The following is a 72,089-nucleotide window of genomic DNA, read 5'->3' as shown; positions in this document are numbered from 1 at the left end:
TGCAGAGATGTTTGGGAACACAAAAGTATTGCAAATTTCTATAAAGCTACGGAGGTGGGCGTGCAGGTTCTCACCACGACTTCCTCTGAATTACCCTGCAGTCTGGATCATCTGCAACATCACCGGCTTCATTTCGAATCGGCTTCCATCGAGGGTAGGCCTCATGATTCCTAGGCTCTTAGCGATTGTGCGGCACTTGTTCCCGCTCACGAATAAGTCAGCCAACTCGATTACGGACTGCCGATGGCACACCGAGTGCCTCTTGCAACCTGCACCCCCGTTTTAGGGAAAACGGTTTTAGAAAACGGGTTTAGAGAAAAGGTTTTCGTAAGAAGATTTGTGAGTGAATAAAGAAAGAAAGATTGTAGTAGACTAGAAAGCAATAAGCAACAACAACGGCTTTATAGAGTACTACTCCGGGTATGAGGACATGATGGTTAGTCTTATCCCCATATAGTGCATTCTGAACAAAAAGCCAACTGGCGCCCTTGCATATGCAAAAGGGCGAGTGGTCACTTACAATGAAAATGTAAAGAAAGCAAGCTAACTAAACTAATACAATACAGGATATGAAAGTATGCTAGAAGGGGGTTGGATTGGGCATGCGGCCATGGGCAACAGGCCCTGGACAAGCATGACCGTTACACTATGCACTGCACCTCCAAAGACATTTTGGTCATTTTGGCCTTTTATTTTTCGGTTGATACAATTAAGCTCCATTTTGGTCCGTTTTAGCTCCATTTTATCGCTAATGTCCCGTTTTACCTCTTAAATGCTCAAAATCTACAAAATAGCCAAATAAACACATAAACTCCAAGAACAATCCCGAATTAAGCGGAGCCAGATAACACATTTTCAATGCTATCATTGTTCGCCTTTTGTCCTCCAAAGATCAAATTGCCAATCTATTCACTAAAGCTCTATCATCTTATCTTTTTCGAACATGTTGTAAGAAACTAATGACTTCACAATCGTCATAAGTTTGAGTAGATTGTATATTTCTCTTTTGTTTCTTTTCGGTTGTAATCATCTATTATATTTCCTATTCTTCATGGTTTCAACATTGTGTTCCTATTTTTCATGAATTCCTCATGTAAATCTTCCACTTGCTCAGGGCCATAGTGTAACACATCAATGAATCAAGGAAAATAAGGAGCTATTATATTTCATATTGTCTCTACTTTCTCTGTTTTGAATATTATTAGCCATATCATGCACTCTGATACGAAGAAGATAAATAAGAGAAATGGAAGATGAACATAGAATTGGGAATTTCTTTTTCTAAAGATTTTATTGAAGAGTACTTTTCTCTACTTCTTCACCTTGACATCAATAGCAATCATATGCATACATGTATACCCTTTAAAATGATGAAAGAATAAAAAATAAAAAATAATAATAAAGAGAATATTACAACCAAAATAGGGAACATGGTGCAAGCTCACTAAATGAATAATAACCAATTGAGAACGACAAAATCTTCTAGAAATGCATTTGGGATTTTGGCAGATTGGCTCCACATCGGCTGCCACTGGGTGATGAGTCCCTTGTTTGACTATTCAGACTTGGACTATTGTTATCCTCAATATTCTCCTCTTCACAAGTTTTCTTCTTCTTCTTCCATCTTCTTCATCTCTAAACACCCTAATTAGTACTCTAAATTTCACCATGAATGCTTTTTCGATCTTCGTCTTCCTTCTCTTATTTGAAGTACTCCTCGATTTTTAGTCAATTTAAAAAGATAAACTAATTTTTTATTAAGAAAAAACAAAATGTCAGTGAAAAAAAAAGTGGTTTTCTATCCTTTTACAAAAATAAACATGATTTTTATTTAAGCACAAAACGAAATAAGCACAGTTTAGTTAAGCAAAAAAAAAAAAAAAAAAAAGAATCACAGTTTTTATGGAAAAAAAAGTACTTTAAAATTTAGGAAATTATGATTTTTATGATATAATTTATTTATTTTTAATATGTTGTAGAAAACAGATTTAAAAAACATTAATAATAATAATAATAATAAAAGTAGTCAAACCCAATCCAAACGCAACATTCCACAACCCAAACACAGTAATCCAACCCTGCACTCTAAATACTGCATCAGATTTTCAGTAATCCACATTCTAGACAAAAAATCCACCGTAATCAGATTCTCAATAATCTTGATTTCATTCCAAGTCCCTAAACAGTCCATTTAAGTAACATGTATGTTCACATGAGGTTTTCGGAGAAACTGGTTTCGTGGAGTTAAACTTGTATTTATATAGATTTGATGTAGATGTGGTTTGATATCTAGTACTTGATCATCTGATTCTCTCTCAGTTGAATGCATACGCTTGGCTTAAGAAAGTGGAGCACGTGATGTTCTTGAAATTGAAATCTTGGAAGAATGTTTGTTTCTTTAGGACTTGAGATAAAAGTAGTTCAATCTTCAAGAGTTAGGGAGTCTTTGTTGGGGTTTGTGCCCTAAAGTCTTGTGTCTAGTAGTTTGTAAATAACTTTGTACGAAAACTTGTGATGTATAATATAAATGATATTTACTTCACTACTTGACTTTGCACATTTAGTTTTTACCACAAACCAATAAACTTAATATCCCTGGTTATCTGTATGTAACTTAAGCATGTATGTGGTGACATACAAGTGGATCATGTCTTGAGTGATAACCAAAATGGTCTGTAGTATATGGATATAAGAGGGAAACCTTATCCTAGTAACACTACGAATGTGGCCTACTTTGTGGAATGGTCACAAGTGTTGTGACTTGTCACATATGGTCTAATCCTGATCATTCGTGTAGGGGACATACGAGCGGGGGCGTCCTATACAAAGAGTTTGTATAAGAACTGACCACAACGTGTTAACGTCTCATTATATAACACCGTTCATAACTGAGACTTCACTTCACTAGGATGACCATAGGTAACATGACTTCAATCCTGAGGGAGTTGGAAACTCCTGCCATTGAGGGCGGTCCTTTGATTTGCATGGGTGCGAGTGGCCAGAACGCCAACTCAAACCTACCATTTTGGGGATTCGTCTGATTTGGGAGCTGAGAACTCAGCTACACAAGATGTAATTCACTCCTTCCGAGGCAGGGGTAAGTAGATAGATAACTCCCTTAAGGACTGATTCTAGGGCTTGAATAATGTACCTTCTCATGGTTCGAGTGGTGTTCACACATGGTAGGACTATGTTGTATTGTTCATTAGTGGGATCAGTGGTACTTAAGGAGGAAGATGTAATTATAGGGGCAAAACGGTAAATTGGCCTACTGTAATTATGAGTATCTGTGAAGGGTCATCGTACTGATGATTGGTTATATCCAATGGACATAGAAATATATCTATGGTAAGAAGAGTTCAACTGTTGGTCTTTAGTGGAATGCCTGATAGTTAACGGATGGTAGATTCATGACTAAAGAGTTTAGTCAGCTATTCACGTACCGTTGGAGCTTCGAGCCATAGGTCCATAAGGTCTCCTAGGTAGCTTGGATACAAGTTGAGACTCAGTTTTGGGTCAATTTGAAATGTTCAAATTGACAAGAGGGAGTTTGATTAAATATGATATAATTGAGCAAGTTAATTAAATATGATATAGTTAACTTTATGTATGAAATGCATTAATTTGGAGGAAATTGGATATAAATATGATTTATATCTAGTAGAAAAAAAATATTATAATTAATATATGATATTAGTTTATAAGTTATGAATATGATAAGATCACATTCATTGGACGGTTATAAAGGAAATGAGAAGGCACCTCTTTGTTCTAAATAACGGATGAATGCATTATAAATAGCAGATGGTATGTTGATCTCGGTGTGTGCAGATATTGTGAAAAAGATAGTGTGATCGTTTATAAAATCAGTGTCTATATGATAGTGACTGCACGATCGCTTACATATACGATATTGCTAAGCGATCTCATATTGATTACACCGTCGCGCGCTTATCTAAACGATCATTTACCTTTTTTCTAAGTGATCGTTTGGCTCTCGATATTTACTAAACGATCGTATAGACGATCACTTAGTTTTTCCTATACGATCGTTTGGACGATCGCTCACCATTTTCCTACACGATCGTTTACCTTTTCCTACACGATTGTTTAGACGATCGCTTATTTTTACTATACGATCGTATACTTCACCTAAACGATCAAGCATATTTTCTATGCGATAGACAATCGCATCTCCCACTTGCTTGATCGTTGTGTATGGTCGCTCTTCCTCCTTCCCTCTACCAAATCCGAACAAAGCCCACACTTTGGATTCTCACTCTAAGAATACTGAGGGCTCTAAGTGGTGTTGTCTTCTCCGTTTCCTTCTGTCCGAGTGGTGATTGTTCGAGGTAGACGGTTGGGATTCAGACTCGTTGTGAAGAAGAAATCTTCATTTGGTATGATTTCTTGATCCCTTTAGCATTATGAAAGTATGTTTGAATGTATATGCAGTAATTTTGTCAGAATGAATTGGAAAGATTCACTTCCGCTCGCAGGTACTCTTGAATAAGAGTTTCTTCAGTCTTCTGATTGTTGGAAGAATTTCCTCTAGGCTCCTTGGAATGTAAAATTTTATGTCATTTCAAATGAGAAACCTTCTATTTATAGAGTTTTTAGGTGGGCTTTGCGAGCTTGGGCTTGGTTGGTCTATGAACCTGGTATTTGGGCCAAACTTCCCAATTAATTGGATTTGGGCCTTATTTAGCATTTGGGCTACATTAAGCCTATTCTTGTTTGGCTCAATTGGACTTTAACCCAAATAATAATTTCAAATTGGACCAAATTAGTTTTATTCAATCCAACGGTCATGATGAAAACATGTGGCACCATCAGAATTTGTCAATTTATGTCTTCAATTTCAATTTGGGACACATGTCAACCTTTCATTGGTCCCAAACTTGATGATTTGTAATTTCGTATAAATTTGAGAAATGACGTGGCAACTTGTGATTGGTCCATAATTTTTCATTCAACAATGTAACCAAAGACATGAGTGTTTCTAGTTTAAATAGTTTTTATAAAAAGTTTTAAACGAAAATGAATTTTGTAAAACATTTATTGCCTAGTCAGTCTAACATGTCCTAATGTGTGTGTATGTGAAAAGAAAAGTCATACATAAAATTAAACTAGAGAATAAGATAAGAAATCCCCACAAAATCTTTTACAACGATTTTTTTTTAAACTTCAATTGATATAATATAACAACTTATATTAGAATTGCAAGCTTTTCCTTGAAAAACATGCTTGATCTACCATTTTTTTTCATTACTTTTTAATGACAATTTACTATCATTTTTTTGAGTCATGTGTCTAAGTTGACGATATTTTTTGTCTGTCATCATGGTGGTAGCCTATACTTGACAATGACTATCACTCCTAGATATGCATTTTTGTGAAATACTATGGAGTTATACTTTCAAAGATGAAGTTTCTTACTTATTCAAAGATATAATGTTTTTTTGTGTGTGTAATCTCAAGGATTTTATGTTGTTTAACAGTATTTGTACATCCCCGAAATGACCAAATGGGCGAAGAATAATGTGACTTTTAAAATATATAGCAACACTAACTAGTCTAGAAGGTTCTTGACGTATCTACCATATGACATAAAATTATAAATTAGATTTTTCTAGAACTATGTTTTAGTATGAATAAATATCTCAAAAGAAAAAAAAATATAGAATATTCGAAAACAACCTTAGATTTATTAAATTCTAGAGAATTCCTTTAGATAAGAATAAACCAAGAAATATCCAGACATTTAGAATCCAAGAATAAGCGAGAGAGGTTCTTTTGCTTGGGGTCCAAGGATTTCATGCCTATAAATAGGAGTTGTAGCTCCATTTGTAAGCCAAACAAGCAAAGAGAGGAAGAAAGAAAAGCAAGAAAGTTTGAGAGAAACTTTGAGTAAAAAGTAAGTGTATCTTAAGAGAATGAAAGAGTATTCTCTCCAAAAGTATCCATTTTTTTAAGTTCTTAATAAAAGTTTATTTCTTCAAAAGAGATTGTCTCTCTTTCTTTTGTACCAATTTCTTCAATAAGTGATATCAAAGCTTGACTAGCATAGATTGTTGTGGTGAGCTTCTAAAGATCGAGTACAATTTGGGATTGTAAAGCTTGTTATTTGGGACACAGCTACTCGTGGAGTGCATTGATCACTACAAGATGATGGGAGACATTTAAGTTGTTAAAGGAATCAAGAAGTTCAACACACAAGACTACAAAACATGGTCCACATTTGTATCTCCAAGGCCAAGACTTGTGGGATGTTGTGAGAGGCATTGAAGTCAATCCACCTGAGGATACTGCCGCTTTGAAGAAATGGAATATCGAGGCAGGTAAGGTCATGTTTGCAATTAAAACTACAATTGATGAGGAAATATTGGAGCACAATACAACAGAGACGCCGAAGAAAGCATGGGACACGATCACCTCACTTTTCTCAAAGAAAAATGATGCAAGATTGCAGTTTCTAGAGATCGAGCTACTGTCAATTGCGCAAAGGGAGATGACTATCATCCAACAATTCACTAAGGTAAAAACTCTATGCCATGAAATCTCTTATTCTACTTCTGCTATTTCAGAATCAAGAATGAGGAGAATTATTATCCATACCTTAAACCTGAATATAGAAGCTTTATTGCTGTTATTCAAGATTAGTAGTCCAACCTTCTTTGATTAACCTAGAAAATATGCTTGCCAGTAAAAAAAAACATTGGCTAAGCAGATGTTAGAGGTCACATTAAAGAGTAATTAGGAAGAAACGCTCTTTAATAGCCAAAGAAAAGGTCATTCAAAATATCAAAGAAAGTAGGATAAAAAAGAGATGAAGAAACTCTCAAACGCTCTAAAATAGGGTGAGCTAGTAAAACTAATCAAAATCACAAGCATAGAAAAAAAGGGGTGAATGTTATAACTGTAGATAGATATGCAACTATGTCAGTGACTATCGAAGAAAAAGGCAGCAGAAAGCAACTTAGTCACCTCCCAAGCTGAGAGCATCAGTGAAGAAGAATGGGATGCAGAGGCATGCTTTGCAACAACAAATCCCAATCCCCAGTCCGCATCCAATGTGGTGGAGAATGAAGTGTTGGCTCTCCATGCAGAAGAGGTTAATTATGAAAATGATTGGATTGTCGATTTAGGTTGCTTTAACCACATGATAGGAGATAAGAGGAAGCTGCAAAACACATCTGAGTACAAAGGAAGCCAAATTGTTGTAACTGCAAATAACTTGAAGTTTCCAATAGCCCACGTAGGCAAAACTATGATAATGCATCACTCTGATTCCAATCAAGTGGAACTGGACAACTTATTTATGTGTTGAATGAAGAAAAATTTGGTATCAGTATCTCAATTGACATTAGCAGGCAACTTCATCGTGTTTGGACCTGACGATGTTAAGGGGTATCATAATCTAAAGTCATGGAGTCCATTCTTCACCCTTCCATTTGTGGCATGTAAGACTTGATCATGTTAGCTACAACAAATTGAAGACAATGATAAACAAGTCTATGCTTAAGGGGCTGCCTAAACTTGATATCAAAGAAGACATGCTCTAAGTTGGTTGCCATTATGGAAAGGGACATTAAATGCCATTCAAGGAGTCCAAATTCAGAGCAAAACAACCATTGGAGTTGGTGCATTCTGATGTATTTGGTCCTGTCAAGCAATCTTCAACCAGCGATATGCACTACATGGTGACTTGAAACTTGAGCATATGGGTGGTAGAGAGATACAAAGCTCGACTTGTGGCTCGGGGGTTTTCAATAATATGGCTTGGACTATGATGAGACGTTCAGTCTTATAGCAAAGCTCACCACTGTTTGAGTCTTATTAACACTTGTTGCTAATAAGGGATGGAAGCTGTGGCAGATGGATGTTAAGAACACTTTCTTAAATGGAGAGCTAGATCGAGAAATATATATCGAACAACCAAAAGGATTTGAGGATGAAACTCATCATGACTATGTCTGCAAGTTGAGAAAAGCTTTATATGGTTGCAAGCAAGCACTAAGAGCCTAGTATGGGAAAATTGCAGAGTTTCTAGATGAAAGTGGCTTTGTAGTAGCTCTAGCAGATTCTAGCTTATTTGTTAAAGCTCAAGGCTCAAAGGTCAAAATACTAGTCCGATTTGAAATGAAAGAGCTTGGAGAAGTAAAGCATTTCTTTGGACTAGCGTGGAACACTTAGAAAAAGGATTGTTCCTCGAATAATAGAAGTATGTAAAGGATATGCTACAGAAGTATGGTATGAGTGATTGCAAGCTAATATCTAGACTGATGGAGGTTAACAAAAAGTTCTGCATACATGAAGACAACGATCTTGCAGACTCAATGATGTATCGCCAGTTGGTAAGTAGTTTAATCTACCTTACCTTAACAAGAACTGGTATCTCATAGTCGGAGTTGTAAGTTGTTACATGTAGCATCCGAAGAAGACTCATCTTGAAACAGTTCGAAGAATTCTAAGATATCTAAGAGGAACAAGTGAATATGACATTTTTTTTATAAGAAAGGGAAGGACTATAAGTTCGAAGGATTCTGTTATGTTGATTATGCAAGAGATCATGATACACGACGATCAACTACTATTACTCGTTCAAAGTTGGTTGTGGAGCAATTTCTTGGTATAGCAAGAGGTAAGCAGTAGTTGCATTATCTATCACAGAAGTAGAGTATAGAGCAGCGACCATGGCAGTACAAGAGAATATGTGGATAAAGCAACTAATGAAGGATTTCCACCAAGAAGTTAATCATGCAGTGACTTTATACTGCGACAACCAATATGCAGTTCGCTTAGCTGAGAATCCAATATTCCATGTAAAGACTAAGCATGTGGAGGTACATTACCACTTCATTAGAGAAAAGGTACTTCAATAGGAAATTGAGATGAAGCCAATAAAGATAGAAGATCAAATTGCAGATATATTCACAAAAGGGCTACCAACAAATAAACATGCAAAGTTTCGACAGCAGCTCGAGATGATTGAATGACCCATAATAGTTAGTGTTGAGAGGGAGTGTTAAAATATATAACAACACTAACTAGTCTAGAAGATTCTTGAAGTATCTACCATATGACATAAAAATGTAAAATAGATTTTTCTAGAACTATGGTGTAGTATGAATAAACATCTCAAAAGAAAAAAAAATTAGAAATATTCTAGAACAACCTTAGGTTTAAAGAATTCGATAATTCCTTTAGATAAGAATAAACCAAGAAATATCAAGATATTTAGAATCCAAGAATAATCTAGAGAGATCCTTTTTGCTTAGGTTCCAAAGATCTCATGCCTATAAATTCCAGAGATCTAGCTCCATTTGTAAGCCAAGTAAGCAAAGAGCGGAAGAAATAAAAGCAAGAAAGTTAGAGAGAAACTTTGAGTAAAAAGTGAGTAAATGTGTCTTAAGAGAGTGAAAGAATATTCTCTCCAAAAGTATCCATTTTTGTAAGTTTTTAATAAAAGTTAAAATCTAAAATATTTAAAAAAATGGTGGAATGTATCTTCTCTTTGTTTACAAGATATGATACTTAAGGTACTAATACATAATTGTATAATACAATACACTAGGAAAAAAGTTTTTTTTTTAAAAAAAACTAAATAATAAATCCATAAAGAACATCATGTTAAACAAATCGGAAACCAAAACATATAAACCCTAAACTCGGACTAGAATAGTCAACATCTAACATCAACTATTATAACCACAAATTATAATAATAAAAAGTATTATAGCCAACTATGTACCCCAAAGAAAATGCACCATGTTGATTCATCCCAAAGCTTGAAGAGTAATATTAGCCATCATTTTAACCAGAGGAAGAGGACACTTAGTAAGAATATCAACCTTAGACATAAGAGAGGCATGTCCATAGAGTGATAAGCTCAACATAACCAACTCCCAAAGAGACAACCTAGAAGACAAAAACCCCTCCCAATAAAATGGTTCCAAATCAAAAAATGCATCAAAAAACCTCCTCATCCCATCCAAATCAAGCCTCACCAAAGTTTCCATCCCAAAGCAATAAAACTCCCTCACACTTCTCTTCTCCATTGGCCACACCCCTTCCCACACCCTCCCCTGCAATGCCCTCCCTCTGATCATCCTCCCGCCGCCACCGAGTCCCTCGGCCGCCATTCTCGCAACCCTCGGTGCTGCCGCCATTCCTCCAACCACCGCATACCCAGTCGCTGGATTCACCATCCCCGCCACCCCGCCTGCCGCCACCGCTGCCTGAGGCATCTCTGGTAGAGGCCCCCCCATCGGAATCACACACTTCTCCTCTTCTAAAATTCTCTTCACCTTTATCCCCAAGTGCCGCAGCCTGGCTGCCATCCGCCTCTTCACCTCCGTGTACGGAAGCGCCGGGCGACCGACAAGGGAAGTCTCTTCCATAAAGATTAGATTGGAATCAAATGGCATTGCGTAAAGGAATGTTGGGGATTTTTTGTTGTCTTGTCTCAAGTATGGCTCGTTCCCCAAATGGGTGTCTCTCCAATCCATTAGAACCATTTTGTTTAGATCGAATGGGTGGCGTTCGACTTCTGCTAAAATTCCATGGGCTATTTGAAAGCCACAGTTTCTTGGCTTTGATTTTGAGTACTCTGTGAATTTGCTTGCGAACCCACTTGCGTCGATCACTAAATTTGCTTTTATTTCAGTTCCGTCGTTGCAAGATACTGAAGATTCGAATTCTTGGTGCTTAATTTCCCAGACTTTGGCCTTGTGGAACTTTACCCCTTTTCTTACACATTCCTCCATTAATTTCATCTTAAGTTTCTTCCTGCTCACCTTTATTGAAAACATTGGAACAAAAAGTTTATATAGAAGGCTGAATTATCAAATATACCCATAGTTTTAATTATTAACTTTTAAAACTTTCATTTTTCATATTCCAATTTATTTCACAACAATATTGTAACTTTTGCTATTAATGTTATAGACAAAAAGTATACATCTAGACATATACATGAAAAAGATTAAAAAAAAAAAAAAAAACATAGTAATATGGCACTTATTTAGCTATGACTATTGTTGTTTTCATTCACGCATCTAATTCTTTCCTTCATGATTTTTTTTCTTTTTTTTGTCAATTCTAATCTTCATATATTTTTTTATTTTTTATTTTTTTATTTTTATGTTAAAGCAAAACAGAAATATACTATAACTTTTTTGGCGGGCAAAATCCATTAAGAAGGATAAAAAACAATTTTGGTCTATATAACTTTCATAAAAGTAACAATTTAGTCTATAAATTTTAGTTTTTAATGATTTAGTCATTGTACTTTTCAATTTGTAACAATTGAGTCCCCAAACTTTAATAAGTATTGATGTAGTTTCTATACTTTATAATTTGTAATAATTTAGTCCATGTTGTGAAAATTTTCATCAAAACTAAGTGTCAAGTTTTATTATGTGAAAATTTAGCTTTATAGTTTACAAATAGATTCGATTCCTAATTAGTTTACCAATCTACACATGCAAAAAATTTCATTAAATCATAATAATATTTTTCATGATAGGGACGGAATCTTTACAAATTGTAAAGTATATGGACTAAATCGTTATTTACAAATTGTTACAAATTTATAATTATAAAGAATAAATTGTTAGCATTAAAAATTAGGGACTAAATTATTACCTTCATCAAAAACTATTTTCAAATAAAGGAAAATGAGTAACTTATTTACAAATATAAAATAATTTCACTATATATAAGTGATAGATCGTGATGATAAACATCTGTTAGTGTCATTGGTAGATGTCTATCGCAGTCTATCACTATACAGTGATATTTTGCTATACTTCAAAATGTTTTCAACAATTTTATCATTTAAAATAATTATCCTTAATGACAAGCACAAAAAATATTTTCCGACTTAAATTTTTTTTTTTTAAAAATAATACTAAAAAAGCAGAGGTACAATCGAAAACCTACAATCGTGAATGGGTGATTGGTTTAAGAACAAAGAAGATGATTGGGGTTAAGTGGTATAAGCACCTGAGCGTAGGGGCGGTCCAAATACTTGACTTTCCGATCACTTAAATACACCGTAGCCATGGGCCAAGTCTTGTGGAAGCAATCTTGGAACCCCAAAGCTTCAAACTCATCCACCCAAACGCCGTAGTTATTTGGCCAAGGAGAAAGCGGGGAAGGATCCATGCAACATACCTTGATTCCGAAGCCACCGAGCTGCTCGGCGAGGCGGAGGCCAGCGGGGCCAGCGCCGATGACCACCACGTCGAAGCGGGAACGATCGGAATAGGGATGAAACAAGGGGAGATCAAGCTTGAGGGGCTCGGGTTTGGACTCGGGTTTAAGGTCAAGAAAGTTGCCAAATTTGCCAAAGGAGCAGTGGATTTGGAAGTGGTTTGTAGATGGTGAGTGAATTGGAGAAGAGGGGAGTTGGGGGAGAGAGAATGGTGAGAGAAGGGCTTGGGAATTGGCCATTGAAGTAATGGAAGTTTGGGGAAGTTTTTCAAGTGTAATAAAATGGGGGAAATGTGTATGCTCTAAAGGGGAATCTAGAATCGCCACCATTGAAAACATTCCTTTTTATGTGTTTGTTGTGTTGGGATGATAGTTGGTTTGATTTTGAAGCTATTAATCAAGAACCAAACCAAACTAATGTTTTAAAAAAATCCAAATCAATAATGTCTAATAAAGAACAAAAACAATAGATTGATTTTTATTTGATTCGGTTTACTATCGGATTGGTCATTGATTTTTGGTATTCTCCTTTCTTCTTCCAAATTTTTATTTTATTTCTACTTTTGTTTTGAATGGATTCTTTTTGCTAATTTTAAATTGGAAAGTGGTCTATTTCTTTTTGTATAGGTTGAAATTTGACATTTTTGTTTTTTTTTTTTCAAAGCACCTTTTAAAATAAAAAACATATAAGCATCATAATTATTGGTCCATTTTTCATAACAATAAATATATATGCACCATAATAATTAAAATACTAAAAAATAGTTAATGTTAGAGTTTACTTTTAAGAATATATATATATATATATCTTCGGTTTTGTTTGGTTTTCTCTAAGTATGAATTTAATTTTATACCTAAAAACCAAATCAAATCGAACTATTGGATCAATTTGAATTAATTTAGTTTTTGGGTTTTTTAATTTTTTTGTTGCATCCATATTATATATGTGTGTGCATAAATTTAAATACGACAAAATGACTTGTGAGGCATTATAAAAAAAAGGTCGGTTGTAAAAGATTTTAGTCAACTTTAAATTACATTTTTAGATTTGGTTGGACAACTTATAGTATAATCGAATAAATTAAGGCATGCATATATCTACAATAGCATCTCGTCCTATACGTTGGCTGAACCACACAACATCTTTTTTTATATATCCTTTGTAATATGGATTTAATTTCAAATTTTGTATTGGATTTTGCTTTATTTATTTATTTTTGAGTTAAAATGTAATTTTGGTGGTGGTGCATGCATTTTTAGATTCTATTTCATTTTAGGTTACGTATTTTTCGAATGTTGAAACTTATTCTATATATTCTAAATTAATATTAAAATTAGTTCTTCTTATTAATTTAAAATTGAATTTTATCAAAATTGTTATGATATTAATAAATTTTATTCAAGAAAAGATATAGTGTACATTTCCAAAATTCATAGATTGAACTCTATTTTTTTTTTTTTCAATAATTGTCTTCTACATACATGTAGAACAATTCTGAAAGTACCATAATTAATTTTTTTTTTTTTTAATCAAGGCATGTCTGCCAAACTAAGTTGGCGCACATTAAAAAGCTTGGTTAGCCTCTTGTTTATAATTCTCAGAGTGTTACTTTAAAGATGGGGACTTCCTCAATGTCCCATCAGAAATAATCCCTCGTTCACTTGGAGGAGCATTATCTGGGGAAGAGAACTTTTCTCAAAAGGTTACAGATGGAAGGTAGGGACGGGTGCCACATCTGGATTGATCATGATCCGTGGCTCAACAGGATGGGAATTAGTATTCCTTTGCTTTGCAATAATCAGATGTCTGGAAAATTGGTATATAACTTGTTATGGGGAATGAGGTCATTTGGAATCATGATCCTAAATGACATTTCTCTATTAAAAGTGCCTACCACCAGGCTTTCTCTTCTCTGAAAATCTCTCATGTTTCTGTGTGGAAGTCATTTTGGAAAGCAAAGGTTTTTCCCAAAGCAAAACACCGTGCTTGGAGAGTTATCCAAGACATAGTTCCGACCAAAATTAGTATCATTAAAAAAAGGATCAATGTAAACCCATTGTGTTTGTTTTGTAGGAAAGCTTTGGAGTTTACTTTCCATGCTCTATAGATTTGTAAGTTTAACAAGAGAATCTGGTTTCTCTACCTCCCTAACATGGATAATTTTTTTTATTTGCAAGGATGATTGGTCTCCATCTGAATTCTTGAGATGGATGGTGGAAAACTTGGAGAGACGAATTACTGCAAGGTTATTATTATTATGTGATATCTGTAGAGTTATTAGAACACTATCAATATCAATGGGACTATAGCCTCGTTGGAACAAATCCAAAGTAAGGATGAAAAAATTGCGAAAAAATTGCGAAATATCGTCGAAATATTATCAAAATTGAGATACCGATTGAGAAATCGAGATTAACATCGTTTTTATGGTAAATCGACAAAAAAATCGGCGATATATGGGTAATATCGCCGATACCGCAAAAATCGGCAATATTTTGACTTTGATTAGTCTACATAATTATCAAATTGTCAAGGTAGCTTGGCTGGTTGACAGGCACATTAATATGTCCCGGCGCGTGAGATTGAAACCAACATAAAAGAATTTTTAGTTTTCTTTTTTCCATTTTCCTTGTTGCAATTATTGTGATTTGTTTTTAATTGTCAATACAATTTCTTTTTATTAATTATTGTAATTTATCCTTTTTGTTTTTTCTCCCTTTGTCAATCAGCACCATCATCTCTCTCGCTTTATTTATTTTTTAATTCTCTCACTATATATTTTCATTGTTATGTATTATATAATTTATATTTTGTTATTTTTTCTCTCTCTCTAGTCCATAATCACAATCATCTCTTTACCCATTTTTTTTCAAATACCTCTTGTCTGTTTTTTTCTTTCTTTAGTTTTTCAACTTTTTTTGTATTGAAATCTTATTTTACATTTTAGAATATATTCAAAATACACACTTTTTAGGAAAATATTGAATATAAATTAGACTGATTTTATTCTTGAACCAAATTGATCATGCTTAATTGTAAATTACACCAATAATTCATTTGATAGTAAATTCTTGAACTAAATATTTAATTTAAAATCATTTTTCGATATTCATTATTATCTATTATTTCATTACCAATACTTTTAATTATTGATTGATATGCTTTAAGTCATAGTTTACTACTTAAATAAGTTTATTCTAAATTTTCACCAAAAAACTCATAATATTTTTATAATTTTCGTGATATCCGTGACTTTTCTCGGAATATCCATCGATATTTAAATATTCGTCAATATATCTGTAAATTTAAGTTACCAATATTTACATCGATAACGATATTTTCATTATTAATCCAAAGTAAGTAAAACATGTTCCTTGATGACTTGCCCCATGTGGGATCTAGTAATTTGCAGGCTATTCAGGTCGAGAGTCCAGTGAATCAAGTCTCGTGATGCCCCCTCCCGATCAAACGAATGGAAGATGAATATCGATGCTTCTTGGAACTCTGTGAAGCATTGTGGAGGGATGAGGTGGGTGGTTCGTGACTCCTTTGGGTCTCCCATCTTTGTCGGGTTTGGTGCGTTTTCTCAAGAGTGGCCTATCAAGTTATTGGAAGCCTAAGCTGTCATTGAGGGTCTCAATAATCTCATTTCTCTCGATATTCCTCTTCACCCTTTATTATGATCGAATATGATGTCAAGGAGGTGGTGAACCTGATAAATGGTTACTTGCCGAACTTTATTGAGGTGAAAAATGTAGTTGAAGAGATTGATATATTGGTGAGTGATACATGTCATGAAATGCATGATTTAGGATGATATTTATAAGTTTTTTCTTAGTAAAAATAGGCATTTACATGTGTGTTACCCATAAATGGTCTTAAATGAATAAAGCGGTCGTATAAAGGTCCTTTTGGTTTAAAGAGTTGATTTTTACTGATTTTTGGTTGACTTTGTGAACTTTTGTAGTTGACTGATTTGAAGAAATTGCGTTAATGCCCCTACATCATTTGAATTAATGCAACTGCATCAAAATCCTAAAATTTGGACCTATTATTCAACGCAGAAATCCCCTGATAGTCCTCTACTACATCTATTTCGACATATTCCACAATCGATTTGGGCTCATAAAAGTATAGGAAGCCTTCTCATTCAATCATCCATGTTCCACCCACGAAATTCGGCTCTCCTTGGGTCGAAATCTCATCCTCCCAATCAGCAAGCTTCAAGAACGAGAGTTTCCACGAGGTTTGATAGGATTCATCCTTAAAAAAAGAGAACCACCTTAAAAAAAGAGAACCACCTTAAAGAAAGATTGGGGGAGTGAGAGATTAGGGGGAGTCTAAATGACTCATCACTAATATTGACAAACTTAGGAGGTGTCTAAGTTCTACTAAGAGGAAATCTCACAACTAGAGGTAGCCTAAGTGATCAACATAAGTTAAACTCTACGTGTGTCATTATAATTTTCATGATTTTACAGACAAGTATACCATCATAAATGTTTGACTTTTTATATTAGTGAATTTATTTTTTCCAAGCACATTGTCCCCCAAGCCCCAAACGTAGGTAGTATATCACCGAATTGGATTATCAAACTTTATTTGTTATCTAATATTCAACTGTTAGTACTTTATTTGTTGTGTTTGTGATTGTCAGGATTATTTGTTGTGTTTGTGGTTGTCAGGATTATTTATGAAATATTTGTATTTTGATTAACGAAGCACCCTAATTTCAATTTTTTTTTCTGAAAAAAAGGCTATAAAAATGGAGAAAACTAGAGAAAAATAAGAGAGATTAATAAAAAATTAGCATAGAGAGATGAGTACTATTCCATTTTTTAATGCATCAAAATCTTATGCATATTGATTCTGGATACACTTGAAATTTGAATTACTTTTCGGTGATAGATCCGTTGGTGGTACCTACCGAACTAAATGCTTTATTGACGGTCTCGTCGTATTATGTGACAGTAATATAATTGTCCCATCAAATATGACATATTTTTGTTCTAATTAATTTAATGCCGGCTGTTCATGAAACGCACCGAACCTCTGTCGTTTTCTTTTGTAAAGTAATGAACCGACGGTCCATTTGGATGGATCAAAGTGGCATCAAAATCAAACTCACATAGCATCTCCTTGGAACAATCCATTTCGTCACTTATTTAATTTTTGCTAAATATATCATTGAGTAATTATATACAAATATTTCTCCTTTTTTCTTTTAAAGCAAATATTTCTCCAATTAGCCCATAATTATTATTATTTTTTTTACTTAATCTTTTATCTTGCAAATCTTTTTCAATCATATCCCTCTCATTGATAAACATTAAAATTGGCCCGCACGTGATAGCTCACATGACATGATATTTAGCAAGTTGACAAAAATTTAGATGAAAAATCTTAAAAAAAAAGTCTAGTTTTTCTTTTCTTTTTCTCTTTTTTCCTAACTAGCTTCATAAAGCTATGAAGACGAAATTATAATCTTTTCTTTTGTAAGTAGCCTAATTCATCTTCTAAGCTTTTGATATGTATTGTGAGTTTATGATCAACTAATTTTGACATTTTATGACAAAAAAGAGTATAATTGTAATCTTAAAATAAAACCTAGAGAGTAACTTGAAAAATGTATTAACATAATGAGCTTAAATATGTATTTAGCCTTATTTTTTTTTTCCCCTTTTGGCCTTTGAAACTTGAATAAAATATTAAGAGTGTTTTATAAAAGTGAAAATGTTAAAAATGCATTGGTCTATATAAAAATTATAAGTATGGTTCAAGCTATTCTGTCTTTTGCTATGGGCTGCTTCCGCCTCCCTGCTGGTTTTTGTAAGGATCTCACGAGAATGATGGTTAGATTTTGGTGGGGTCCAATCTAGATTCTAGAAAGATCCATTGGACTTCCTAAGAGTTTCTCTGTCAACCTCGGGAGAGAGGTGGTTAAATTTTCGAGATTTGATCACTTTTAATCGGGCATTACTTGCCAAATTGGCATGGTGGGTTTTATGTAATCCAAATTTCCTCATTGCTTTGGTTCTGAAGTGGCGCTACTTTTCAAATACTGAGGTTTTGCAGGCAACGATGACAAAAAAATAGCTCTTGTTTCTGGAAGGGTTTTATTTGGGGTATGGACTTATTAAAGCTTGGGATTTGCAAGGAGATTGATTTAGGATGGATCAAGAGAATTTTCCTTGATCCCTGACCTCCTAGACTAGTATCTTTCAGAATTGTGACCCCAAACTTTTGGGATCTGATGAGAGGGTGTTAGTGTTATTAACTACAAGCAGCTCTTGGGATGTGGATAAGGTTAAAAGTCTATTTTACCTTGTGGATTGTGATGCTATCTTGAATATTCCGTTGTGCAATCTTGAGGGGGAGGATTGATGCATTTGGTAGTTTGACAAATGGGGTCACTATACAATAAAAAACGGTTATCATGTTTTTTTTTTTTTTTTTGAAAAAAGTAATGACTCTAGTTCAAGTGAAAACAGTTGGTTAAAGAACTATTTTGGTGGGGGAAGAAAGAATTGAGAGGAAGAGATGAAGGAGGATAGGAATTTTGTTTTTCACATAACTATTCTATGTCTTCTACCTTCTCTCTATTTTTGTAGGAAGAAGATGAAGACAGTCAGGAAACCCTCAACCTCCCATGTACATGATGTAGAGAGAATTAAGGGGAGGGAAGTTATTTCCCTCCCTTTAATTTAATTTAAAATTAAAATTAAATTGAATTTAATAAATCAAAATCTTATATATATAATAACAGATTTATTATACATATATACATAATTATATATTATATCATATATATAACATATAACCTATTGTTTTTATATTGCATCAAATACAATATAACCTATAGTTTCAATTATTTCTCACAAATGGCTTTTAATATAAATCACATTTACATTAAATTCAACTACATGAATCCAATTCATATAATTAAGATTTGAATCATATTCAAATATTTATTTCCTCTCCTAAATAATTAATATAATGTATCAAATACATTATAATAATTATATCATATATAATTTAAATGAATTAATTATATCACATATAATTAATTCCCTCAATTAATTTGAACAATTCAAATTAATCCAAAAACTGATTCTCATTAATTCCCATTAAGCTACCAAGTGGACCTCATAGACCTTTAGCTTGAAGCTCCAACGATACATGAATAATTAATTAAACTCTTTAGTTAAATTATTCACCATCCATTAACTATTGGACACTTCACTAAAGACCAACAGCTGCACTCTTCGCACTACAGATATATTTATGTGTCCATTGGATATAACCAATCAACAGTACAATGCTTCTTCACAAATTACTTGTAAGTACAGCTAGGCCAAAATTATCGTTTTGCTCTTGTAGTTACATCTAACTCCTTAAATACCACTGATCCCTCTAATGAACAATAAATCATAGTCCAACTATGATCAAACCCTTTCGGGCCAGGAGAAAGTGTGGCACCATATTGTTTAAACTTCAGAATCAACCTTTAAGAGAGCAATTTATCTACTTGCCTCGACATTGGGGAAGAAGTGAATTCCTTCTTGTGTAGTTGTGTTCCCAGCTCCCCAATTAGACGAATCCCCAAAATGGTAGGCTTGTTGAGTCGGCGAACTAGCCACTCTCACCCATACAAATCAAAGGACCTCTTTCATAGATAGGAGTTCACACCTCATTCAAGATTTAGGTCATGTTACCTATGGTCATCCTGTTGAAATGTAAGTCTCTATTATGACAACGTTATATAATGAGACTTAACATTTTGTTGTCCGGTCTTATTCAAGCTCCTTTATATAAAATATCCCTACTCACGTGGTTTGGTCTTAACATTTCGTGGTTTGTGGTTAATGCAACTAATTATGAAATAAACCATCACATATTTTATTACAAAAATGTTTGTATAATACAATTACACTATGGGACCCTACAAGATTTAGGGCATCAACCTCAACAGAGACATATAGGGATCGATGTTCAAGAAATAGCCTAAAGGAACTATAGTATAGAGATAAGGCTGGGTACTTTATCCTTGTGACACTATGGATACGACCCACTTTGTATTTGATACAAACACAATGATCTAACATGTTCGTGTAGGTGACATGCGAGTGGGGATATCCTATGCAATGAGTTTGCATAAGACTAGACCGCGAAATAGTAACCACTAGATGTAACGCCGTTAACTAGATTGGTTCCTATTTTAATTGGATGACCTAGGTGTTGGTGTTGACAATCGACGAGCGGAAGCAGTTTGAATCTTAAGCACTCTAATTTCCATTAATTCTAGCAATCAAGTAAGCATGTTCATATTAAAGAAATAGAGTTTTAGATACATACCTTTAAAGAACTCTTCAATTTCTTCAAAATCCGACTTGATCTATTCCCTAATAGGTTATAGACAACCATTTGATCTTCCCTACTATCCTCCTAGGACCTTAGATTGGATTGTGAGATCCAGAATGAGAAGAAAATGAAGGGAATTTTGGGGAGAATACTGGTTTTTTTTTTTTTTTTTTTTTTAATCTTAGTGCATGATGGTCCTGGAGAGAAAAATTCTCTAAAAAAAAAATTGCATCAATCAGATTTTCTCAGCAATTTTTTTTTTTTCTTTTGTACAATACTAACATGCACTTCAATTTCATAAGAAATTGACACCAAGACTCCATAAAATGAATGGAATAAGGTGTAATGGGTTGGAAAAACCCACTTTGTGGAATTTCACTTTTAAAATTGTTTTTTACTTTAAAAACAAAATTTAATTTGAAATAAGTAAAATGAAATTTAATTTTAAAATATTAATTCAACAATTAATATCTAAAAATAAATTAATATTTAATCAATTTTAAACAAAATTAATTCTAATAATTAATTTTAAACAAAATTAATTCTAAATAATTAATCAAACAATTTAATTAATTAATTAATTTAATATCAAATATTAAATTAATCCAACACCTATTCCAAACATGAATCCATATTCATGTAATTAATATTTAAACTTATTTAAATATTTTCCAACTCTCAAATTACGTATAATTTGATAATTAGACGTCTAATTATATCGCATATAATTAACAATTCCCGCAATTGAAATTTGAATGTTTCAAATTCTCTCATCACTCTATTATAGGTTTCGTCCGTTTATGAGCTAGTAGTGACCTAATGAACCTACAGATCATGGGCTCCAACGATTCGAGATTAATTGACTAAACTCTTTAAACCGAATTAATCAACATTCGTTAATTACTGGGTCAGTCCACTAAAGTCTAGTAGTTGCACTTCCCTCACTGTAGATATATTTTTGTCCACTCGATATAACCATAATCAGTAAGTCAATTGTTGGAGGGAAATTAGGAACGGATGGGGATGTACATGCAATCATGCGTTAGACATGGCTTAAGCTATGCGTTTATGCCCATGCGTTTGAGGTCATGCGTCAGAATGAAAATGCGTTAATCTAGTATGCAATGACCACATGTTCCTATCACAAGTTTTCTTACGCTCACGCAAAGTATAACGCGAATGCAAGTTTCTCGGATAATCCGAGGTCGAACACAGGAACTTGTCACAATAACGTTTGTGAAGCAATGCGTTTGAGGCGATGAATAAAAATAAAAAGAAGAAGTTTAATGGATTTACATACTACTCCTACTCCTATCTAAACAGACTGAGCAATAGAAGACTCGTGATGAGAATAGGGAGATGCACAATAACCATTAACGCATAGTAATGTTTATTATCTTAAATTGCTCGTGTAATCCCAGCTCGCTACACTAACGCATCGCACACCTCTCGGTGGTCAGCCGCATGACCATATCTCTATAATGCATGGTTGCGTCGAACATAAGATTGTGCCTATCTCTAAGAGCAATGCATACATTGCTTTAGTGCATTCCATCTCTTACCTTCTCAGGCAGTTAGACGCGACTATTTAACTTATAGACAAACATTGCAACAACCCATAGACAAGTGTTGCTACAGCCTTTCACCAAGCAAAGAGGATTAACTCACTATACTCGCACAATGCACACCTCTCGGTGGGTTGCTACATGCATCCTATCTCTAGGCTACACGATTAAGTACGCAATCGCCTTTGATAAATAAACGCTGAAGTTAAAAAATGATAGAGATAAAGATGATGAAGAAGATGACATTGAAGAAATCAAGAGATGCATTGATTACAAAATGTCTTAATATCTTAAGCTAAAATGTAATATAATACAGAGGTTAGAAGAGAAATGAAGGACTCTGCGTCAAGGCTGCCGGTGGTGCCATGGATGAATGGTGGAGATATCTCTCTTAAGCTCTATCTCTGGTGAAAGCTCCGATCGTCACACCTACAAAGCAGGCCATACTCGTAGTGTCATCAGGATAAGATACCCAACCTTATCCATATACTACAGACTATTTAGGTTATCACTTAAACCTGATCTACCTGTATGTCTCCACATACATGTTTAAGTTACAACGGTAACCTTGGATGTTAGTTTATTGGTTGTAGTTAATGCAACTAAAATATCACATATTTCATAGACAAAGTGAATAAAATATCATATATTATTAATCATATAAAAGTTTGTTCATACAAGGTTTACAAACTATAAGACCCTACGAAATTTAGGGCATCAACCTCAATAATCTCCCACTTGTCTTAAAGCTAGTGGGGGTATAAAAGATAATAAAAATACAAGTATACAAAACAATAAAATAGGGCATAACACGCCCAGTACAAGATCTCCCACTTGCTCTAGTCCAGTCGTGGTCGGTCCCATAGACCCATACTCTACAAGTGACCCATAAACACTATAGCCATGAGGGCCTTTGTAAACAGATCAATTATGTTGTGCTTCGAAACTATCTTTGTGACAATCATATCCCCTCGATGCACAATCTATCGGATGAGATGATACTTTCGCTCTATGTGCTTTCCGCGCTTATGACTTCTAGGCTCATAGGAATTAGCCACAACACCACTATTATCGCAATAAAGTATGATGGGTTTTGACATGTCTGAAACAACTTCCAGATTAGTCAAGAATTTCCTGAGCCAAACAGCCTCCTTAGCAGTTTCACAAGCCGCTACATACTCAGCCTTCATGGTGGAGTCCACGATGCACTCCTGCTTGGTGCTTTGCCATACTACTGTCCCCTTCGTTAAGAGTGAACACTGATCCTGAAATGGATTTCTGAGAATCGCTATCAGTCTTAAAATTAGAGTCCGTGTATCCATTAAGGATCAAATCCTTAGAACCATACACAAGCATGTAGTCCCTCTTGCTCCGTAGATACTTGAGGATGTTTTTAACGGCTGTCCAGTGATGTAATCATGGATTAGACTGAAATCTACTGACTATCCTCACTGCATAGCAGATGTCAGGTTTAGTACATAGCATCGCATACATCAAACTGCCAACGACAGATGTATAGGAGACCGGTCTCATATCCTCAACCTCTTAAGGTGTCTTAGGACATTGATCCTTAGACAAAGTAACTCCGTGTCTGAAAGGCAAAAGAATCCTCTTGGAGTTCTGTATCGAATACTTGACAAGCATCTTGTCAATATACGATGTCTGAGACAATGCTTGCATTTTGTTCTTTCGATCTCGAAAGATCTGAATACCAATAACAAACTGAGTCTCTTTCAAATCTTTCATTTGGAATTGAGTTGATAGCCAATTCTTAACTATAGTCAATAAGCCTACATCATTCCCAATGAGTAGGATATCATTTTCATACAACACTAGAAAACTACTGAACTGTTGATGATCTTCTTGTAGACACAAGGGAGTAGGATATCATTTTCATACAACACTAGAAAACTACTAAACTCTTGATGATCTTCTTGTAGACACAAGGCTCATCACATTTTGATCAAAGCCATACGATTTGATCGCAGTATCAAACCATATATTTCAAGATCGAGATTCCTGTTTTAGTCCATAAATGGACTGATTAAGCTTACAAACTTTTTGCTCTTGACCTTGGGTTATGAATCCCTCGGGTTGCACCATGTAAATGGTCTCCTTAAGATTGCCATTCAGAAAAGCAATCTTGACATTCATTTGTCAAATCTCATAGTCATAATATACTATAGACCGTTTTGGCTATTTACTCAAACTTGATCCATCTTTATATCTACACATAAAGTCCAAGTATTCATGTAATAGGAATGGATCTTAGTTTATTGGATTTAGTCTTTACAAGTGCAATTTACATATTCAACGACAGTTTTATTGAATAAATGTCAATAACATCTTTATTGATAATAGAAAATGTTTAACATTACAAACTACTAATTTTAGAACTTACAACCGAGTACTTCCTTATGGCCTTTTTAGGGCATGACTTGATTTTGGGTGAGATTACCCTAGCCACCAAAACACAAATCCTCTCTTTACTCAGAAAAATCTCTCTACCTCTTTCTCTTCCAATTAGTTGGAACCACCTATCCTTTTATTGGAATCCTTGAGAATAACTAGGTTATTCTCGTGGTCGTATTCAAGTTCGATAGAAGAAGTTTGTGCCAAGATTGAGAATTTTTTGTAGAGCTCGGGAATCTTTAAAGGTAAGAAAGGTTCTTTCTTAGTTTCCCTTCTCCAAAGCATGTTATTTCATATGTTTATCCTTCATATGTTCTTTTTTAGAATATTGTTTTTGTTTATTCAAAAATTGATTTTCGAGATGCAAGGTGTTCACATGCTTCTGCTCGGGATTCGATCTCTATATGGGGAGCTGTTGTTTCTGCTAAGATGAAACACTTTATTTGGTATGGATGAAACGATCGAACATTCGTTATTTGAATGTAGAAGAGCTTAGCCAATTAGGAAATATATTATTCCGTCTTGGAGAAACTTGAATTTGGAGAAGTTTAAACTTAAATGGTAGATGGAATATTTTTTCAAGCTTCCTAAGGTGGATTGTTCTTTGGCTCACATTGAAGCTTGAGCTATCTAGGGGCATCAAAATAAAGTGGTTTATGATAATTTTAGGCCTTCAATTGCTTTTCGATGTGAATGGATTTCAAATTATTTGCATGCTTTCATAGGAACTAATTAGCCCATTTGGTGACTAATGAGTCCGGTCCTATATAAGTCCATTTCGAAAGCCGAGTTGTTCTATTATTTTTGTTGATGCCTCATGTAGACAAGGGGATGACAAGACAGGGTATGGTTGTATGATTATTGATGATAAGGGTTTAGTTAAAGCAGCTGCTTATGGTTTTTGTCTTTTTGAGCTCTCTCCCATCTGTGTTGAAGCCGTTGGAATTTTAAAAGGTCTAAAATTCGAATCTACTGAGGGTAGTGACTCTACCACGATTTTGTTTGATCGCCAGACTCTTATTGGCATGATCAACAAGAAGATTGAGCCGTTCGTGGAGGTGTGTGGGTTATTGGATTTCATTCGGTGTAAACCCAAATCTTTAAGTCTTGCGCCTTTCACTTTACAAGGCGTGAATGGAATACTTCAACTCAAGAGCTTGCTTGTCAAGGTTTTTCTGGAGTTCAATTTAAATGACTTTGTAATTTCCAAAAGTTTATTTTGAGTTGTAACCATGATGTTTGAAACTTTATATCTCTACCAAATAATGGTAGTAGCTTAATGTTATTGTTGATGGTTGGTTAAAAAAAGACTTTAACTTTGATTTTATAAAAAAAATAAAAATATATGATACAAAATTTATTATGGTTAAGACATATGCCCTCAATTAGTGGTCAAGAGTGTAATACCCATGTAGAGGATAGATACATGAATGAATGAAGACTCACATCCAAATGAGAGAGGTCATAAGGATATGAAAGTATGACTAAAAAAGACTTAATTAAAGAATTGATGGCTACTACATATACCACCAATGTGTGAACCCTGAGCCCTAATTTCTCTACTTGTGTATGTTCCCTACTGAGACCAGTGTGGTGAGTAGATTGATGTGAGAATTAATGTGTAATTATAGAGAAAAGGGTGAAAAGTTAGAAGAGAAGTTGGAGTTTGAAAACTTGACTTTTGGGTAAAGCTTGAAAAATTGGCTCAGTATAATCCATGCGTTGGAGGCTAGAAAATTGGTTAAGTGTTGTGCCATGCGTTGGCCTTGCTCATTTGAGAGGTTATTTGGGCGTTGAAGGAAGCCAAGGTATGGCCAAGAGAAAATCTATGTATGGGAGCATGCGACAACCAAAGTCTTGAAAGGTTAGCAAAGCATGCAGTAGCCACAAGTGTATGCCAGCATGGGCACTGGGCGTTGGAGTTGCACGTGCTGGGTGATCGTATAGCAAGTGCACGGAGCTACACGATGAGGTAGGCAATCGTGTAGCAAGTGCATGGAGTCAGGCGATGCGGTAGGCGATCGTGCGGCAAGAAGCGATGCTAAACGATGCAAAGGGTCGCGCTAAACGATAGTGCTATGCAATGGACTATAGCATTAAGAGATGGGGCGCTGACACTACACGATCGACATTAGCACTAGACGATGATGCTGGGTGATGGCGCTAGACGATTGGCGTCAGCACTACACGATGGACAACAGCAAGATCTACACGATGGGTAAGAGCGATGCGACAGGTTGTGTGCTATTTGTTGGGCGAGAGCGAGATCGTCGGGTGACAAGCATCAACGTGAGGTCACTAAACGATGAGCTAAACGATGGGGCGGTGAGCTAAACGATTAGACTTGTGTTGATCGGTATTAATCACTAATTAAAAACACCAGATGTCCTTAGCACCGGATTTAACTTCATGAAAAATGAAGCGTCACACTATACTTTAATGAGAAGTAGTGGAAAGCAGTATAAAAGGGAAGGCCAAACTTCAAACGATCAGTTTGATCAGTTCCTCCATGAAAATTTAGAGTTCTTGGTGTTGCTGGAAAGCTCTGAGAGTCTACTTTCAGAGGTGAACCGTAGGAAGAAGCTCTCCTCAGATTAAGACTGGAGAAGGAGAAAAAGGACCAGAGGTTCTGTTCTCGAGTGAATCCGGGCCATCATTAAAGAATTGAGTCTATAAGACAGATCATGAGAAGTATGAAGCTGAAAGAGGTAAGATTTCTGAGACAATTCTTAACAAGTTTATAGAAGGAAACTTCTTGAGATAAGCTCTAGAATTCGAGTTATTAATTTCGTAAGATGAATCTGGAATTTCATGAACAAGCATGTAGCTGATTGAGTTGAGTAAGCTGGTAGCTCGAGGTGAAATGCTTAGACAGACCAAGGGCTGAGCTTTTTCCATGCGGTGGACCTTCTGTGTAGGCCGAGGAGAGCTTCCAGTGGTGTCCTTGATGCATAAGTAGCCTTAAGGAAGACCGTATGCAGCTGTAAAAACACTTAGAGAGAAAAGTGTTGGTTGCATAAGTGGTGTTGCGTTTGTGAAGAGCGGTTTGAAGCTTTGCATGAGCCAAATCTCAAAGAAGTTCCTAAGTGTCTAAACCTACAGCAAGGTTCGTTGTCGTGAAAGTCTTCAAGAGGAAGGCTAAACACAAAGCTTATTGAAGGGTGAGTCTCAGAAGAGAGACTTATGCTAGTAGCTAATATATGCTTTTATGTCCACATGATTGACACCAGTGATAGAAGTATATCGACCCTTGAGGAATAGTTCTAAAAGTTGTGAGTGACTAAATGTTTACAATGTTTTAAGAAACCATGTTTTAAAGAAAGATTATTCCCATGCTAGCTAGTTTTATAAAGTAAATTCCAAGTAAACCATGAGTTATGTTTTATATGCATGTTATGTATGAAAGTTTATTGAAAAACTATTTATGTGTGTTTAATTACACAAAACATGCATTAGTATCTTTAAAGACATGTTTTCTATGCATTATGCTTCACATGCTTTAAAGAGAAAGTCATTAAATGACTAGTTTTACTTGAAACTCGATACCGAAAGACATTTGAGAAGGTATCCGAGCAACTCGATACTGAGGGACATTTTGAGAAGGTATTTGAGCAAAAGTACCTAAGGTATGATGGTACTTAGTTATGGCCATGTGCGCGTAGGTTGTTAAAGTCAGAGATTAAGCAAAATGGTTCTCTCTTGACTAGCAATTGACGTTGGGATTTAACCACAGCAGGGTTATTCTCAACTAAGGTACAATTTAATGTTTTATGATGAAAACAACTTTATATGATTTATCCTTGGAAAATGTTTATATTGCAGTACAAGGTTACTGTAGAAATTTATATTTCAGTTTAATCTCTTTATTGAGACTTTTGCATGAGAATTCATTTTCTTTCTTAAGTCACTCACTTAGCTAGCAAGCTCAACTCGTTTTCAAATGTTTTCCTTTCCCCCAGGTAGCGGTCAAATCCTCAGGAGGTAGCTCTACATCTGCTCTGCCACTCAAGGATAAAGTTATTGACCCGTCTGTTAGGTGGTTACTGTAAATATTGTACACATGTTATAGTTGTTCATATAGTTACTAAGTTTTGGGTATCGGGATTTGTGAAACTAGTATTGTAATCTCTGTAAATGTTTTATGTTTAACACTTAATGTTTTTAGCCATAGAGGCATCCGCTGTATATGAGATTGCATGTTGGTATCACAGTTATTTTCGATAGAGTTATTAGGCAGTAAATGTCAGCAAATGGGTTGATAACTGCTGCAGTCATGTACTTTCCTAGGCTCAAAGAGTAGTCTTGGAGGGGGTGTGACATAACATGTGCCTTTTTGTTTTGTTTTTTTTTTTTTTTTTTGATAGAATCAACTCCAATATTAAGTGTGTTTGGCTTTGAGCAATTGAGTCCATCAAAATCTTTCTCTAGTTAATCGTCATATGATGATATCTCTTTTATGTTACAAAAAATGTATGTTTCATCAAGAAGAACCATCAACAATAAGGTAATGCTAAAATAGATAGGAAATTCAATAAAACAAAAATATAACATTAAGTCAATCAGACGATAGATTTACAGATATGTCATCCACAAGATTAGTAGTTCAAATTCTCGTCTGTTGTTATATTTAAAAAGAAAAATAAGGTCATTGATACTATGTAGTGGAAGTATCTTGTGCATTGTTGAGGTTATTCTTTATCAACATTTCTTGGTATAGATGGCCGAAATTGTTAAATTGTTTGGCTAGTCATGATAGGTTAAGACGTTCTCCCTTAAGAACATTGTCATTTGTGGTCAAATCTAATAGATTGTAACAAACATGTTTCCAGTTGTAGTTAAGTGACCCAATCAACGCTTTTCCACTAATTAGAAGCCTGAATTGAATGGTTACATCCTGCAAAATAACTATATACTTTCTGTGCAACATAAATGCGTGTCTCCTATTGTCATCGCTCAATTGAAGTCATGATAAATGTCAATCCAATTGAATAAATTTATACATTGCAATCCATATAACCTAGAGGCTCGTAGATAATCTACAATACGAGGGTTTGGTTCTTCCCTACCTTTGAGTAATAGCTTTCCGATGTCGACAATGCAAAGCATTGATAAACTCATCTTTCCCAAATAAATCGAGATTGATAACTTCCTCAAAGATATAAAATTGAATGATTGTAGGACTCTGCTAATATCATCACCTATCTAATGCCATTTAAACAAGATTACTATTAATACTAAAATTAGTATGATTATGCCCAAAATGAGAACAGTGCAGTGTTAAACAAATACAAGAATTATAACTTCTAATTTAAACGATGACACTATGTGATTCAAAAAGGTAGAATGTAGCATCATATGGAATCATCTTCGAGTCATTAATAAGAACATTTTAGTTGTAATTTATGATCATAGAAATTTGCACTTTATATTTGAAACAATCATAATTGATTAACCATTTATTCTAGGAAAAACTAACTAATCAAACGAACATATAAAATAAATAAACTCAAAATAATATTGAGAAAATTTTGTTTTAACAGTAAACTTGAAATATATTTGTTTAAAAAATGGTTTTGAACATTTGTCAAATTGACTTGGCTCTACTATTTTATAACTTCAAAAAAAAAAAAAAAAAAAAAAGAAAAAAAGTAAAAAAAAGAAAAAAGCATGATGAGTGCCTATTAATTTTAAAAATAATCAACCACAAATTGAAACAATGCATTAAAATTTTCTGTTTTGACAAACATGGAGTAGAATCTCTCGACTACTATCAGTTGAGATAGACTCACTTTGGAAAATGCATTAAATTTAATAAAAGAAGTATTAGTTTCAAATTTAACTATAAAAATTTTAAAATAATAAAAAAATGGGGTTAAAAAATAAAAAATAAAAAATAAATACAGGTTAACAAAATGAATAAAAAAGGCATGAATTAGAAAACAATAGAAAATATTTCTAAAGAAAACAATAGAAAATAAAGAAACACCCATAAAACAAAGAAATACATTAAATAAAACAAAGTATTATTTCAAATCTAACTCTAAAAATTTAATCAAACTTGGGAAAAAAAATAACACTGATGATAATAAAAATAAAGGTAAATATAAATTTATACTCCTGAATTTTGGGTGTTGTATCAATTTATATCATAAATTTATAATGGTATCAATTTAAAACCTAAATTTTGGGAATTGTATCAATTTAAACCTTAAACTAATAATTGTATCAATTTAGACCCTGAAATTTTATCAGTGTATCAATTTAAACCCTGAATTTTCATAACTGTATCAATTGAAACCCTCCATTATGTTTATTTAGATATACTTATGAAAGTTCAGGGTTTCAATTGATATATTTATGAAAGTTCAAGACTTAAATTGATATAATTATGAAAGTTCAGGGTCTAAATTGATACAATTATTAATTTGAGGTTTAAATTGATACAACTCTTCAGAGTTAAAATTAATACAACTCCTCAAGGTTTAAATTGATATAATTCTTAGTTTAAAGTTTAAATTGATACAACTCCAAAGTTTAAAATTGATATTTGCCTTAAAAAAATTAATAATTAGATGTAACCTAAACTGCACCTATATCGAAAATAAATAATCCAATTTTTTTTTTTAAAAAAAAATTTCAATTTTGATTGAGTGACTAGGTGAGCTACACAAAGGTGCAGCCCACCCAACACCTATTTATCTAAAACAAAATGCATTAAAAACAAATTGGAAGAACCAAAAAAAAAGAAAAAAGGTGTCTTCATGTAGAATAAGATGGACACATTTTGTTAGTTTCCTTTGGTTGTGTGACTTCAGGCTATGGAGTCTTGATCTTCGTTGTGTTACATTCAATATCTTTTGCAAAAGTGACATTTTTTTGGATAGCAACCGTCATTTACATTATTAACAACGACAATAAAAATTTGAAAAAAGATTAAGAATGCCTCTCTTCAACAAATAAAAAATAAAAAATATTGTCAAAATGAGCATGGCTCAAGTTGAGTTTGACGTGTAGAGTTATGTTGAATTAAGTTGTAATTGTCTGTATTGATAACAATTGTCTATGTTGATGACAATTATTTGTATTTAGAGGGTGTAGTATAGGGATGACAACGGGGCCGAGGCGGGATAGAGATGCACTCTTCCCTCCTCATCCTCATAGGGATTTTTAATCCCCGTTCCCACCCAATTTTCCATTTTGGAAGATCAAGGTTGGAGTCGATGAATCCCGTTCGAGAATTTGATCATGTGAGGAAAAATTCTCGTTTTTTATTTTATTATTTAAAATTAACTAAACTTAGTATATACATTAAAATAGTAAATTTTATATAAGAAATTAGTATCATTGTTACATATATTTGTTTAAATTAATAATTAAAAAAATATTGTAATGCTTTTAATTATAAATTTAATAAAAACTAAATTTATTTATTAAATAGAAAAAATAACTAAAACAGTTGATGAAGCTACTGTTTTAGTAGTTTACATATTATATTTAAAATAATTTGGGGTGAGGGCAGGGACAAGGCGGGTTCGAGATCTTGGGATAGAGTGAGGGCAGGGACAAGGCAGGTTCGAGATCTTGGGATGGAGTGAGGGTAGGGACAGGGCGGGTTCGGGATCTTGGGATGAGGCCGGAATCCCCTCCCCATCTCCGATCTGGGACCCAATTTAAATCCTCGATTTGACCCCCGTACCCGGTCAAACTAGAGATTCCCCCTCCCGATCAGGTTGGGGACCCAAACCTCCTGCAGGGAATTTTTCCATCCATAGTGTGGCAATAATTATCTGTATTTAGGGTGCAAAGTTGAGTTAAGATAGTTTAATCTGTGTTTCTGGTGTAGAGTTAACTTATGTTAAGTTATAAATATCTGATGCTATTTTCTATAACTAAAAAATATATTTTATGAGTTTTTTTTTTGTTTGTAATTATCATTTTTTTGATACTATTATTTTTTTTTTCTGTTTTTCTTAACTTTTTGTTCAACCATTCAACTACACAAAACTTTCTTAAATTCTTAACACTCTTTTGAGATGTGAATTCAATAAATAAAAATATATTCCACAATTTTCTAATGTAACTATTGAATTGAACGTAAACAAATACTATTATTTATATAATCCACAATTCTACAACATATCGTATTGACCGTGGAACGTTTAAGTTGAACGTTCATAAAAATATTTTTGGATATTTGTGAAAAGTAAGCCTATAAGGATGACCCGATTATCCTCAGACAATCCCTCAATATCAAATTACTAACTAATAATTTCAAATTTGTATTTAAAAACACTTTTTCTAATCGTTTTTCTAATTCTTTTTCCCTTTAGTATATGATCGGTTGAGTTGGTCATTAGAGATGAACGACTAAGATGGTTGTTGGAATTGGTCACTCAAGGTGATCATCGGAGTTGGTCGCCAGATGTAGTTGTCGCCGAAGTTGATCATTGGAGGTGATCTTCACTGGAGTTAGTTGCTTTAGGTGGATGTCAATTGTGTGGATCATTGGGGGTGGTTTTTGCAGGAGTTGTCGTCGAAAGTGGTTGTCGGAGTTGGTCATGTCAAGGTGGTCATTACAATTGAATGTTGGAGTGTGGTAGTGGTGTAATCGTCAACGTTGGCCGACAATTGAAGTCAATGAAAACGTTGAAGGGAGGGAGAGCCAAGTGTGTTGGTAAAAAAACCAACTCTCAACTCTACCAATATTTAAAATTGGTAGACTAAACATTGGACTATTAATTTTTATCAACTTAACTTATTCTGTTGGTGAGCCAAACTCTCCTAAAATCACATTCCAATAAAACAAATAAATAAATAAAGAGCTCGTTTTACCAAAATTGTTTGGCTCTTTTTTTTTAAAATTTTTTTTTTATCTTTTTTAAATACAAATAATTTTCAATTAACCCCAAAACCACGAGACTAAAGTAATTACTGAAGCCCATTATCATCGAAAGGAGCCCATTATTTTAAAAATAATACTTTCAAATTATAAAGATAAGGTTTTAAATTCAACGATGGTAGTAAACGACCAAACAATGTCATTCCCAATGTAATCACGAGTAATTTCATAGAATGATGTAAAAAATTAGAGAAAGATGTGACCTTGATTTTAATAAAAAATAAAATTATAATAATTTTCAATCTTTCCTTTTCTAATATGTTTTGAGCAATATTTGAGAATGCACCATGCTTTATGTATTCCAATCTTTATAAAAATTAAATTATATTATTTAAAAATCAAGTAAAAATAATTTATCATATAAAAAATTATGATCGAACAATTTTATGAGATGCACAAAAATAAGTGGTATGCACTTTCATATTTTTGTTTCTTCTTCTCTCTCAATTCTGATTTTTCTCTAGATAATTTCTTTGTATTTTTGTCTTTTGTAACAACCACGTTCCATTTCTTTGTATTTTGATGACAATGACAATAATAAATAGACGCCTCATAGTTTTTTCCAAATACCAAATAAATCAAAAGACCGAAAAAGAAAGAAAGTAATCTAAAAAAAAGCTTGACGACATCAACAAAAGGTTAGAAAGCGATCTCTCGAAAAAGCCAGTCAAATTTCGAAAACTATTAGGGCATGAGACATCCATTAAAAAATTCTTATAATCAGCTATATATTTTTTTATTTTTCTATTCTACAGTTTGAAAACTAGACTTTTCATACTTTAATGACGGTGGAATAATTAATAAAAAAAAGGAAGAAAAAGTGTGGCATTGATATCAGAAGAAACAGAGAGCTTTTGTTCTGGAATTGAAGCCATCGCCCTTTTAATTAGCTTCTGTGAGCTCTCTTATCTTTGTAATTTTGACTTAAACTCTTCATTTTGTTATGTAAACTATTAGGCTTTGAAGAATTCCTCTTTGTTTTGATCCTCAGAACCCAAAAAGAAAGAGGGGGAAAAACATGTCATATTTGGGTCTCGTGATTGGCTTATTATTGTTGCTCTTAAATTCAAGTTTAGGAGCTGTTGCTGTTACTTATGATTATAGTAGAAATGATTTTCCACCCAGTTTTGTTTTTGGATCTGGCACTACGGCTTATCAGGTAACTTTTTTTTTTTTCAAATTACGTACAAATAATGTTTATAAACTTAATTTTTGACGATAGAAACTTGAAAACGGGTTATAGGAGAGATTTTAGTTTATTTTGTTTTGGATTGAGATAGAGAGATGGTTTAGAAATTGAAGTATTCAAAAGTATGTAAAAGGTGGAGGGAGCAGCAAAGGAAGATGGTAGGACACCAAGCATTTGGGATACTTTTGCTCACTCTGGTATGTTTGTCAATTTCATCGTTTCAGCTTTATGGTAACGTCTAATAATTATTTTATTTTTTATTTTTTATTTTTAAAAATTAAGTCGACAAACATTACTTTTTACCTCTAAAATTTTTTATTTTTTATTTTTTTTTTTAAAAACCAAGCCAAAATTTGAAAACTAAAAATATTACTTTTAAAATTTTGATTTTGTTTTTGGAATTTGGCTAAAAATTCAACTACTGTATTTAGGAAAAATACAAATTCTGGTAAGAAATAAAGAGAAAATAGATTTAATTTTTCAAAAGTAAAAAATAAAAAACGAAATGGTTACCCAATAAAACTTAAGCAATCGAGATTTGTTTCGTTATTATTATTATTATTATTTTGAGTGATGAATGAAGTCATTAGGAACAAACTTTGGTTTAAATATATGGTAGGAGATGGACCGGGAGGAAATGGTGATGTGGCATGTGATGAATACCACAAATATAAGGTATGTATATTTGAGTTTTGGTGTATGAAGTGATTGAGTTTCCGTACTTTTATTTTTGTAACAATTTAGTCTACATGCTTTCATTTTATAATAATTTAGTTTCTAAAATTTCATAGGTAACCGTTTGCACTTTTTTTTTTTGGGGAAAAATTTAATTTTTGGAATGAAATAATAATTTGTATTGGTTTTGTTTAAGTGTAGTACAATAATGATTCTTTCTTTTAGACATATATTTGATTGGAGGGCTTGTTGAAGTCTGACTTTTAGCTTATTAAAGGTTATTCAATTTGTTGTTTGTTAAAAGTTTTTATCTTATAGATCGACGAAGGTTTTCATGATCAGTTTGTAGCTTCTTGAAGGTATTAGAGTTATTAGCTTACTGAGAATCTTCTACTAAGTCATCAAGTTGTTGGATCTTAAAAGGGATTTTGTCTTCAAAGTGTCTTCAAGAAGTGTTCTATCTTCTTGGAGTCTTGAACTCTTCAAAAGGATTTCTTCAAGTAAACTTTAATCTTTGAAGTTTTCATGAAGTTCTTCGTCTTCTTGGAGTCCTTAAAAGTCTTCAACTCTTCGGAAGAATAAATCATTGTTCTTCAAAGTCTCCAATCTTCTTGGAGTCTTCAAGAAGGAGACTTGAATTTCCAAGGAAGCCCTAACATTCAAACTCTTCAGGAATTTTTGCCTCATTGGAGTTCTTCAAAGTCTTCAACTCTTTAGAAGGATTTCAGTATTCAATGAAGCTATAATCTTCAAGGTCTATAGAATCTTGAGTCCTCTGAGTCTTTTGAAGCTTCTTCAATCTTTTTGAAAAATTGGAAGACTCGTCACTTTGAATGCAGATGTTAAATGCATAGCACAATCACCAATTGTAATAACTAAGGAATAGTAAAGAGAGAATTAAGAATGAATACACTGAACTTGGTAATCCAAATCAGTGAAACCACCTACGTCTCGGGAGCAGTGTGCCCAAGAAAGATAATCTAGTAAATCAAGCATTTACAACGTAGTACTTGAGCTACGATTTACTACAGTGACTCACACAGAGCTTGACTTATTGACAACCTAGGCTTCCTTTACATGTGAGACTCTCTTTCTAAACAATTCAGGCTCCCCTTGAGTGTTACTATTAATGTAAAACACTTTGACACTCCTTAGTGTAGAGACTCCCTCTCTCTGATGTTATCTTTCCTTATTGTAGTGAACAATTTTCATTGTTCTAACTTAGGTACACCCTAAGTTGGAGAAATTCTTCTTGCGTTGTGATGTCTTAGGCTCCCCATAAGACTTGATATTACTTGAATACAGTCTGCTTCAATAATCAGATACACAACGGAATAAAAGACACAAAATAATGCTCACAAATCTTGTTCACTAAGTATATTCCGATTACAACCACACGACACAAATTACTTCAAGAATATTCGAGTAGAAACTGGCAACCCTAGCACCTCACCAAGCTAGCAATAAAAAGCTTACAAAATATGGAAAATATTTTTGACCCAAATCTTCTTCTTTCACAAAATGTAAGTGGCATATAAAACAATTTTTTAGAATATTCCAATTAAGGAAATAACCATGTAGACAATCATTTTGAGGAAAGAATCAAATAAGGCAACACACGATCACCGGAGAGACAATAAAATATACACCCATTTCGAAGGGCTCTCCGCATAAGAAAAGTATTTCATAACATCTCGTGTAACAACTACACCATCATGGAGAAAAAAACCTTAAACAAAATATTTAGCCAATAATGCGACTCTAACAAATTCCCCTTTTGGGTAAAACATTTTAAAGATAGAATCGAATCAACAAAGAGAGATATCATTAAGAAGTAATGGTGAGTTTGAACAAGAACTGGAACAATAAGTAGAAATGTAGAAATGTCTGAACAAAGTCAAAAGAAGGTATAGCAACAGTTCAATAAAAACCAACACAAATCATAACAGCCAGATAAGAAAAACAAAACAGAAACACTAGCATCAACACAGACACTACCAATTGCCACTGCTACAAACTACAACTTTCTGCCACTTTCTGGCTTAAAAAAAATAGTCTTGTTATTGAGAAGAAGACGCCCCACCAGACTTAGCTAATGTCACGCGCATCATTTGTAACATATTATCAGCAGTTGTTTTGCGCTCCTAAAGTTTTTGCATCAAACTTGCAATATCCTTGGATTCATTAGATAAAAGATGCAGAACATGGCTCCTAGATGGAGATTCAATTAGGTCTGATTAAGGCCAACAACATTGGATGTTTCGAAAGAGCATCAAGGTAAAAAAATGATGACTTTGCAGAAATTTGAGGTTGGTCGAAATGAGAGGAGTAGGACCAACAGGCTTATCAACTGTAATCAAGCCAGGTTTTCAGCAATCAAGATACCACAAATTAACTGAGGATAGCTAATAGGCAGCTTCAAAGCTTGAGACCCAATGTGGTGCTTGATTTGATTAAACAAAAAGTTTTCGTATTTGAATTGTACTACAGTTCCAATCTAATACAACAAGGTGGCGAGAGAAAGAGAAAGGCTAGACTTATGGGAGAACAGACACCAATTGAAGATCCCAACCTTGTGAAGTATGGCATATTTGACACTTAAAATGGCAGTTGGAAATTGTCCCTTCCTCGACCATGAGGACTTTGTCCCACCTGTTAATTCAAACACCAATTCCCTCATTGACAGACACTTAGAATCCCAACCTTGTGAAGTATGGCATATTTGACACTTAAAATGGCAGTTGGCAACTGTCCTTTCCTCGACCACGAGGACTGTGTCCCACCTGTTAATTCAAACACCGACTCCTTCATTGACGGACATTGTTAAGCTACATCAGCAGGAACTATTTGATTGAGATATTTATTTATAAGATCAGTAGAAAAGATAAATTGGTGTTTTCGCATATGAACTTTCTGGAAATTAGGACTATTGGGATTGTCAAACTTTGAAGACAAGTTGATGATGAATTCCCACATAATCTGAGGATAGAATGGACCCAAATTCAGTACAGTCCTGTCAAGTTGAGCTTTGAGAATTAGATTTTCGTGTTTCATATATGCTAGTGTTAAATGATCGAACAATTAGCCTTAAACCGTGCCTTTAATGAATGAATTGACGAAATGCATGAATTAACATAAGTTTTCCTTATCTGAACCCAAGTATAAGTTTAAATAAGGTTTCCTGGTGAGCCAGGGTCGAATGCAGGGACTTAAACTAAAGATATGTTTGGACTCGAAGAATGATTTTATGCGATGAACATCAATTGATGCGTGGATGAATGTTTGTATACTGAAATTACTACTAACTAATGACAAAGAAGTGCAATAATGATTGGTGGTGAAGGTGTATAACATAGGTGTGATGAAAGGCGTGTGATGGATGTGATGCGATGAATGATGAATCTTGTTACGTGGATGGTGGTTGCAATTACAATATAAACAACTTGCATTGAAGTGATGGAAAAGAAAACAATTGATAAGTTAGGGTTAAAAAGATTCACTAACATTCTCTTAAATGATGCATAAGTAGGCATTCATGTTCTCAACTTTTTAAAATGAAAAGCTAACCTCTCAGCATCTAAGTCACATTTATCTTATTTCTAAGACACATGATCAAGTTGATTTTAAATAAAAGACTAACTTTATATCTCAAGCTATTTATTTCCTTGTTTAACGATTTTCACAGTCACTTACTCTCTTAAATAGTTGATTATTCCTACTTAAATCAATTTGTCAAATAGATTCAAGTAATAGATTAAACATGCATAAAACAAGATGAACTTTTACTTATGCACATTTATGAAAATGTAGATCATTCTCCTCAACCCATTGGAATTTAGTTATTCATAATGGAAAGATAAGAACGCATGGATAGATGGGAATGAATGGAAGTCATATTTATATTAAGAATTAATGAGTTCTCAATCTTAATATCTTAATACAAACTGAAATGGATGAGCAATAAGATAAAATGTAAAGAAAGAAATGTTTCAAGCTGCCAGTTGTAATCTCTTGCTTTCTTTGGCTCTATTTTTGGTTGTTTCTAAGTCATTGTTGTGAAGGTGATAAAGCTCTCTCACTTTTTAGAGAAGAAGTCTAAGTTCTCACTTAGAACTCTTCAAAGAAAAGCTTGACAGGTTGAATAAAATGGAATGCATGGAAAAATTTGGGCCGAGTTTTGGACTAGTCTTTTGACGTCTCTTTTCACTTGAACTTATTTGCCTATTTATATGCATCAAAGAGAAGCTTCTCAGCCTCTTTCCAATGATGATCTGACACCATACATTAAATACCATGTCTTGTTGTGCCGAATACTCGCGTCATTGGTTCATAGGTTTTGTTGCGATTGAGTCAAAATCGGTTATTAACTTGCATCTTGATTTCATGTCCACCACCTATGTGTTTGTTGTTTCTCACTTTTTCGTTGCATGATTCTTTTCATCACCTGATGCTTCTATGCATGCAAGATTTGAAACTAATCTAGCTCTTATGCTTTCTTAGCAGCAACTTTTGTTCCTTGACCAACTTTTACTTCTTTCCATAGAAATCCCATCGTTCGAAGGTGTTAAATTTATAATTTTCAGGAAAATGAGTTTTGAAAAAACATGAATGCAAATTTTGTTTATTTATATGATTTTCATTTTAAGTTATTGAATTTTCCTTTCAATTTCCCCAATTATTCTAAATAAAAGACTATAATAACTTGTATTTTTACAAGTTATCAGAGATCCACAAGCTTGAAGCATTATTGAGTTTTATAAGATAATTCATTTTCATAAACAATGTTCCTTTTAACCACGTATTTCCACATACTCTCTCCTATCTCAATATGAAAAGAGACACATCTAAAGGAACATATGCCACATTATATTTGAGGTAGCAGGATTTGAAGAGCCTAGTTTCTTCCATTTAGAATTAACAAAGGCTCAAATGACCCGAACTGGAATAGAGTCACCATCATCATATGAACTTTTTAAACCCTAGTCTTTCGAAGAAGCATAGGTATCTTCAGAATCATACTGATAAGAGATAGAATCTGATGTTTTAGAGGATGTAGTGACAACATTGGTAACATTCTCATTTTTCTTGGATGCAATTTCAAATAAAGGGATATCAGCATCTAAATTAGACTCATTCTCTTTATCATGATCATTAGAGGCAGATATGTCATCATCAAATACATTATTCTTACTCACATCAACATTTTCCCATTTCTTCTGAGACATGGTCCCTTGTTTCAACATTCTCAACATGTTCTATCTCTACCCTAAGGGGAATGGGTGTCGTAGACACATCAACAAAATTTTCAGGCACATTTTTAAAAATAGTACCTTCACTAGTACCTTTAATCAAGTCAGGTCTGAGTTAGCTCACGTTTCAAGACAATAATAGTGGACATAAGTTTGTGATTGTCAACCATCAGTGACTCAATTCTTTCCTTCCACATATTGAGAACTTTCAAATAATCTTACCATCTATTGAAGAGAGCTTGATAAGATGGATCGGAAAATTATTGTGAAATATCACAGTTATCACTTTTTACATAGATATCATACTCAGAGTTCTCATACAAGGTGGTATTAGATGAGATGTTACTAACAAGCACCTTGACATCTTCCCCAGAGTCACTTTTTTCGTCAAAATCATCATTAGAGAAAGTTCAAACATAACTTATGTTTTGTTTCTTCAGGAAATTTGGGCACTTAGCTTGAAAATGGCCATGGCCTTCACATTCTCTACACTTAAAGGATCTTTTGTTGGTTATCGGTGGTTTCTGATTCGTTTGCATCCTTTTTAGTACTTTGAATTTTAAATTGTTTTGAGGGGAACATTCCTTTAGACTTAGTGTTCTAAGAACCATAGTTTCCTAATATCTTCTCAAAACATTTAAGAACTCGATTAAATTGTTTAGAGAATAAAGATATGGAGTCAGCTAAAGATTCTTCAGACTCTCTGTAAGTATCATCATGCTTGTCATAACAAGAGAATTGTAGTGCCACACCCTTGTTCTTCTTTTTTGGCTAACATTTCGGAGACATTTTAAAGGTAAACGACGATGCAGACAACCCATCAACTTTCATGGGGGATATATCTTGAGTTTCCTCGATTGCAATTACTTTCATATCAAATTTTTTAGGCAAGAACCTAAGCACTTTTCTGATTAGTTTTTCTTCAGATAGTTTCTCTTCCAGGGCAAATGATTAATTTACAATATCTAGCAAACAAACATTGAATTCAACAATGGTCTCATCTTCATGCACTTTTAGATTTTCAAACTTTGAAGCCAACAATTGCAGTCTAGACATTTTAACTTTTGAAATTCCTTCATGAGCAAGAGATGAGATCTCCCATGCTTCTTTAGTTGAAGTGCATGTGTTGATCAAGCAGAATAGATCAACTCCATTAAATATGGATTTTAGGCTCCAAAATCTATTTACCGTCATCACCTTTTATGATTGTATGGGACCATCCAGTTACAACTGTCTTCCAGGATTTACTATCAATTGACTTCAAGAATGCAGTCATTCCGACTTTCAGTAAGAGTAATTCATCCCATCTAGCACAGGAGGACGAGTCATGAGACTACCTTCCTTGATTCCATCTATGATCGATATACCTGAAGTAAAGGTAACCGCCTCTGATACCAAATGAAAAACTGGATGACTCGTCACTTTGAATGCAGATGTTAAATGAATACCATAATCACAAACTATAACAACCAAGGAATAGTAAAGAGAGAATTAAGAATAAACACACAAAACTTGGTAACCCAGTTCGGTGAAGCCACCTACGTTTGGGGGGTAATGTGTCCAGGAAAGATAATCCACTGATATATTAAAATATCAAGCATTTACGATGTAGTACTTATCTGCAAAGTACGATCTACTATAGTGACTCACTCAGAGCTTGACTTACTGACTACCTAGGCTCCCTAGATGTGAGACTCCTTCTTTGAACAACTTAGGCTCCCTCTAATTATGTTACTATTAGTGTAAAACATTTTAGCACTCCTCAATATAGAGACTCCCTCTCTATGATGTCATCTTTCCTTATTGCAGTGAACGATCTTTACTGTTCTGATTTAGGTACACCCTAAATTAAAGAAATCCTTCTCAGGTTGTGATGTCTTAAGTCCTCTAAGACTTGATATTGTTTGAATTCAGATTGTTTCAATAATCAGATACACAGTGGAATAAAGGATGCCACAAGTCTTGTTCACCAATCTTCTTCCATTCCAAAATATAGATAGTTCCTCTATTTATAAAGCTGTCAACCGATTTTATATAGACTTGAACTTGATTGTATATTTGGGCCCATCCTTTTAGACCTAACTAGGCTTGTCTGCACCAAATGATCCAGACTTTGGGTCCAATTACTTTAACGTGTTTAGATTTACTTGAGCTTTAACTCAATTTATTTTTGAAGAACTTAGACTAATTAAGGCTTTGGGTTAATTAAATTAGCACTTAATATTGGGTTTAATCGTCATATATATAATTTGATCATGCCAATTGGTGCGATCAGGCGTGATTATAAAGGAGACCCATGACATATTTAAATTTGTCGAACTTTTTTACTTAATTTAACTTTGTGGACGCATGTTAATTTATAATTGTCCCAACATTAATAATATGGAACTTTGTCATTAATTTAAAATAATGTCACAATTGTTTCTAACTTGGAACTTCTTATTCAACAACTATTTAGTCTTTGTACATAAAATTTGTAACAAATTAATTTAGCTCTTGTAAAAATTATTGTCAAGATTTAAATAAGTTTTCTAATGTATGTAGATAGATAAACTAACTTACAAAGACTAAGTGAGTCGTTACATGATAAAAATTAAAACTTGATTTTAATGATATTTTTTATGACATGGATTAAAATGACAAATTTTAAAATGCTTGAAATAAATTGTTATAAGCTTTGAAGTAGAAGGATCAAATCGTTACATACTCAAGTTTGGACTAAATTGTTATTTCATGGAAGTTTAAGAAGTAGAAATGTTTTTGGCCTATTTTCAAATAAATAAAAAGTGAACCAACTTATTAACAAATATAACAAAATGTCACTTTTTTTATCATGATAGACTGTGATAGACTGAGTGATAAAAGTCTATCGTGGTTTAGACTGAGTGATAGAAGTCTATCGTGGTTTATCACTAATAGACAGTGACATTTTGTTATACTTGAAAATATTTTCAACAATTTGCCATTTTAAAACAACTGCCCAATGTTTTTTAACCTTATTTTTTTATAGTTAGAGTTGAAAACTTCATTAGGTTAATTAATTTCTTAGCCTAAGCTTGGTTCATCTACTTGATTAGCTTTTAAGTTAATCATGTTTGTTAACGTAGGAAGATGTGAAATTGATGGTGGATGTTGGACTTGATGCTTATAGATTTTCCATCTCATGGTCAAGACTTATTCCAAGTAAAATATATACCATTAGTCTTTCTCTACATTATTAAAAGAAAAAAGAAGAGAGAATTGACTCCACATTTTTGTTTTGTTTTTCAGATGGAAGAGGATCCATAAATCCAAAGGGCTTAGAATACTACAACAATCTCATCAATGAACTAATTAGCCATGGTTGTTAGTTGGCAATTTTATCAATCATAAAGTTGCTTACAAATATTTTGTATAAACTTCTTATTCTTGTGCTGATTTATGTTGTGATCTTCTTATTGAATAGGAATTCAACCCCATGTAACATTGCACAACTTTGATCTCCCACAAGCACTTGAAGATGAATATGGGGGATGGGTCAGTCCAAAGATTATGTAAGACTAGTTATATTCCCTACACCTTTATATAGAAATATATTATTCAATGACAGACAAAATGTGACATGTAGATTTGAAAATTTGCTTTGACTTATAATCATTATTTAAGATACTTTTGCAGATTGACAACCTCATTGTGGTGGCTAACCACATATAATACTTTCTTAATTTTGGAAAAATATCTCTTTGGTCTCAAAGTTTTGGGTTCATAAGTTTTCATTTGGTTTTCAAGTTTTAAAATGTTACATTTTCGATTTTTAAATTTTGAGTTTAATTTTAATTTAGTCTCTAAGTTTCAAAAGGTTACAATATTTTACCCTTGAGGTTTGAGTTATGTTTTAATTCAATCTTTAGATTTCAAGATTTATACTTTTGACTTTACTTTTTCACAAAATACTCATTCTAATTTAAAATAATTATTAAGTAAAAATCTAAATATAATTTAAAACGTGATTGTTTTTCAATAACCGTATTGGATGTAGATTTGAAATTTTGATGGTCTCATAATAATAACAGTTCAAGATTATCAGTCACATTATGGTGGTTGACCAACTATAATAATTTATGAAATATACGAACACGTAGGAGTAAGAATTCAAACTATTGATTTTTTATGTTCGAGTTGGCTAATATATATATACATACATACATAAGTTTTTGACATATTTTCAACAATGTGATGAATGTAGAGAAGATTTCAAAGCATATGCAGAAGTATGTTTTAGAGAATTTGGAGATAGGGTGTTGCATTGGACAACTATAAATGAAGCTAATGTGTTTGCAATGGGAGGATATGACTTGGGGTTTGTGCCACCTAATCGATGTTCACCTCCATTTGGAACAAGAAAATGCTCTAAAGGAAACTCCTCTACTGAGCCTTATTTGGTTCTCCATCATTGTCTATTGGCTCATGCATCAGCTGCAACTTTCTATAACAAAAACTACAAGGTAATTTTTTCTTCCAATTGCTTCTCTTTTTGTTAGCTAGGTTAAATTTTTACGGAAGAACAATTTAGTCTCTAATGTTTAGTTAGTAACGACTTAATCTCTATATTTTCAAATTTATGACAATTTAGTTCATTTGAAGTAAATAAGTGTCTTATTTTATTATATGATGACTTAGTTTTTTACAATTTATAAATAAATTTGATTTTTGATTAGTTATCCATTTATATGTGTTAAGAAATTTCATTCGATCTTAATAATATTTTTCACGATAGGAACTAAATCATATTACAAATTATAAAGTATAGGGATCAAGTTGTTATTTATCAAAGTTCAAGGACTAAATTGTTAAAAAAATTGAAAGTACAGGGACTAAATTGTTACCAACTAAAGTTCAAAGACTATATTTTTACTTTTGTGAAAGTTTATGGACCACGGGTGTTTTTAATTTTTTTTTTCTTCATTGGGAATTTATAAATGAAATTTTATTACTTATTAGGTTAAAACTGATATCTTTTATGGTCCTTGAACTTTCAAATAATGTATTTTAATCTTTAAATTATATATATGTAAAACTATTCTAGTCATTCCTAAACTTTCAAGAACTCGTTCATTTAAAAATTTGACACTTAAGGTTTTGTTAGGTAACCATTTTGTTTTTAGTTTTATGTTTTTGAAATTTAGGTTTTCTCCTAAATTTCATACTATGATTTTGAGCTTTTAAGAAGTTACTTGAATTTTTAGTTTACTTCTAAAGACAGAAACTAGGTTTTTAAAATTTTTTTTTTTTATGATTATCCAACGAGTCCTAACGGTACCAAACAGAGCCTAAAATTATTGTACAAGACTTTCATTGATCCATATAAAAAGTAGTGGATTAAGGCCTGATTGATAACCATTTCGTTTTCGATTTTTGGATTTTGAAAACTAAGCCTATAGAACTCTACTTCCACCTCCAAATTTCTTCATTTTTTTATCTATTTTTTACCAATGGTTTAAAAAATTTAGCCAATTTTTGAAAATTAAAAAAGTAGTTTTCTAAAATTGTTTTTGTTTTTAAAGTTTGGCTGAAAATTCAACCGTTGTACTTAAGAAAGATACAAACTATTGTAAGAAATGAAGAGAAAATAGACTTAAATTTTAGAAAACAAAAACTAAAAATGAAATGGTTACTATTGGTCTAAGGTTTGAAGTTCGATCCCCCATCCCAAAAACTTTTGTGTATATACACACAAAATGGTGTGCTATGTTAGATTTATATTTAAACTATTTATGACAAATTAACGACAACGTCTAATAGAGTTTTTAAGTAAAATTCTAAAACTAAATACAAAATATTTGAAACATCAAAGACCAAAATAAAATAAAATAAAAATTCAACCACAAAAATAAAATGTAAACTCTTGTAGTACAATGCCTTTATAAAATAAATTAACTTATAAAAGAAAGTACAGGACAAACAACATGGTTTTGTTGGGATCAGCATCTATATGTTTCGATTTGTTCCTTTTACTGACTCAAAAGAAGACACCAATGCTGTCGAAAGAGCCTATGAGTTTCTTGTCAATTGGTAAGTTCTACTTTCAATTGAAACTAAAAAAATAGCATCTTGGACACATCAATTGATAACTAGGTTTGATAAGAAAGTGCCTCTTTTATATCCTTAAATTTTAATGTGTAATAATTTAGTCCGTGCACTTTTAGTTTATAATAATTGATCCTCATATGTTAAAATAATATAACACGGTAGTCTTTATAATGAAAAATCTCATTAAAATTAAGTGTTGATATTTATTATTTATGACTGTCCCTAATCAATTATTCATTACATATGTAAAAAGGTTTCATTAAATTTTAACGATATTTTTTTCGTGATAAAGACTAAATTATTACAAATTACAATGTACGGAGACTAAATTGTTATTTATTAAAATTCAAGAATTATGGTTCAGTTTGATGAAAATTGTACTTGTTTTTTTACAACATCTTTACTATAGTTTTTATCTTCCTTTACTATTTTTAGGGTTTAGGAAAATACTAACTAGAGGTAATAAGAGAACTCACCCATGAACGGGGATGACAATGGGGCAAGGTGGGGACAGAACTTCTCCCTATCCCCATCCACATGGGGATTTTGAATCCCCCTCCTCACCCCATTCCCCGTTTTGGGGAGTCGGGGTCGGGGAGACCTCGTTCAGATATTCGGGTCCTCACTAAGAACAATTTCGCTCTTTATTTTATTTATTATTATTCTTATTATTTAAAATAAATTAAAATTTAGTATTAATATTAAAATTGTAAATATTTTAGATAAAAAGTTAGCACTATTGTTATTATATTTATTTAAATGAATGATTACAAAAATATAAGATGCCTTTTGTTATAAATTTAGTTATATTAGAAAGTTAGATTTTTTTTTAAAAAAATTAACATTAATCTGTTGTGTGTGCATATATAAATCTTCTTTATATATATTTAAAATATGTATATTTAAAATGTTTTAGTATTTTTCGACTTTTTATTTATATAAATAAGCAATTAAAAAAAGAATGGGAAGGGACCTTCCCATCCGTCCTGACTGGGGATCTGATTTAAATCTCCAGTTTAGCCCTTTTACCCGGTCAAGTCGAGGATCAGGTCGGGACCTGCGAAGATCTAATCCCATAAAAAAATATCATCCTATCCATGATGGATGATCTTCAAACCAAATTGTAGTCAATTTGTGTTTGCGAGCGTGAGTAACAAGCTCTTGAGGTACCAAGTAGAAATATTGATTGATAAAATGAAATCCTTGAACTTTGGTACATTGATGCTTGGCGTGAAGGAATCAACAAATATTTGGAGCTCATTTTCATAATAAACTTTTCCTGCTAAGAGGTTCCAAAGATGGGCAAGTTTGTTTTGGTGAATAAGCCATGAATACCCACCTCCAATTCTTTTGTACTAGTGGAATATTGATAGCAAGGTTTTTCGAATCTCTTAATCAAAGAAAAATAATATTGTTCCTCCTGAACTTGTAGTACAAGTGGTATGGGTCTAACACAGATTTCTGAGTTATTCCAATTGTTTACTTGATCATAGAATACATGAAAATATACTTATTTTGTTACCTATACTTAACCAAGACATTTAGTGATGCTAAATGGAAATCCAAAACACCTAATCAGTCAAAACATTTAGATGTAAAGCATCCTAAACATGCCAATCAATCACATTAAGTTCTAGGGATAAAGCTAAGATGCATGACAAGCAGGTAATGTCGCATAAGTCAAATAAAAATACGATGTTCGACTAAGTTAAATAAACAATGTTTATTGGATGGATGCCTAACAAGTTCACAAGTTTGAACTTAACTTTGCTATCATGCGATTGAGAATCTCAACAATTAATGATTAAAACTTAACCTATAGCAAGAGATCATATAAATTTGACTAGTTTGTTAGACAATCGCAAAGAAACATAATCATGAGAGTAAAACAAGATGAACATCCATAAATAACAAAGAAATTCTCAAGTTTATACAAGTCTCACAAGCATTACAATTAGGAAAACCTCTAACCTAAGCTAGAACGTACCTCTTAGCCCATACAAACCTTTATTTTCAATGAATATAAGTGTGGATGGCCAAACTATAACACAAAAGGTAAAAAGACTAGGGTAATACAGATAGAGTGAAGCAGAACTTGGAGTGGTGGCTGAAGAACTGCTTGGTGTTGACCTAATGCAAAAGATTCAATTTATTGACTATTGAAGGCGCTGCGGTGCCAACCTATTTTCTTAATTAAGGATTTTCATATTTGCGACCAGATTGCAACATTGTACGCATCGCTGCAGTTTAATGGGCTTCTATGCCGCAATTCCTTTTTCCTTAAATGTACTGGCGCCACGGATGCTTCCTAAAACACGAACTATTGCCTTCGGCACCAGTATGCGGTGTATCACTGTCACAAAGGGGCGTCCACGATCATTTTTGCCTCATGTGGTATCAAAGCGTTTAAAGATCATCAAGATCAACTTTCTTGGAGTATCAAGATTCTCAAGAAATCAAGACTCGATACTTGATCATATCAGAAATGGTTGTTGCAAGGAATGAGATTGAGAAGTTTGATGGGAAGGTCGATTTTGGCCTATGGAAGGCCAAAATCAAAGCCATTCTTGGACAACAAAGATCACACAAGGTCCTTTTGGACCCATCAACTCTGCCCTCCACTATATTAGCACAAGAAAGAGAAGACATGGAGCTTACAGCTTATGGGACTTTGGTTTTGAATCTCAGTGACAGTATTTTGAGGCAAGTAATTGATCAAGACACAACCTACAAGATGTGGGTCAAGCTGAAAGGTCTTTTTGCAACTAAGGATCTCCCCAACAAGATGTATCTAAGGGAGAAGTTCTTTACGTTCAAGATGGATTTTTTCAAGCCACTTTCAGATAATTTCGATGAGTTCAAGAGGATAGTCTTAGAGTTCAAGTGCCTTGGTGAGAAAATTGGTGACGAGAATGAGGCTTTTGTGCTATTAAACTCTCTACCCGAAGCCTATAAGGAGGTGAAGAATGCTTTGAAATATGGTAGAGAATCAATTATCACTGATGCCATCATTTCATCATTAAGAACTAGAGAGTTAGAGTTTCAGTCAATCAAGAAGGAGCAGCCTAGTGTAGAGGGGCTGTTTGCCAAGGGGAAGAACAAGTATGACCAGTATAAGGGGAATAAAAACCAATAAGGTGAAGAACACAAACCTAAGACCAAGCTGAGATGCAACTATTACAAGAAGAAAGGTCACTTGATGAGAGATTGCTACAGCCTGAAAAGGAAAAACCAAGAAAAAGAGAAGGATCAGAAAGGAAAACAACCAGAAGCTTCAGTGGTTGAAGGTTCCTACTTTTACTCTGATACCTTAGCCTCCACAAGAAATTAAACCAACCAAATCAGTCCTCTTGGAAAACATGATTGGGTACTTGGTTCCTATTGTACCTATCACATGACACCTTTTAGATCTTGGTTTAATACTTACAAGGAAATAGATGGAGAATCTGTGTACATGGGAAACAATGAAGCTTGCAAGATAAAAGGGGTTGGTTCAGTATCTTTAAAGCTAAAGGATGGATCAATCAAGCTTCTAAGAAATGTGAGACATGTACCTTTTCTCAAGAGAAACTTGATATCTCTGGGCATGTTGGACTCCATTGGGTGTGAATGTAGAGGAAAAGATGGAGTTCTTGATATGATCAAGGGTTCCAAAGTAGAGTTGGTTGGTGAGAAGGTCAATGACCTTTACATTGTGAGAGGACTAGAGATAATGACACGAGCCTAAAACTTAAAGAGCAAGCTTAACAGAGGCTGACTTGTGGCACAAAAGACTATTCCATATTAGTGAAAAAGGGATGCAAGCACTGTCGAAGCAAGGAATTCTGCCCAAAGGTATCAGTGAAAACCTTTCCTTTTGTGAACACTGCAGTTTACGTAAAGCAACAAGGCAAAGTTTCACAAAATCTCAACACACCTCCAAATGAGCATTGAATTATGTCCATTCCAACCTATGGGAACCATCTCCTACACCAAGCCTTAGTGGCTCAAGGTATTTTCTAACTTTTATAGATGACTTTTCTAGAAAGAGCTGAATATAGTTTTTTAAAACTAAGGACCAAGTTTTTGGGAAGTTTAAAGAATGAAAAGCCATGATAGAAAATCAAATATCTAAAAGGTTAAAATACTTTAGAATCGATAATGGGCTTGAGTTTTGCAATGAACACTTTGATAAATTTTGTATTGAGAATGTATAACTAGGCATAGAACAGTGAGATATTCATCTCAACAAAATAGGGTTGCTAAGAGGTTAAATAGAACCATAATGGAAAATGTTAGGTGTTTGCTCTCTGATACTATCTTAGGGAAAAGTTATTGGGCAGAAGCTGCAACCTATACTGTATATACCTTGAATAGGTGCCTTCACACATCTTTAAAATTTCTTACCCCTGAGAAAAAATGGATTAATCATCCTCCTAACCTAGATAACCTCAAGGTCTTTGGATGTGTAGGGTTTGTACACCAAAATAAGGGAAATTTAAAGGCCAGAGCAGTCAAGTGCATATTTGTAGGCTTTATAGAGGGTATCAAGGGTTTTAAAATGTGACATCCGATTAAAAGGAAGTTCATAGTAAGCAGAGACATCACCTTTAGGGAAGAGGAGATGTTTATGCAAAAGGAGAAAAATGTTGAGGATGAAGGAGAGTCATCCAACATAGGAACTGAGGTGGAGTTACCAACTGAACAGCCAATTGAGTCTAGCCAACCTAGTGACGTAGGAGAAATTGAGAAAGATGTAGAGGAACATGAGGAGACAACATGTGATCAACTTGATTTAAGCCAATATGTCTTAGCTAGGGATAGACAAAGGAGAACATCAACCTCCAGTTAGGTATACTGAAATGAATTATATAAATATGGTTTTAAATGACGTGGTAGCTCCTACTAACCAAGAATCAACTACCTTTGAGGAAGCAACAAGTTTTGCTAATGCAAGGGATTGGATTGAAGCAATGAATGAGGAGATGCATTCACTAAAGGTGAATGACATTTGGTCTTTGGTTCCTCTATTAAAAGGTTACAAACCTGTTGCCTCTAAATGGATTTTCAAACTTAAAGGAGTATCCTGTGATCAAAAGCCTAGGTATAAAGCTAGATTAGTTGCAAATAGGTCACTCAAAATGAGGGATAGGCTATTCTGAGATTTTATCCCAATGTTGTAAAACAGACTTCCATAAGATTTCTTCTATCCTTAGTTGCTCAAAATAATCTAGAATTGTATCAACTAGGAGTCAAAACTATCTTTCTTCATAGACATCTAGAGGAGACAATCTATATGACGCAACCTAAAGGATTTAAAGTTAAATGAAAAGAAAATCTCTTTTGCTTACTCGACAAGTCTATATATGGGTTAAAACAATCACCTAGGTGCTGGTATAAGAGATTCAATGACTATATTTTTAGCATTGGGTTCAAAAGAAGTTCATTTGACATATGTGTTTATGTAAATACAAGTTCATACAAGGACAAAGTTTACCTACTCATATATGTAGATGACATGTTACTAGCAGGTAGGTCCAAAGAAGATCTAACCCATGTTAAAAACTTCTTAAAATGAGAGTTTGATATGAAGGACTTAGGAGAAGCAAGCAAGGTTCTAGGAATAGTTTCATAGGACAAAAAAAAGTCTATTCTAAGCATCAATCAGTCGTCTAACTGTGAGAAGATTCCTAAAAGGTTCAACACGAATGATGCTAAACCTGTAAGTTTACCTATTTCTCTACACTTTAAGCTTTCCTCAAATAACTCTCATAAGGATTCTGACCAAGAACATCAGAAACAGATGACTATCATACCCTATAGTCAAGCAGTCGGAAGCCTAATGTATTTAATGATTTCTACCATACTTGAACTCTCATATTCAGCTAGCTTAGTTAGTAGATATATGTCTAATCCTGGTAAGAGACACTGAGAGGCTATTAAATGGATCCTAAGGTACCTGGTTTGGTCTAAAAATTCAAAGTTAGTCTACCAAAGGTCAACTGAACGAAACCTAGAGCTTTATGGATATGTGGATGCTAACTATGCTGGTGATTTATACAAAATGAGATCCTTAACAGGTTACCTTTTTCTTTTTGGTCATAATCTAATCAGCTGAAAAGCATAACTACAGCCTATAGTAGCCTTATCTACATTAGAAGCTGAATTTATGGCTTAAATAAAAGCAATTAAAGAGGCATTATGGCTCAAGGAATTTCTGAAAGACTTTGGACTAGATCAAACAGTAGTGAAACTCTACTGTGACAACCAAAGTGCTATTCATTTATCCCGAAATCCACAATTCCACACTAGAACTAAGCACATTGATATCAAGTATCATTTCATTAGAGATAAAATTAAGATAGGGGAGATAGAAATGTTAAAGGTTCATACTTCAGACAATGTAACTGATATATTAACAAAATTTGTTTCAAAACTTAAATTGTTTAAATGCTTAGAATAGGTTGGCTTTGAGCTTCTAGGGTAGTCAAATCGGTTAGAATCAGGAAGATCAGAAGATTGTAAGACATTATAGTCAAGGTGGAGAATCTGAAGAAGTTTTGACCCAAATACCTCAGTTTTTTGTTTGTTTATAACTAATTTGTAAATGGTCAGCTGGTATACTCTATAAATACTACTGATTTTAAATTCAAATCAGAGAGTTATCATTATTTTCTTAATTTTCTTGAAATATAAAAAATATGTACGCAATCTTCATCAACAAAAGAATTCAGATCTTCCCGTGGACGTAGGCAATCTTGCCGAACCAAAACCTACAAAATCATCAAATAAACATATAAAGTATATAAACGGGATTAAACTAAGCCAAGTGAAATATTACATTTTAGTTGCTATCTAATATGTTATGATCTCAGCATCCTTCTAGATAAACATTTTCTCCGCCAAATATGAGTTCCATTTTCCTTCATTGATAATGTTGTCGATTGATAAAAGTGTGAAAGTGGTCTCTTGAGATCCATTGATCAGAGTAGACATCAATAGAACAATCATTTATGGCTTTTCATCTACCACCTTTTATGACAAGCTCGCAACCCTAAAAGATGTTATGCTAAGTGTACAAAGGGTCGACAACCCAAACTTGCATAAAGAAAATTAGTGGAAGGAAAATAGTTAGCTTTAAGGTTGCGTCAATAAAGAGTGCTACCAGTCTAGAATACATCATGTATGCTTAGCCAATAATGATTTGGTTGAAAATGTGGATGTCCCTAAAACATAATCTACCTTTGTCCTTCGGAGTTGCCATGTGTTGCCAGTTAACCCAATGTGTTTTATTGCATTTCTTTAAAATTTTCCACCAAAAGTTTACCAAGATTTGATTGATTATCTTTATAAGATCCGAGCAAGATTTTGAAAACAACTGAGGGTGTAAGCCGGCTGATATAGGCTGAGTTACAAACTTGATCAACTCATCATTGTCGACTTTGGAAAAGACAACCCTACAAAATTTTGTAAAATGTTTATTTAGTATAGGAGAAAGATACTCGTTTGCTTTTAGAAAGGAAGGATGAGGGGAAATCTAAGATTTTTTCCATCAGTTTTGGATCATTATTTTGACTTAGAGAATGCTAGCCAAAGACACATTAGGCCTGTGAGTACAAACAGACTTGTCATAGTTAATGACTTAATCACGAAATTTTTTCATACATTTCTAAAAGTCGAGCAATCTCTTGAAATATAGATGTCTTATCTCTTGAAAAATTTTCATACATTTCTAAAAGTCGAGCCCAAGCAAAAGGATCTCTCTAGACTAGATTATTCTTAGATTCTAAATATCTAGATATTTCTTGGTTTATTCTTGTCTAAAGAATTCTCCTTAAACCTAAGGTTTTTCTAGAATATTTCTAGATTTTTTTCCTTTGAGATATTTATTCATACTACAACTAGAAAAAACTAATTTACATATTTATGTCATATGGTAGATACTTCAAGAATCTTCTAGACTAGTTAATGTTGCTATATATTTTAACACTCCACCTCAACACTAACTATTCTGGGTGATTCAATCATCCCAAGCTATTGTCAAACCATTGCATATTTGTTTGCTGGTAGCCCTTTTGTGAATATATCTGCAATTTGATCTTTTGTCTTTATTGGCTTCGTCTCAATTTCCTCTTGAAGTACATTTTCTCTAATAAAGTGGTAATGTACCTCAACGTGCTTGGTCATTACATGGAATATTGGATTCTCAGCTAAGCGAACTGTAGATTGGTTATCGTAGTATAAAGTCACTGCATGATTAACTTCTTGGTGCAAATCCTTCATTAGTTACTTTATCCACATGTTCTCTTGTGCTGCCATGGATGCTGCTCTATACCCTACTTCTTTTGTAGATAATGCAATTGTTGCTTGCCTCTTGCTACACCAAGAAACCGCTCCACAACCAAGTTTGAACAAGTAACCAGTAGTTGATCGTCGCGTATCATGATATGCTGCATGATCAACATCACATAAGCTATATAACTTTCAGTCCTCCTCTTTCTTATAAAAAAAAGGCCATATTCATTTGTTCCTCTTAGATATCTTAAAATTCTTCAAATTGCTTCAAGATGAGACTTCTTCGGATCCTACATGTAACGACTTACAACTCCGACAGAATATGATATATCAGGTCTTGTTAAGGTAAGATAGATTAAACTACTTACCAATTGACGATACATCGTTGGGTCTGCAAGAACTTTACCTTCATGTATGTAGACTTTTTGTTAACCTACATCGATGTAGATATTGGCTTGTAGTCTCTCATGTCATACTTCTGCAGAAGATCCTTTACATGCCTATTTTTTCGAAGGAACAATTCTTTTTCTGAGCGTCCACCTCTAGTCTAAGGAAATGCTTTAGTTTTCCAAGCTCTTTCATTTCAAATCGAATTAGTAGACTCTGCTTTATTTTTCGAACTTCGTCTATGTGGTCTCTTGTTATGATTAGATCATCCACATAGACTAATATATTGTGACCTTTGAGCCTTGAGCTTTGACAAATAAGTTGGAATCTGTTGGAGCTACTGCAAAGCCACTTTCAACTAGAAACTCTGCAATTTTTTCGTATTAGGCGCTTGGTGCTTGCTTCAAACCATATAAAGCCTTTCTCAGCCTGTAGATGTAGTCATAATGAGCTTCATCCTCAAATCCTTTTGGTTGCTCCATATATTTTTCTTGATCTAGCTCTCCATTTGAGAAAGCATTCTTAACATCCACCCGCCATTGTTTCCATCTCTTACTGGCAGCAAGTGCTAATAAGACTAGAATAGTGGTGAGCTTTCCTACAAGATTGAACGTCTCACCATAGTCCAAGCCATATTGTTGAGAAAAGCCTCAAGCCACTAGTCGAGCTTTGTATCTCTCTACCGTCCCATCTGCTTGAATTTTAATTTTGTAAACCCATTTGCAAGATATGGGTTTAACATCTTTAGGCTTTGGCACTATGTCTCATGTTTGATTCTTTCTTAGTGTGTCAGTTTCTTCTTCCATGGCTTTTCTCCATTGGATATTCTTTGACACTTCTTTGTATGTTGTTGGCTCCTCAAATGTTGTTAATGCTGCATTCACATACCTGGAATTATGTTTTCTTAGTCTTATTGATCTCTGTAGTTATGTTTCTTGATTATGTACTCCACTTAGCCAAGGACTTTGTATCCTTATTTGCTATTTTTTGTCTTCGTCGTTTTCTTCTTCTCTTTCTATTGGAGCTTGTTGTGTTCTACTTATTTCTTCTTCTGGTTCTTCTTTGAAAGACTTTTCATCTTTGGGTGCCTTTTCTAATTCAAGTTCCCACCATCATGATGCTTCATCAAATATCACATTCCTTGATGTATAGCATCGTCCACTGATAAGATTAACACATCTCTACCTTTTTCTTTGGTTGTCATATCCAATAAAGATGCATATAATTGCTTTCTTGTCAAACTTCTTTCTCAGATGATCTGGTACAAACATATAATGCACACAACCAAATACTTGAAAGTGTCCGACTATTGACTTGATATGCAGGAACCTTTCATAAGGCAACTTGAACCTAAGCCTTTGTTGGAGAAGTTTGTTAAACCATATAGGCTGTTGTTATCATGCATTCAACCCAAATTTTTCTGGCACATTATTTGCATGTAACATATTGCGACATACTTCTACAAGATGTCTATTTTTTCTTTCCGTCACTCCATTTTGTTGTGGAGTATTTGAACACATCAATTGATGACGTATCTTATACTTTTGCAAGTATTGAAAGAATTCATTAGACGTATATTCTTCCTCGTTATCTGTACGTAGGCATTGAACTCTCTTTCCTAATTCACCTTCAACTTGTTCTTTGATTTCTTTAAACTTTATCACTCATTCATAGAGAAAACCCAAACATACCTGGAGAAGTCATAAATAAAAGTCACCATGTAGCGCATACCAATAATTGAAGATTGCTTGATGGGACCAACTACGTCAGACTACACCAACTCCAATGGCTTCTTTGCTCTGAATCTAAACTCCTTAAAGGGTAGTTGATGTACCTTTCTGTATTGACAGCTAGCGTAAATGTCTTATTTTATATCAATTGAGGTAACTCCTTAAGCATAGACTTATTTATCATTGTCTTCAATTTTCTATAGCTAACATGATCAAGTCTTGCATGCCACAAATTTTTTGTTTCATTCTTTCATGACTTATTCACATAGACGATTTCTGCTGTCATGACATAGATGGAGTCCATTCTTTGATCTTCCATCAACGACGCACCACTAACTTTAAGATTACGGTACAATTTGACATTTTCAAGTCCAAACATGACAAAGTTACCTGTTGATATCAATTAGGCACATAAAATACGATCTCTAGTTCCACTTGATTGGAATTGGAGCGAGGCACTATCATAGTTTTGCCAACGTGGGCTATTGGCAACTTCGAGTTATTTGCAGTTACAACAACTCGGCTTCCTGTGTACTTAGATGTGTTTTGCAGCTTCCTATTATCTCCTGTCATGTGGGTTTGGGATCTGCTATTGTAAAGCATGCCTCTACATCCTACCCTTCTTCACTGATGCTCGCAGCCTGGGAGGTGACTGCATTGCTTTCTGCTGTCTTTTTCTTTCGACGACAATCTCTAGCATACTGACCTATCTCTTCACTGTTATAACATTTGCCCCTTTTTTCTATGCTCGTTATTTTGATTAGTTTTACTAGTTTCCCCTACTTGCGAATGTTTTGGAGTTTCTTCATCTTTTTTTTATCTTACTTTCTTTTGATATTTTGAATGACCTTTTCTTTGGTCTCTAAAGAGCGCTTTTTCCTTATTGCTCTTTAATGTGCCCTCTGAAATTTGCTTAACCAATACTTCTTGACTGGCAAGCATATTTTTAAGATCAATCAAAGAAGGTTGGACTGCCCAACCTTGAATAACAACAACAAACTTCTATATTTAGGTTTAAGACCATGGATAATAGTTCTCCTTATTCTTGATTCGGAAATAACATAAGTAAAATCTAATTAAGAGATTTCACGAAATAGAGTTTTTGTCTTGGTGAATTATTGGTTGATAGTCATCTCCGTTTGAGCAATTCATAGGAGCTCGTTCTCTAGAAATTACAATCTTGCATCATTTTTCTTTGAGAAAAGTGAGGCGAATGTGTCCCATGCTTTCTTAGGCTTCTTCATTGTATTGATGCGCTCCAACATTTCTTCATCAATTTTAGTTTTAATTGCAAACATGGTCTTACCTTCCTTGATATTCCATTTCTTCACAGCGGCAGCATCTTTAGATGGATTGACTTCAATGCCTCCTACAACATCCCACAAGTCTTGGCCTTGGAGATACGACTTCATGCATGTGGACTATACTTTATAGTTCTGAGTGTTGAGCTTCTTAATTCCTCCAACAACTTGAAAGTCTCTCATCCTCTTGTAGTGATGAATGCACTCCACGAGTAGTTGTGTCCCAGACAACAAGCTTCATAGTCCCAGACTGTACTCGATCTTTAGAAGCCCCACTACAGTAAGTTATGCTAGCTTGGCTCTGATACCACTTGTTAAAGAAATTGGCACAAAAGGAAGAGAGACAATCTTGAAAGAAAGAAACTTTTATTATGAATGTACAAGGTCGAACACTTTTGAGAGAATACTTTTTAACTCTCTCTTAAGATACACTTACTCACTTTTCACTCTAGGTTTCTCTCTCTAACTATCTTACTTTTCTCTCTTCCTCTCTTTGCTTGTTTGGCTTACAAATGGAGCTACACCTCCTATAGGTATGAGATCCTTGGAACCCAAACAAAAGGATCTCTCTAGATTATTCTTGGATTCTAAATATTTATATATTTCTTGGTTTATTCTTATCTAAGAATTCCTCAAACATTAGGTTGTTCTAGAATATTTCTAGACTTTTTCCTTTAAGATATTTATTCATACCACAACATAGTTTAAGAAAAAACTAATTTACATATTTACGTCATATGGTAGATACTTTAAGAATCTTCTAGACTAGTTAGTGTTGCTATATTTTAACACCTTTATGCTGCTCCAGTTTGAGTGGGAAATGATATCATTTCCATAATTTTTCTCGAAAACGTGGTGATGAATGTTGGCTTTAGAATCTTTGAATGGTATCTTCACAAAAGTATATCTAGTCCAAACCTCCTAGAGACATCATGCAACAATGGAATGTCATCTAGGAGACAAATTTCAAAAACAAAAGTAAGTTTAAAAACTATTTTGTTTTCTTTTCAAAACTATACTTAGTTTTTTAAAGTACTCTTAAAAAGTTTGTTAAAAAAACAAGGGAATGAATAGGCCGAAGATGTACTATTTATAAGCTTAATTTAAAAAAATAGAAATAAAAAACCAAATACTTATTAAACATGACATAAATTGTTATAAAATAGTATAAAGAGTAATCATCTCAAACTAAAGTCCATGAACTAAGGTTTCGTTTGGCAACCATTTTAATTTCGAATTTTCGGTTTTTTAAAATTAAACCTATAAACACCACTTCCATTTCTAGGTTTCTCTTTTTCGTTATTTACTTTCTACCAATATTTTAAAAATGAAGCCAAGTTTTTTGAACTTTTTAAGTAGTTTTTTAATTTTTTTTTAAAAAAAATTCTAAGAATATTTCAACTCTGTATTAGAAAATATGAAATTGATACTAAGAAATTTAGAGGAACATGCATAATTTTTAAAAAAATAAAAAAAATAAAAAACTAAGATCCCGTTTGATAACTTTTTTATCTACTTTTTACCAACGGTTTAAAAAATAAAGCCAAAATTTGAAAACGGAAAAAGTAACTTCTAAAAACTTGTTTTTGTTTTTAAAATTTGGTTAAAAATTCAACCAAAGACTCAAATCAATATAAAAAATAGGAGGAAATAGACTTGATTTTCAAAAATCAAAACAAAAAGGGAAATAGTTACTAAACGAGACCTAAATTGTTACCAGATGATGTCTAAATTATTAGTTCCTTAAAGATAAAAAGAATTAATACAGGTTCCTTTAATGAAATCAATAAATTTAATTCTTTGATATACATTATACACATTTGTTTTTACATACAGGCTCCTTCATCCATTAGTGTTTGGTGAGTATCCCATGTTGATGAAGAAAAATGTAGGTTCAAAATTGCCAATTTTCACAAAGGCTGAAAGCAGTCTTGTGAAGGGGTCTGCTGATTTCATTGGGATCATACATTATCAAAATTGGCATGTCAAGGATGATCCTTTTAGCCTAAAGATGGAAACTAGGGACCTAACAGCTGATATGGGAGCAAAGATAATGAGTATGTTTTTACACTTTGTTCCATTTGGTTTTTATTTTTATACTTTGTTCCATTTGGTTTTCAGTAGACTTCTCTAGTAACCATTTGGTTTTTTATATTTGGATTTTAAAACTTAAGCCTATGAGCACCATTTTCAATCCTAAATTTCTTGTTTTGTGATCTATTTTTTAATAATATTTTCATAACCGATCCAAGTTTTGAAACTAAAAATTTAGTTCCCGTTTGTTTACCACTTGAGTTTTTATTTTTAGTTTTTGAAAATTAATCATACAAACACTCCTTCCAGTTTCCATCTCTGAAATTCTTGCTTCCTTATCTACTTTTTATTCATGTTTTATAAAACCAAGCCAAAATTTGAAAAACTAAAAAAGTAGTTTTTAAGGCCGATTTGGTAACCATTTGGTTTTTAGTTTCTTGTTTATGAAAACTAAGTCTATACACTAATTCCATCTCCAAATTTCTTCCTTTGTTATCTAATTTTTACCAATGGTTTAAAAAACAAGCCATATTTTAAAAACTAAAAAAAAATAGCTTTTAAAAACTTGTTTTTATTTTTGGAATTTGGCTAAAAATTCAACCATTGTACTTAGGAAAGATGCAAATCATTGTAAGAAATTAGACAGAAATAGATTTAATTTTCAAAAACCAATAACAAAAAACAAAATGGTTATCAAACAGAGCCTAAAAAACTTGTTTTGTTTTTTAATTTGACTAAGAATTGAACTCTTTTATTCAAGAAAGTTACAAAGCATCGTAAGAAAATGTGAAAAAAAGGTTTAATTTTCAAAAATAGAAAAACAAAAAACAAAATGGTTAGTAAATGAAACCGTAGTTTTAAAAAAACTTGCTTTTGTTTTTTAAATTTGACCAAGAATTTAACTCGTTTACTTGAAAAATATGCAAATCATTATAAGAAACAAAGAGACAATAAACTTAATATTCAAAGACCAAAAACAAAAAATCAAATATTTACAAACGAGACTAAAATAATAATACTTTAGATTAAAATACCATTTTAAGCAACTTCCAGAAGACGAAGACTAAATAACATTTAAAAAATAAAATACGTATTATTATAGATAGAAAAAAGTATATCTACCCAAATCTTTTTATTGGTATCTTCATTTCTTTTGGCAATGTAAGTATCTAGATTAGTATTGTTCATGTTTAAAAAACTAAAAGATAGTATTTTTCATTACCTAGAAAGAATTGGAAAATTAACTTAGAATTATTTTTTGATGCAGTGTTGAAGGAAAATGTCACAGCACCAGAGGTGAGTGCTACAACTTTTAGAGTTATTGGTAATATTTTTACTTTCTTGTTTCTCCTCTTTTAATGTTGAAAAAAAAAATCAAATACATTTGGTAACGCTTCCATTTCTTGTTTCTCATGTTTTGGCAACAGAACATTTTAAACTTGTAGGTTAAAGTATTTAAAATATAGAGTTTGGTTTCAATGAATTTTAAATGTTTCACTTTGATTCTTGGAGTTTGAAATGTTTTTTCAAAACAATTTTAAAAGCTTTTTTAATGTTAAATTTATAGAGGGAGAAATTTGTGTTTGCTTACGTTTTAATTAAGTAAATGAATCTGGGGGTTAGAGACTTAGGGTTAGCCAAAAAAAACATAAACGAAAGAATAGAATTGAGAGCGTGTGCAGTTGAAAAGAAGAAGGTGACAAAAAGTTGGTCAACAAATGTGTCACATTATGTCTTTATTTATTTAGTTATTTTTTACATATATATGTGTTTTGATTTGTTCATACAAGCATATTCAAATTTTTCTGTCTATGAATTTAATGACAATAACCTACAAGTCTTTCTTTTCTTTTCTTTTCTTTTCTTTTTTCTTTTTTTTTAAACAAACTTTTAAATGGGTCAAAAAATAAAACTATTAAGTCTTATTTGATTACCATTTTATTTTTGGTTTTCTGTTTTTGAAAATTAATCTTATATAAACACTACTTTCCCTTCTTCGTCCTTGTTTTCATGTTTCATTACCTACTTTTAAAAATATTTTTTTAAAAAAAACCCCAAGCTAGTTTTTTAAAACTAAAAAAAATATGGTTTTTAAAAATTTGATTTTTTTTTGAAATTTGGTTTCAAAATCAAATATATTTTTAAGGAATGAGAAAAACCTATTGTAAAGTTGGGAAGATTTTATAAAGAAAATAAAAATCAAAATAATTATCAAATAGAGCCTTAATAGTTTAAAGGAATAATTCAAATCAATTCTATAGCTTATGATTTTTTTTTTATAATTTAACCTATAAAGTAAGAGTATTTTTTAAAAAAAAAAAATCTACTTTACATTGTTATCTAATATGTAAACTCATTTTAGCAATATTTTTACTCATGATGTTCATTACATTATAGAGCTTGCAAAGAGTGATAGAGTACTTGAAGCAAGTTTATGGCAACCCTCCAACTTATGTCTATGAAAATGGTGATCTCTCTCTCTTATCAGTCTTGCACCTTGTTTTGAAATGTATTCTAAACTTCATTTTAATTTAGGTTCAACTAAATTAAATTATAAATTTAGCATTTAAACTTTAGGTTTTTGATGGATTCCTAAGTTCTAAAAAGTATTTAACCTTAAAAAAACTTGTCTAAACACTCTTCAACTTTCAAATGTGATTTATGATTTTCTATATTTGTCATATTTATATTTATTAAATTAAAATAAATTTTATCTCTAATGATTTTTTAACTTAGTCATTTGATATATTTTTTTGAAGTTCGACATACTAAATATTGAAAGTTTAAAGATTTATCAAATACAAATTCAATTTTATGTATTTGATAAAAAAAATTTAGTTGATTATGTCAAAGTCAGTTAGACACGAAACTAAATAAAAATTTTCACAGATAGAAAAAATATCAAACTATTTATAGAAATAATAAAAAAAATACTGATAAATACTGATAGACTTTTATCAGCGTTATCACTGAGTATCAATGATAGACTTCTATTAGTTTCTATCACTGATAATACTAATAGACTTCTATCAGCCTCTATTGACCTCTATAAAAAAAGATTAAATTTTTGTTATTTTGTGTAATTAGTTTCCCTTACATTTCTACTTTTGAAAATTTTCCCAACTAAATTAATAAAATCAATGTATGAAACTTAAAAAACTAAATTTATAAGTTAACCTTCAATTTAATAGTATTTTATTTAGAAGATTTTATGCTTAATCCCATTTTAGTTGAATAGCACTTTGTAATGTGCTGTTAGGTCTTCCAATGAAGAGAAGCTCATTATTAGAAGATGTGCCAAGAGTGGAATACATGCATGACTACATTGGTGCAGTTCTTGATGCTTTGAGGTACATCTAATAATCACTTTATACTTAAATTGCACATTTTATGTTATAATTATTTGATAGATAATCATTTAGGTTGTGTTTCGATAACCATTTTGTTTTTTTCTAATTTTTTAATTATAGTTTATATCTTTGTTAAATATAGATTTGAATATTTAGTCAAATTTAAAATAAATTATACAATAAATGGTAAAATTATAAATAATGATTTCTTAATTTTTTTTTTTTTATATAGAATAAAACACTTCCAATATAGGAGTACAAAACCATCTGGTCTCTTTGTCCTCTAAATACTATTTTAAATATACATAAGGACCTTCCAACTAACTAGTCGTATTATGCTCACTAGTTGAGTTTAACAATTTGGGGTCTTTTAATTTACTATATCATGCTCTTAGAACATAGGTTTATTCGGAGTCTTATTTGTAATAATATATATGTATTCTGAGTTGTATTTTGAAATTGTTACAGGAATGGATCAAATGTAAAAGGATATTTTACATGGTCATTTCTCGACCTGTTTGAATTATTAGATGGATATCATTCAAGTTATGGATTATTCTACGTAGACTTGAATGATCCAAATTTGAAACGATATCCCAAACTTTCAGCTCAATGGTATTCTAACTTTTTGAAAGAGAAGACTACCACATTAAACGAAGTTTTTTTAGCTAAAAAACAATCAAAGGATACTTCCTTCTTAGTCATACGTACTATGTAATGAATCACATACATTTGAATAAAGTTTAAAAGTGCCTATATAAAATGTGAGCATTAGATAGAGATTGATGCCATGAAAATTATATTAGTGCTGCACTTTTACTTATGTGGTTGAATAAGTGCCTCAATGTTGAAACAATTATGGCCTATATCTTTTTGTATTCTTTTATTATGTAAGATGAATATTATTGTTATTTATTAGTTATAGAGAAATTTGAGGACACGTCAATATATTACTTTTTATTAGTTTCCTATTATCCAGGAATATGTCATGATTATGAACAAAAATATAACTTATATAATTAAAATTTCATAAATAAATTAAATATGTTATAATGAGAATAAAATAACATTACTACAAAACTGAGCATTAATGTCGATCGGTTTAAAACTGACATTATAGTGGTACAATGTCGGTTAAAAACTAACATCAAAGATCGTGTTATAAAAGGTTTTTAATATCAGTTTTAAACCGACATTATAGTTGATCAAAATTTCAATGTCAATATTCTTTGTCGATTGAAAACTGACATTGTACACCATCTTCTATGTTGGTTTTTTATCAACTTTTTTAATAATTATTTGATATTTTTTTAATGCTTCATTTTTTTTTAAATATCCAATCCATTTTATTTCCTTCTTCCAATAAGTTCGTTAATTTTTGTGTTTGTTGAAATAATAATATGTAAAAGTAATTAAGATTTTATTTTGTATATATAAGTAAGAGAAATAACAAAGGAAAGAATCTAATAAAGATAACAAAGGAAATAAAACATGTCCACAGATTGTTGTATCAATTTGACCAAACAATCATAATAGCCACAAAGTTGAGTTTAATACATTCGCCAAAAAGGAAGGAACGTAATAAAGAATTGGAAAATGCATCATAGTTATGCTTCATAGTTGATCCATTTCTCATGCACTTTCAAACCCAAAGATCCTAAAAATACCTACAACAAGAAAATGAAGATAACACTTTGTGAAGTACGAAGATGTTCATGTGAAGAACAAGAGAAATTTTGAGAAGTTTGGGAATCTACGAAGGTGAGAATCATTCATCCCTTTGTTTCTCCTTTATAATGCATGCTTAGTACGATGTTTATCCTATTCCATTTTGTTGGAAACGACAGGGCCTTCAGAACGACGAATTGTAAACCGTCAAGACATGACGGTCAGGCGAAGAGCAAAACCTGCAAAATAGAAACTCGTTATAGGCTGAGTCGCAGAGCTCTCTCTCTTTAAGACGTTTTGTGGCTCTGCCCAAGTATGCAAGCAGATCTGAAAATTGCCACGTCATCTCCAGGATAAAACAACCAAATGAAAATTGATTGGAAATGCACCATTACTGACTGGAACATACACCGTTTCTAAACTCACTGCTCGGAAAGCTAAGATGGAGAAGGAGAGGAAATTGAAGTGGGAATTTAGAAAATGAATTATGTGTATTACGAACTGCTGAAGGTCTAGCCTTTTATAGGCCTTCAGCGTCGAAATGGACCGTTTTAAAAATAATCAATGGACCGTTTTAAAAATAATCAACGAATCGTTTTAAATATAATCAATGGACCCTTTTAAAATTAATCAGTGGACCGTTTTAAATATAATCAATGGACCGTTTTAAATATAATCAATGGACCATTTTAAATATAATCAATGTATCGTTTTAAATATAAATTTGCACCCAATACATTCTATTTTAGTATGCTTGCTGTCTTTTGTTTATTTTTAAATGAAAAAATCAAATGCAAGGAATCTTCAGGCTTCTGCTCGGGATTCGATCCCTTTAAGATCAATTGAGGATATCATATGGGCAATTAAAAGGCTTTTGACCCATATGGCACTTTATTTGATTCATAACAAATACCCCATAGTTGAACTGACCCCAAGTTCCAATTTAGTAGATCAAAGTAGCAAGAGATATAGAGAGGCTTGACTTAGATAAAGGGCACCAGTTAGAGATTCCAATCATGTGGAGAAGGGCATACTTCACGTTTAGCACGACAGTAGGCAACTGTCTCTTCCCAGGCAATAAAGAACGAACAACAGCCGTTAACTCAAACACTAAGTCCCTCAAAGATGGGTGTTGTTCTATCACGTTGTTAGGCACATTCCTGTGTAGGAATGGTTGATTAAGGTAGGAGATATAGCAAATGGATGGTGTCTTATATGAACTTTCTGGAAGTTTGGACTAGCAGGATCAACCAACTCCAAGGTTAGATTCACAATAAATTCTTGAACAAGTTGAGGATAATAAGGACCCAAATTCAACACTATTCTTTCTAAACCAGCAACAAGAAGCAACTCCATAAGATCAAGACATTCCTGAGTACGCTTTGATAGTTCTTTTTCATTAACAATATTTCTCTTCACCACATACTTACACAAACTAGCATCCTCTTCGGTATGGAAAGATACTCCATCCAAGGCTACAGGAGAAACATTAGAACTGGCAGTCTGTTTTCACTCTCCTTTTGCTGAAGCACGAGTGAATAAAAAATTTCTAATGTCCTCATTATCAAAGCTGCTTCGTAAGCCCCAATTGGGATCCTCCTCTAAAGAAGACTTTTCAGGAACATTCTCTGATGTCTCAAGAGAAGCATCACATCAGCTTCAACGTGTGTTATCTTCAACATTCATATCCTAATTTCTTTTTTAATGAGACTCAACAAGAGAAGTATTATCATCAATATCTTCATCAGACTCATTGGTAGAGTTGGGGGCTTTCTCAGATTTCCGCTCACTAGTTATAGGGGTCAATATCATCCAAAAGCTCAGCATTCAGATTCTCAACATTGTCAACACTCGCAACATTCAGATTCTTAGTATCATCATTTGTAGTTTCTTATTCAGTTATAATGGTTGTCTCAAGAAAAGCATTAACATCCTCTTCACCAGATTGTAGGGGTTTATTAAGGACATCTTTTTCAACATTCATATTGACAACAAAATTTTTAGAAACATTAGTTAAAGGTAACGTGGATACATAGACAACTATTTTTTCAACAAATGCATTTAAAGTGTTTTCTTTAGACACGAGAATACTTTTTTTGTTTCTGTCAAAGCAGATTCATGAACAACAACATTATCAGCATTACCAAAAACATTTTCTTCCACAATCACACCGGATTCAGGTAAATTTGACTCAACATTACCAGAAACAGAGGCAAGAACCTCATCAACAAATACCCTACTTTCTGTGACCCTAGCTACCTCAGAACAATAGAAGTTGATTCAACATTATCTCTGGGGTTTCTAGGAAGAGTAATAAACTCATGCATGTAGCTAGATGAATCACTCGAAGTAGATTTTTCTTTGTCCAGGTAAATTTCTATCTTGGATTCAACAAGATTAACCAATTTTAAAACAAAGGTATTAACCTTTTTCTTCCCTTTACTAACAACAGTAGGACCGACACCAAAATGCTTTCGTTTAGTGGAAGGAGAGGGAACTTCAATATCACTATTTAGAACAGGAAGTCCTTGAAATCGGACTCCCTATTTGTTTGTGACTGAAGAAGGAGCTCTTTGACATGCACCTTCCTTTTAGCCTTCTTTTTTATTCTCACTATCTTACTGTCCGAGGTGTGTGTTCCCAGTCTAGTGTTTACCTTTTGGAGAAGAAACACAAAGAGCATAAGCAAAGGAATACTTCATAACGATCTGAGCATAAGAAACCCACAATTTCGCTAGAGAACTTGCCACAAGACAACTGCCAACAATTCAAATTTAAAAAGAATTTCAAAATCAAACTGAAATTAAACTTTCTCACGCCTTCAACAATCGTAATTAAGGTGGTTAAACATTGATTAACTACTTTGGCTTGCAAATATGATAGCCAAGTTACACCTAAGACCGATCCATTAGATTAATTGTTGTACCTTCATAACACATATACCTAAAACAGTTGTTAGGGCCTTGAAATGAGCATTATCCAACGTCTTAGTAAAAATATATGCGATCTGATTTTTTTGTACTGATGTATTCTAACACAATTTGTATAATCTCAACTAGGTTACAAATAAATGGTGTCGTATGTCAATATGTTTAGTGCGATTGTGATAACAGGATTTCTAGATATATTGATAACACTCATGTTGTCATAGTAAAGAGTCATGACATCTTGTGAGACATCATATTCTTATAACATTTGCTTAATCCATATCAACTGAGTGCAGCTACTTCCTACAGGAATGTATTAAACTTCTGCTATAGACGAAGAAACACAGTTTTGTTTCTTGCTAACCCATAAAATCAAGTTCTTGCCTAAAAAGAAGCAACCTCTAGACATACTTTTCCAATCTTTAGAGCATTTAGTCCAATCTACATCACAGTAGCCAACCAAGGAGCTACTTGTATCATAAGTTTATAATAAACCATAATCACTCGTGCCATTAATATATTTGATTATTCTTTTAGCACTAAGCAAGTGACTGGTCTTAGGACAGGACTGATATCTAGCATAAACACCAACAGCAAATGCAATGTTAGGTCTGCTGGCTATTAGATAGAGCAAACCTTCATTGATACTTCTATACAGATTCTCATCAACTTGAGTTCTACCTGAGTCTTTTGAGATTTTAGCATTTGTAGGGGTAATAGTTTGTTTGATACTAACATTTTCAAGGCCAAACTTCTTGACAATATTCCTGGCATATTTACTCTAAAAGATAAAATTTCTTTCATTTATTATTTAATCTAAAACCCTAGAAAATAAGACAATTCTCCTACCATGCTCATTTATAATTCCTTCCATATTTGTTTCATAAAGAGTTCTACCATCTCTCATGACATCCCTCCAAACACAATGTTGTCAACATGAATTTAAACTATCATAAACTTCTCTTAAGATTCTTTTCACAAACATGGTCTTATCAATACCTTCTCCATTGTAACCATTATTCATAAGGAATTTAGTCAAATGATCAGACCAGGTTCTAAGCACCTGTTTGAGTGCATAAAGAACCCCGTCGAGTTTGTACACATAATCAGGATGTGAAGGGTCCATAAATCCTTTTGGCTGCTCAACATAAAATTTCTCATTCAGATATCCGTTTAGGAATGCACTATTTACATCCATTTGATACAGTTTAAATTTTAGAAGACAAGATATTCCAAGTAGAAGTCTGATAGCCTCTAGTCTTGCAACTGAAGCAAAGGTTTCATCAAAATTCACACCTATTATTGGGTATACCCTCGAGTAGTTAATTTTACTTTATTTCTAATGACATTACCATTCTCATCAAACTTGTTCTTGAATATCCATTTTATGTTGATCACATTAACTAATTATGGCTGATGGATAAGAGTTCATATATTATTTCTCACAAATGTCTAAGCTCTCCTTGCAATATATTAACCGAACATTCATTCTCAAGAGCTTCTTTGAAATTTCTTGGTTCAACAGGAGAGGTGAAGTAAATATTACTGATCATCTCTAGATAATCAACTTCATTTTTCTTCCTGGTAGTCACTTCTTCTTCAAGATTACTAATGATGTCGTCATGAGAATGATTTTTACAAATTCTGTTGGATGAAGGCTTGTTTCTTGTTTCAGCCTATTCAGAAGCTGACTGGTTATCCTCAATTAGTGTTTCTTAATTCATGTCATATGACATGTCAGAGGAGATGTTATGGACATCTATATTGACAAGTGGAAGCATACAGGAATTTTCTTCTTCCTTAGTAGTGGAAACTGATAGATCTACAACATTAACAATCACAACATTGATTGATTCCATGACACAATGAGTTCATTTATTATATACACGGTATAATCGACTATTTGTTGAATATCCAAGAAGTATGCCTTCATCTGATTTGGAATCCCATTTTCGTCTGGCTTCTCTATCAACCAGGATGTAGCATGTATTGCCGAAGATATAGAAGTATTTAACATTTGATTTTCTCCCTCTCTATATTTCATAAATTGTGCTTGAGGTACTTGATCACTAAAAAACTCTATTGTGAATATGACATGTTGCGTTTAGAGCTTCTACCCAAAAGTGAAATGATAAATGTTTAGCATGTAACATCGCTCGAGCTATCACCTAAAGTATCCGATTTTTCCTTTCCACAACCTCATTTTACTGGAGAGTGATTGGTGTAGATACTTCATGATAAATCTCAACTGAATTGCAAAAGATAGCAAATTGAGAGTATTCAAACTCCCTACCATGATCACTCCTAATATATATCACATTCAGATCTTTCTCACATTGTTCTTGAAGACAAATAGCTTGAAAAGCAGTAAATGCATCTGACTTTTCCAAAAGAAAGCATACCCAGGAGTATTTGGAGAAGTCATCAACAACAACTAAAACATATTGTTTACCTTCCAAACTTTTTGATTGCATAAGACCCATAAGGTCTAGGTGGAAAAGTTCTATGATACGTGTTGAATAAGAATGAGATATCTGTTTATGTGAAGTATGAGTTTGTTTACCTGATTGACAATCACCACAAATAATTCTTGTCGGGAAGACTAGACATAATATTTTTGACTAGTGCCTTTTGAATCATCTTCATGTTTACATGGCCTAGGCGTTTATGTCATAGGTTTGCTTCATCTTGTAGTGAGAGATGACAAACATGCGAAAAATTGCCAGGATTTCACATATAACAATTATCAGATGAACATGTACCTGTCATAACAAGAGTTTTAACATTGTGTATGACAACACACTTATCTTTTATAAAACTCACATTCACGCCTTGATCACATAGTTTACTTATGCAAATAAGATTGTCAATGGGCTCTTCAACTAACATTACATCATTCAAGGATGACAGACTTGGGTAGTTACGTTTCCTTTTCTCAATGATCTTACAAGAAGCACTATCTCCTAAAGTGACCTTTCTCAAGCTGACAGATTTAAGGTCGGACAAATAGTTTCTTTCACCAATCATGTATCTGAAATTCCCACTATCAAAGCACCAATCTCCTTTAGTAGAAGATTTGAGGGATGTCAGTACAACATTATATTTATTCTGACATTCTTCACTTTCCAAACCTGTTTTAATTTTGGCTCTCTTTGATATTGATTTTGAGAGAAGTAAGAAGCTTTGATTGAGCTTGTGGACCTGTGAAGCACTTTCAATAACTAATATCAAAATGGACATTTACGGCCCAATCTTCCACAAAATTGACAAACTCATCTTGGTTTGTAAATTCGGTTGACTTCTCATGTTCAATTGTTGAAGGAAGTACCTATAAGGCCATAAGAGTCCGAATTCTGAGCTTTGACAAACTCAATATTTTTCTTTCCTTTGAACTGGGACTCTTTAGTACACCGACTTCCATCTTTTGAAAAACCTAGCCTAGAATTTTCACCAACTATCTTTTCCTTTGTCAACATTTTCTTTAGAAACTCAGTACCAGTGTTCAACATTCTGACATTCTTACATATAGAGTCTTTCTAAGTTCTAACTTGATTAAGTTCATACCTTAGATCTACAATAGTAGACATAAGTCTATGGTTGTCAGCCATTAAAGTCTCAATTCTTTCTTTTTTCACATAAAATACTTTTAGATCATCTTGCCATTTGATAAAAAAAAAAAAAAAAAACCTTGATATGAGGGATTGTTAAACCCATGTTTGACAGTGTTGTGACATTTTATGCATACAAATCATACATAGAAATCTCACGAGACGAGGTGT

General features: G+C 33.1%; 2 protein-coding genes across 2 annotated transcripts; one reads left to right on the top strand and one right to left on the bottom strand.

Moving 5' to 3' along the window:
- Positions 1 to 9,778: 9,778 nt before the first annotated feature.
- On the bottom strand, positions 9,779 to 12,594 carry LOC120090222 (capsanthin/capsorubin synthase, chromoplastic-like). The gene is made up of 2 exons (XM_039047772.2): positions 12,010 to 12,594; positions 9,779 to 10,799 (listed from the first exon to the last, which is right to left on the bottom strand). Exons 1-2 carry the CDS (start codon positions 12,556 to 12,558, stop codon positions 9,780 to 9,782), a joined length of 1,569 nt encoding a protein of 522 aa, XP_038903700.2. The 5' UTR covers positions 12,559 to 12,594; the 3' UTR covers position 9,779.
- A 21,628-nt stretch (positions 12,595 to 34,222) lies between these two features.
- On the top strand, positions 34,223 to 64,655 carry LOC120091476 (beta-glucosidase 11-like). Its single transcript, XM_039049519.2, has 14 exons — positions 34,223 to 34,352; positions 34,449 to 34,616; positions 34,780 to 34,843; positions 35,266 to 35,321; positions 43,678 to 43,753; positions 43,841 to 43,912; positions 44,016 to 44,103; positions 44,796 to 45,054; positions 46,506 to 46,621; positions 60,168 to 60,388; positions 61,633 to 61,661; positions 62,763 to 62,832; positions 63,625 to 63,715; positions 64,184 to 64,655. Exons 2-14 carry the CDS (start codon positions 34,476 to 34,478, stop codon positions 64,431 to 64,433), a joined length of 1,533 nt encoding a protein of 510 aa, XP_038905447.1. The 5' UTR covers positions 34,223 to 34,352; positions 34,449 to 34,475; the 3' UTR covers positions 64,434 to 64,655.
- The last annotated feature ends 7,434 nt before the right edge of the window (positions 64,656 to 72,089 follow it).

This window comes from Benincasa hispida, chromosome 11, assembly GCF_027475165.1.
Source record: "Benincasa hispida cultivar pf3 chromosome 11, pf3_genome.v1.1, whole genome shotgun sequence".
In the NCBI taxonomy this organism is placed as follows: Eukaryota; Viridiplantae; Streptophyta; class Magnoliopsida; order Cucurbitales; family Cucurbitaceae; genus Benincasa; species Benincasa hispida.
This window is presented reverse-complemented; position numbering and strand designations above follow the sequence as displayed.

Bases quoted from the DNA above. Each gene is read 5' to 3' on its own strand.
- LOC120090222 (XM_039047772.2), bottom strand. From the start codon at position 12,558: ATGTTTTCAATGGTGGCGATTCTAGATTCCCCTTTAGAGCATACACAT. The intron at 10,800-12,009 runs GTGCTTATACCA...TTTTCAATAAAG, and splicing joins TGGACCGCCCCTACGCTCAG to GTGAGCAGGAAGAAACTTAA.
- LOC120091476 (XM_039049519.2), top strand. From the start codon at position 34,476: ATGTCATATTTGGGTCTCGTGATTGGCTTATTATTGTTGCTCTTAAAT. The intron at 46,622-60,167 runs GTAAGTTCTACT...TTTTACATACAG, and splicing joins TATGAGTTTCTTGTCAATTG to GCTCCTTCATCCATTAGTGT. The intron at 60,389-61,632 runs GTATGTTTTTAC...TTTTTGATGCAG, and splicing joins TATGGGAGCAAAGATAATGA to TGTTGAAGGAAAATGTCACA.